The following is a 72,089-nucleotide window of genomic DNA, read 5'->3' on the forward strand; positions in this document are numbered from 1 at the left end:
TTAAAGAATTTTTTTGAATTATTAAAGTCAAGTTGACCTTAGCCCAAAAATTTTTTCTTTCATGTTATGATACCCATTTTTAAGTCAAAGCACTTAATTATGAGGACAATACGACTTCATTGAAAAGTTTATCGACTATTGGACAAGGAAAAAAATCTTTATATCAGAGAAATGCATCTTCTATGCTAAGCAAAATTTGCGTTTGTATTTTAAGGACATGAAATCTTTGACCTCACGACAATATTTGTTTCAGTGTACTTCATTTATTACATGGGAACCCGACATTCTAATAAGGGGATTTTTCTCCATGAAAATAGGATTCAGCTGTATATGAAATTTGGCAACTTTGTAAAATGAAACTTAATTGAAATCTTTTGGCCACCCTCTATTTCAGTCAAGAAACGAATACCAAACTGTACAGAACACTAAGATACAATAAAAATGTTTGCCGGTCTCCAACCAAATTTAGAGGGGATATTAATAAATATTAATAAATTTATAAACATTGATAAAGATCGTGAGCAGTATGCTACACATTTCGAGGCATTAAAAATTCATATATTTGGAAATTTAAGGAAATTTGAACCTTTTGGCTCACTATTTAGGGGCTATCAGATGGGTGGTGAGTAAATGGAGTACTATTTATGTGAGCGGTTATTTCCAAACAGTGGTCGGGGTCATAAAGTGTTGCACTGGATATTAAAAAAAATATATTTTTTTTAACGTGTAAATAAAGGAATAAAAAAAAAACAAAAATATATTTCAAAAGTGGAATTTGCCATAAGCTATGTGCCTGTATTGTTAGTATTTACATACATTCAAAAAATGTTTACTTGGATCCAAAGATTTTGACCTTCCCTTAAAGTTTTTGATATGGATTCCGAACCAAAGATGGCTCTTCTATGAAATAAATAAATACATTTTTTATTGGCCTATGTAGCTTTAAATATAGGATCAGTAAGATTAAAATTAAGATACAGATCTCATTTGTGGAATTTTTATTCTCCTTTTGCGATATATTAATAAAGCTATTCGTGTACAAACAAATACCAGTTAAAAATCCAAATTATACCACATACTTCAAAATATAAAAATATTTTCTTAATTACAAAAAAAAAAAAAACGTTGAACCAACGATACAAAATATTCAAAATAAGTCTTAACGTACACACAAAAAATATTTCCAATTAAAAAGTTCATTGAAGTTGAAAATTTTTTCAATTCATAAATTAATTGATACAATTAACTTTTTAATCAATCTCGGAAGACTAACAGCCTGTTTTCGCGATCGACTGAAATGAAAGCAAACAGCTGAATTTATAACAAAAAATCAGCTGTTTTTATGCATTTCGGTCGATCGATATAGCTCGTTCGACATACAGAAACTGGCTGTAAGTCAAAATACTAAGTCATTTAAGAAATTTTTTTAAAATATTTACGATTTTAATAAAAAAAAATTAATTGGGTTTTTGCAATCAACATCAATTAAATTTTTAATTGAATCAATTAAAAAAATTTATTGAAATTTGCTAATGAAATCATTTAATTTTTTAATCACGTATTTTTGTAATGTCCAATCACGAAAATGTGATTGATACTATCATTTTCGTGATTGAAGACATTTCAATTAAAAAATTAATTGGATCAATAAATTTTGTGATTGAATAAGAACAATTTTTTTTCGTGTATATTTGAGTTTTTATTTAAAATTTGAAAATTCAATATTTCAGTAAATTTAAGGACTATTTCTATAAATCATTTTTTTGACTTTAATGAAAAATTAGTCTTAGTTCGAAGACATACGACTTTAACGAAGGGTCGCAAAATTTTCCAAATTTGTGTCCTAAATTTAATAAAAAAGCAAAGATTAACTTTCTTTTAATTAAAATTTCATTATTTTAAAGAAATTTGTCTTTAATATTGTGTAAATTGAGCATCCTAGAATTCAGTTTGTGTAATCTTGAATAAATATTTTTTTCAGTGTACATCTACACTTTAGTAGAATTTTATATATTTTCTTACATTTTTCAAATGAAATCCGAAAAATACTTTTTAGTGTATGCTTAAAAAGTTGTCTTCCGTCCTATGAAGGCATATCATTACTTCTGCTACTATATTGCACTACACTGAAAAAACAGTGATCCCCCCAGGAAGAAAAATTTTGGTTAATTTTTAATTTTAATAAGAAAATATAAATTACTTTTAGAAAATTTTGACTGAACAAACAAAAATCAATCACGAAAATTAATTAATAGTATCAATTAATTTTTCAATTGGATCAATTAATTATACCCTGCGCCACACTGTGGAACAGGGTATTATAAGTTAGTGCATATGTTTGTAACACCCAGAAGGGGACGAGATAGACACATGGTGTCTTTGGCAATAATGCTCAGGGTGGGTCCCTGAGTTGATATAACCATGTCCATCTGTCGGTCCGTCCGTCCATCCGTCCGTCTGTCTGTGAACACATTTTTGTGATCAAAGTCTAGGTCGCAATTTAAGCCCAATCGCCTTCAAATTTGGCACATGTTCCTAATTTGGGTCAGAATAGAACCCTATTGATTTTGGAAGAAATCGGTTCAGATTTAGATATAGCTCCCATATATATCTTTCACCCGATATTCACTAATATGGACCCAGCAGCCAGAGTTTTATACCGATTTGCTTGAAATTTTGTACAAACATAACACTTAGTAGTATAGTCAAGTGTGCAAAATTCGATTGAAATCGGTTCAGATTTATGGCGATTTCGATTGGGAAAAAAGGTGCAACATTCTCGAAATTGATAGCCACATATGAAGGACACTGTCATAAATTTTGGTTCCTGTACCCCTCAAAATGTTATGAATTAATAATAACTTTGGAATGGCACTATCATTTGGGCGAAACCACAATGAGGGAAAAAGTAGTGTAACACCAAGGCAACATATTATTTGCGAAACGAAAACGCCCTTAGATATAGCTCCCATATATATCTTTCGCCCGATATGGACTAATATGGTCCTAAAAGCCAGAGTTTTGGCCCAATTTGGTTGAAATTTTGCACAGGGAGTAGATTTAGTATTGTAGCTATGCGTGCCAAGTTTGGATGAAATCGATTCAGATTTAGCTATAGCTCCCATATATATCTTTCGCCCGATATGGACTTATATGGCCCCAGAAGCCAGAGTTTTGGCCCAAATTGGTTGAAATTTTGCACTATGAGTACAATTAGTAATATAGTCATGTGTGCCAAATTTGATTGAAATCGGTTCAGATTTAGATATAGCTCCCATATATATGTTTTTCTGATTTCGACAAAAATGGTCAAAATACCAACATTTTCCTTGTTAAATCGCCACTTCTTAGTCGAAAAGTTGTAAAACTTACTCTAATTTTCCTAATCTTCTAATACATACACGCTCACAAAAAATCGCTTCTGTAACATATACTCCCAAACATATTTTGCTTCAAGCATATACATTTTTGGCTATTGCCCAAACATTTATATGTTTGATCTCTTCCAATATATAATATGTTTGAAAGCATATTGGTCTAAACAATATATGTTTGGGTAGTCAATTTCCAAACATTTTGTATTTTTGCATCCAAATTCAATAATGTTGTTTTCCAAAAAACAATATGTTATTATGTGAACATATAATATGTTTGGAAGCATTTTGCACCCAAAAATATTATATGCTTAAAAAAAATTCTCCCAAACAATATTGTGCTCAAAATTTTATTTATTTATTTATATATTTACAATCATAATGAATTATGGTAATATAGGTGCTAACAACATAGGTTTTCGACCTGAATGCTCAAAATTTTGTTTCTGCCCAATTGTATATTCCCCCACATCTTTCTCACTTCCACGAGATTTTTTAGTTCTTAGCACCTTTTTCTGTAATACAAACATTGTAGAAGAAATTATTCAATTGTATGATTTTTTTTATTTTAATTTTACCTTTTGCCGGACGGGGATTCGAGCAGCGGACCACACAGTTTGTAAGGATCAAAGAAGTAGCTGATCAATTGCCCAAGGAAAAATAAAATGTTAATTTTGTAATAACAAGCAACAACCACCAACTTAATTCAATATCGCTCCCTGTTAAATAGCGCTCCAAGCTACTAAACACATATATGTTTATAGGCTATTTCTAAATTAATATATGTTTGCATCCAAGCATATTATATTTAAAAACATTTTATGTCCCAAACATAATATGTTCTAACATATTAACATATATGTCCCAAACATGTTATGCTAGTTTATGAACATTATATGCTTGCACTCAATAATATTGTGTTTAAAAATTTGTGTTCCAAACATATAATGTTTATAGCCAAACATATGAAAAACAGTCTTTCTCAACCGTGTATATATTGAGCGATAAATCATAAATAAACTTTTGCGAAGTTTCCTTAAAATTGCTTGGAATTTAAATGTTTCCCATATTTATACCCTTCACCACTACTGTGGTACAGGGTATAATAAGTTTGTGCATTTGTATGTAACGCCAAGAAGGAGTAATCATAGACCAACTTTTTAGTATACGGATCGGCTTAGAATTAAATTCTGAGTCGATTTAGCGATGTCCGTCTGTCTGTCTGTCCGTCTGTCTGTCTGTCTGTTGATGTATTTTTGTGTGCAAAGTACAGCTCGCAGTTTTAGTCCGATTGTTCTAAAATTTGGTATAGGGTCCTGTTTCGGCTCAAAGACGATCCCTATTGATTTTGGAAAATTGACATGTATATCCAGAATGATAATTCTACGGGAGAAAGATATATATGGGCGCTATATCCTGTTCCACAGTGTGGCGCAGTGTATAAAGATATGGTCGTTTGAATGGAGAACACTTCGCATAAACAGATGTCTTATATACCGAGTTACGGTTGAGAGTTTCCAAAAAGTGACATAAAGTTTCATTATAAATTTAATAGCCGTCCGTTTACGGATCATAACGTTTTGAGTAAAACAATCCTGTTTCTTTATGGCCATCTCCTTATTCTACGAAAATTTTACTTCATTTCATTCAGATCAATGAATTTTCTACTGACTTGGGAGAATTATCTTCAATTGTAATTATTTTCTTCCCACTGTGTACAAATGTTTATTTATTTCGATAATAGAATGCAAGCAATAACTGATATTTTATGAGAATTACTTAGGAGAATTATTATTCAGCAAATTTTAATTGCCAACCGTTCCAGGAAACCCCCCCCTATTGGATTCGATGGTATTTCTAAAGGAGGGCCTTAATATTTATGAAATACAAATTTGTATTTCATGGAGTAGATAACCCATTGAAATAATTGTATCGATTGAGAAAACAAACAAAGATTTTTGAGAATGAATAAAGCAAATGTGAAAAAACAGAAAAAACAGATAACAATTTCACGACATTTTTCCCAATTAAAGTCATAATTGAGCAAATTTTGACAATATTTTCTATAGAAATGAAATTTGGACAAAATTTCCTATAGAAAAAAATTTGGACAAAATTTCCTATAGAAATGAAATTTTGGCAAAATTTCCTATGGAAATGAAATTTTGACAAAATTTCCTATAGAAATGAAATTTTGACAAAATTTCCTATAGAAATGAAATTTTGATAAAATTTCCTATAGAAATGAAATTTTGAAACAATTTCCTAGAGAAATTAAATTTTGACAAAATTTCCTAGAGAAATTAAATTTTGACAAAACTTCCTATAGAAATGAAATTTTTACAAAAATTCCTATAGAAATGAAATTTTGACAAAATTTCCTATAGAAATGAAATTTTGACAAAATTTCCTATAGAAATGAAATTTTGACAAAATCTCCGATAGAAATGAAATTTTGACAAAATTTTCTATAAAAATGAAATTTTGACAAAATTTCCTATAGAAAAGAAATTTTGACAAAATTTACTAAAAAATTAAATTTTGACAAAATTTCCTATAAAAATGAAATTTTGAAAAAAAATCCTATTATGGACAAAATTTCCTAGAGAAATGAAATTTTGACAAAATTTCCTATAGATATGAAATTTTGACAAAATTTCCTATAGAAATGAAATTTTAACAAAATTTCCTATAGAAATGAAATTTTGACAAAATTTCCTATAGAAACGAAATATTGACAAAATTTCCTATAGAAACGAAATTTTGACAAAATTTCCTATAGAAATGAAATTTTGACCAAATTTCCTATAGAAATGAAATTTTGACAAAAATCATAAAGTAAAGTTTTCAAAAAATTCGTATAAAAATTGAAATTTCGGCCAAATTTCCTATAAATTTTCCAAATAAAGTCTTAATTGAGTGTTAAAAAATATTCAATTAAAAATTTAATTAATTTGAATTGCATCAATTCAATTTTTTAATTGACTTTCAATTAATTTTTTAATCGATACTCATTTCTGTGATTGAAGACGTTTCAATTAAAAAAAAATAGTTGTATCAATTAATTTCGTGATTGAATCAGAAAAAAAAAATTTGTGTGTTGTATCTGATTTCTACAACCATGTATATGTTTGGCGTGAAAACAATATTTTTGGGGACAAAAATCATATTCCTTCTCTGCGTCATGTAGTATTTATGTTATTGCTCAATTTTCTACATTCCTTTAATCCCCAGGAAGTTATGGTGATAATTTGAAAGTCTCCACTCCAAATGAATTCGATCTGGTATTTCACATACAATTTCCGGAAAATAAACTAATCAACGTTCTCGAAGATTGCGACCTGCCGGGAAATGTTCATTTGGACTTTACCAAGGTCTTACATAAAATTCACAAAGAGACTCAAAATGCAATTATATATAAATATTTAAAAGGTCGATGGTTAGATGAACGCAATTACTTGATTGTAAATAAATTGCAAGCCTATTTCCAAAGCTGTTTTTCTAAAGTATTAGCAGCAGATATGAATTCGAGTTTCCGATTGTCGAAGCTTAAATACACCAGGCAAGGACCAGCACATACAATTGAAGTTTTAGGCCATGGATTTCAGTATTCTGTAGATTTTGTTCCTGGCATCCTGTTGGACGAGAAACAAAGTGTAGTTCGAGCCAATGTTGGACAATGGGAGGCCATTCCAAAGCCTATACACTCGGCCGCCAATCGGAATTATACATCATTTCGATCTTCGTTTTATAGGCAAGAACAGAAACTCATTAATTTTAATTACAATTTAAAAAATGCTTTACGAATTATGAAGAAATTCCGTGATGCCCATCCAAATATGCACAATATGAAAAGCTATTATATAAAGACAATATTTCTGTGGAAAATTTCACGAGAAAACCAATCGTATTGGAAAAACTCGTTGATGCATATAATTCTAGAGGTAAGTGACGAAAATGTGGAGAATATGCTCTAAAATATGCTCTAAAATGAAATAGTAAAAAAAAGTTCCACAGAAATTAAATTTTGACAAGATTTCTTAGAGCTGAGAACATAGATAAAATTTTGTATAGCTAAACAATTTTGACACAATTCCCTATATAGATTGAAATTTTGAAAAAAAATCCTATAGAAATAAAGTTTTGAAAAAATCCTAAAATGTGAAAATTCTAAAAAAGATTTCATTATAAAATTTTAAATTTTGACAAAGTTTTCTATAGAAATGAAATTTTGACAAAATTTCCTATAGAAATGAAATTTTGACAAAATTTCCTATAGAAATGAAATTTTGACAAAATTTCCTATAGAAATGAAATTTTGACAAAATTTCCTATAGAAATGAAATTTTGACAAAATTTCCTATAGAAATGAAATTTTGACAAAATTTCCTATAGAAATGAAATTTTGACAAAATTTCCTATAGAAATGAAATTTTGACAAAATTTCCTATAGAAATGAAATTTTGACAAAATTTCCTATAGAAATGAAATTTTGACAAAATTTCCTATAGAAATGAAATTTTGACAAAATTTCCTATAGAAATGAAATTTTGACAAAATTTCCTATAGAAATGAAATTTTGACAAAATTTCCTATAGAAATGAAATTTTGACAAAATTTCCTATAGAAATGAAATTTGGACAAAATTTCCTATAGAAATGAAATTTGGACAAAATTTCCTATAGAAATGAAATTTTGACAAAATGTCCTATGGAAATGAAATTTTGACAAAATTTCCTATAGAAATGAAATTTGGACAAAATTTCCTATAGAAATGAAATTTTGACAAAATTTCATTTCATTTCATAAAGCAAAGAAATTTTGACAAATGTTTCCTATAGAAATGAAATTTTGACAAAATTTCCTACAGAAATGCAAAATTTGGCAAAATTTCCTACAGCAATAAAATTTTGACAAATTTTTTTATAGAAATGAAATTTTGACAAAATTTCCTATAGAAATGAAATTTTGACAAAATTTCCTATGGAAATGAAATTTTGACAAAATTTCCTATAGAAATGAAATTTTGACAAAATTTCCTATAGAAATGAAATTTGGACAAAATTTCCTATAGAAATTAAATTTTTACAAAACTTCCTATAGAAGTGAAATTTTGACAAAACTTCCTATAGAAGTGAAATTTTGACAAAATTTCATTTCATAAAGCAAAGAAATGTTGACAAATGTTTCCTATAGAAATGAAATTTTGACAAAATTTCCTACAGAAATGCAAAATTTCCTACAGCAATAAAATTTTGACAAATGTTTTCCTATAGAAATAAAATTTTGACAAATGTTTTCCTATAGAAATGAAATTTTGACAAAATTTCCTATAGAAATGAAATTTTGACAAAATTTCCTATAGAAATGAAATTTTGACAAAATTTCCTATAGAAATGAAATTTTGACAAAATTTCCTATAGAAATGAAATTTTGACAAAATTTCCTATAGAAATGAAATGTTGACAAAAATATCCTACATAAATGTAATTTTGACAAAATTTCCTATAAAAATGAAATTTCGACAAAATTTCCTATAGAAATGAAATGAAATTCTGACAAAATTTCCTACATTTTTTTGAAATTGAAATATTAATGAAATTTTAATTTTCAGATGTTTGGGGACATGCAGAAAACTTTGATAGATGAAAACTTGCCATTCTATTGGGACCAACGTTTAAATATGTATGATAGGCTTTCTTCTATCCAATTAAGAGAAATGCTACAGTGTGTCGCAAGTGCTAAAAGAGAACTAGATGCTGCCGCAAATTGTTTATCCATACATGCGCAAAAAAGAGTTTTCAAACTATTTTGTAAGTATAATGGGTACACGCAAAAAAATAATTCTTTCCTCCCAAACGAAATTTTAGACAAACAAAGTTCGTTTCTCATTTGCTTTTCGCTGTAATGGAGTTTCTTTGGGAGAAAAGTATATACTTTTTGTGATAAACGTTGATTCTTTTCCAGGATGTAAAAACAATTTCATAAAGACTAACTCAAAAAACAATCTTTTCTGGTTAATAGAATTTTCCCTCACAGTTTTCCCACTTCCACGATGTTTTTTAGTTCTTAGCACATTTTCTGTAATGCAAACCAATGTAGAAGAAATTATTCGATTTTATAAATTTTTTAAATTCTACCTTTCGCCTGCACGGAGAATCGAACCGCGAACCATGCAATTTGTAAGCCAGCACACTATCCACTGAGCTACGTAGCTGTTATTGTCATCAATAGATAATTATCCATATAAGTTATATTAATATAGCATAGCTTACGGCGGCCACGAGCTGATTAAACAAACTTTATTTAACAGAAACAAACATTTAGTTGGGCACCGTGGAGCAGTGGTTGCTACGTACGCCTTGCATGCCAAGGGTCGTGTGTTCGAGCCCTGCTTCGACCGAACTTTTTTTTACATATATTCCAGATATGTTCGGAAAATTCCGAAAAAATGTTCCACATTACATACTACTATATTAAATTTTTACTATGAACTGTAAAATGTGTCTTATTAAAGACTTAAAGTTAGAAAAGAACAGTGCTTGGTATAAACGAAATGGACTGTGTTGTTGGTTCAAAAATATTTTTTTTTATTGAAAAAAATAAAAATGTTGTAACAAACGATTTTTTTTTGTGATAAAACTTTAAAATTTTCGAACAAATTCAAAAAAAACTCTAACAAAAGAAAAACGTTTTCGGTACACATTTTCCAAACTTTTTTTCTTTGCGTGTATAATGCAAAGGATTTTATGCTATACTAAGGTCACACTTCTTAAGTTTAAAAAATTGGAAATTTACCCAAAAAGATGTCAATTTAATATAACCAAGTTTCTGTATGGTACGTGAGTTGCCTGGACAAGATCCAAGCAATAATTTTAAAAGTCTGTCTAACATTAATAAGAACTTTAATTTTGATTATTTCCAAAAGTGTATTTATATTCCATGGAATTCCCAAATTCATTAAATGTCGCCCCAAAAATATATAATTTTAGAAAATTAATTTTTAATTTGAATTTTCTATTTTCATAATTTGTAAACCTCTTCTTTGCTATTCAGAACAAACAAAAAGGTGAATAGTTGCCACAATTGTCAAATCCCAAAAAGCGAAAAAGGCCCTGGTTGAAGGACAATTTCAAAAGCGATGCTAGGGTTCATTTTCATTTAGACCGTTAGGGTTTATTTTCATAATATAAACGTTTATTTCCATAAAATATAAAAAAACATAAAAATTTGGTGTTGTTGTTTTTCATATAATTTACTAGAATGCCACTTCATTTAGGTTTTGGGGCTCATTTTTATGGGGTCCATATTCATAGGGGCTAAGGTGGGTACTAGGTTCGGATTTACCACCAAAACGGAAAATAATAGATATATAAAAATATCCATATACATATTTAAATTTATATTTATATTTATATTTATATTTATATTTATATTTATATTTATATTTATATTTATATTTATATTTATATTTATATTTATATTTATATTTATATTTATATTTATATTTATATTTATATTTATATTTATATTTATATTTATATTTATATTTATATTTATATTTATATTTATATTTATTTTTATATTTATATTTATTTTTATATTTATTTTTATATTTATATTTATATTCAGATTTATATTTATATTTATATAACATTATAATACAAATAGAGTATAATTTGGGAGTGTTTGTATAATTTTAGTAAATCGAAATGAAAGAGAAGCATGTATGGAATGTAATAACAAGGTGAACCAAAGAACACTTGAGACAAAAGAAGAAAAGGATCTAGAGATGAAGGAGAAGGTGAACAGTCTAAATGTCAAGGTGAAACAAAGTGTTATAATTTCAAGTGACACAATATTTTGTGTGAACAAAATGACTGTTTAGAAGATGACAAAAATATGTTAAAATAATCGTAAATCCATTCACATTTTAAAGCTGCTTTCACCCTTAAATGCACAAGGTCACCGATTCCCCCGAAAAAATATGTAATATGCAAAAAGGTAAATAAAGAATATCTACATACAAAGTAAAAAAATGTGTTTTTTTTTTTAAATTAATAGTTGTATCTTAAAAAATACGATACGACTCGAACCAAGTTTTTATTTACAAATAAACAATTTGATTTTATTAGAGAATAGTGATATATTTACATTTCACAGCTATTTTACCACCATTACTTTCATCTCACTTTCATTTTTAGTTTTGACTGAAGATTACTCTGAAGTACAACAAATTTTCCGGAAAATATTATTTTAGAAACGGCGTTGTGATGTATTAAATACAACAAACATGAATTCATAGAATTCGGAATTTTAAGACGTAAGAATTTTTTCTGGTTGTATCTTAAAAGATACAGTGCGCATTTAAGGGTTAATGTAATGTACCGATATTGGGGTTTTTTCCTGTGCAATGGCTTCCTTCAGTGTAAGGTTAACAGCGAGTCAGTAAGTACTCTAAAATTGTGTGCGGTTAATATGTGGGTCAGTAAGGATCCCACTTCTCTGAAAAGAGCCCTTGGGCCATAGTACAGAAGCGTACTCCAGATGAGACCGATCCAAGAAAGTGAAGAGTCATTTCGTCAGAAACATCATTCTTTATAAGCCTTAACAATAAGATAAATTTGCAACGAATTCCACTATAGCCAAATATAATCTACCAAAATTTACCACAAAATACCAAACAAAAAAAAATATTTTGTCAAAATTTTATTTCTATAGAAAATTGTGTGAAAATTTTATTTCTATATAATTTTTTTTCAAAATTTTATTTCTATAGAAAATTTTGTCCAAATTGTTTTTCTATAGAAAATTTTGTAAACATTTTATTTCAATAGAAAATTTTGTCAAAATTTTATTTCTATAGAAAATATTGTCAACATTTTATTTCTATAGAAAATTTTGTCAAAATTTTATTTCTATAGAAAATTTTGTCCAAATTGTTTTTCTATAGAAAATTTTGTCAAAATTTTATTTCTATAGAAGATTTTGTCAAAATTTTCTATCTATAGAAAATGTTGTCAACATTTTATTTCTATAGAAAATTTTGTCAAAATTTTATTTAAATAGAAAATTTTGTGAAAATTTTATTTCTGTAGAAAATTTTCTCAAAATTTTATTTCTATGAAAATGTTGTCAAAATTTTATTTCTATAGAAAATTTTGTCAAAATTTTATTTCTATAGAAAATTTTGTCAAAATTTTATTTCTATAGAAAATTTTGTCAAAATTTTATTTCTATAGAAAATTTTGTCAAAATTTTCTATCTATAGAAAATTTTGTCATTTTATTTCGATAGAAAATTTTGTCAAAATTTTATTTAAATAGAAAATTTTGTCAAAATTTTATTTCTATAGAAAATTTTGTCAAAATTTTATTTCTATAGAAAATTTTGTCAAAATTTTATTTCTATAGAAAATTTTGTCAAAATTCTGTCAAAATTTTATTTCTATTGAAAATTTGTCAAAATTTTGTCAAAATTTTATTTCCATTGAAAATTTTGTCAAAATTTTATTTCTATAGAAAATTTTGTCAAAATTTTATTTCTATAGAAAATTTTGTCAAAATTTTATTTCTATAGAAAATTTTGTCAAAATTTTATTTCTATAGAAAATTTTGTCAAAATTTTATTTCTGTAGAAAATTTTGTCAAAATTTTATTTCAATAGAAAATTTTGTCAAAATTTTATATCAATAGAAAATTTTATCAAAATTTTATATCTATAGAAAAATTTGTCAAAATTTTATTTCTATAGAAAATTTTGTCAATATTTTATTTCTATAGAAAATTTTGTCAAAATTTTATTTCTATAGAAAATTTTGTCAAAATTTTATTTCTATAGAAAATTTTGTCAAAATTTTATTTCTATAGAAAATTTTGTCAAAATTTTATTTCTATAGAAAATTTTGTCAAAATTTTATTTCTATAGAAAGTTTTGTCAAAATTTTATTTCTATAGAAAATTTTGTCAAAATTTTATTTCTATAGAAAATTTTGTCAAAATTTTACTTGTATAGAAAATTTTGTCAAAATTTTATTTCTATAGAAACTTTTGACAAAATGTTATTACTATAGAAAATTTTGTCAAAAGTCGACCTTTAAACTATTTTCTTTAACAATAATATATTTTTAATAATTATTTTAAAACAAAAAAAAAAGGAAAAAAAATGATCAAAATTAAGCGTTTTTTAAGCAATTTAATGGCAACACTGTTGAGAACCACTCACAAAATAATAAAGTAAGTTGATCAAACAACAATCTCTCACATTCGTGAAATAAACTCTGCGGCGAATAGAACCATAGTACACCAAATACAATGGACTACACTGTGGAACGCAATTTAGAATCGGTTTTAATTAAAGTAAATAAATTTATTAACATAGATAAAGAACGGGAACGATATGCTAAAAATTTCGAAGCCGTAAGAGATGCTTTATTTACCAAACTCCGAAAATATCAGCCCTTTGGTTCATTATTCAATGGCTACCAAATTGGCGGTGAGTAAAAGTGCATTCATAAACACGTAAGTGTCGTTGTGGCAGATACATACATAAGTTGCGAGTTCCATGCGCTGTAAAATATATCTGCCGTCTATGGCAATGTTGCCAGGCAACTTTTATAGAAAAATCATTAATTGAACACAATTAATTCCTAAGACCAAGCAAAAGTGAGATATATGTCACTTTATTTTACAAAATGTTAGCGAAAATAGTTTACCAATTGCATGATACAAATCAGTTAATATTTTTTTTTTCAAATTTATTAAAAATAACAAAACATTTTCTAAAAATAACAAAACATTTTCTAAAGATTTTAAATTTTGTCAAAATTTTCCATAGAAATTTAATTTTGACAAAATTTTCCGTAAAAATTTAAATTTTGACAAAATTTTCCATAAAAATTAAAAATTTGATAAATTTTTCTATATAAATAAAATTTTGACAAGAATTTCTTTAGAAATAAAATTTTGATAACTCTTCTATGGGGATAAAATTGAGACGAAATTTTGAATAAAATTTTTACAAAATTTTCTTTGGAAATAAAATAAATGTTGACATAATTTTCATTAGAAATAAAATTTGGCAAAATTTTTTATAGAACTAAAATTTTGACATGATTTTCTACAAGAACAAAATTTTGATATTTTCTATAAAAATAAAATTTTGACAAAATTTTACCTTAAAAATTAAAATTTCGACAAAATTTTCTATACAATACAATTTTGACAAAATTTTCTACAGAAATGAAAATTTGACAAAATTTTCTACAGAAATGAAAATTTGACAAAATTTTCTACAGAAATGAACATTTGACAAAATTTCTTATTGAAATGAAATTTTGACAAAATTTCTTATTGAAAAGAAATTTTGACAAAATTTCTTATTGAAATGAAAATTTGACAAAATTTCTTATTGAAATGAAATTTTGACAAAATTTCTTATTGAAATGAAATTTTGACAAAATTTCCTATTGAATTCTACCAAAAATGTTAGATATTTTACTGTTTGGTAGATTGGTAGTATTCTTGATGATTTGGTAGATTTTGCCAAATATTCCTCTCCAACTAAGAGGTACTACACAAATTTTCTACAGAAATAAGATTTTGAGAAAATTTCCGTTAGAAATAATATTTTGATAATTCTTCTATGGGAATACAATTTTGACAAAATTTTCTACAAAAATTATATTTTGACAAAATATTCCACAAAAATATTTTGACATTTTCTATAATACAATTTTGACAAAACTTTCCATAAAAATTAAAATTTTGACAACATTTTCTATAAAAATAAAATTTTGACAACATTTTCTATAGAAACAAATAAAAAATATAAATAAAATTTGACAAAATAAGGTTGTTTTGTTTGGTAAAATTTTCTCCCAATTTTGGTAGATTCTTTTTGGCTCGAGTGGCAACCGTGATCCGCTACATCATTGTGTTAGATTTTCTTTAAATTTTCTGGAAATTGCCATTTTCTGGTATCATAAAAGATGAAAATGGGATACCTCATTTTCTATATTTGTTCGGGGAGGGTGATGTTGTTGTAACAGTTTATTGTGATTTCATCCATTTTTATGTTATACGCTCTGGTACTTCAGCTTGGCCACAAGATCGAGGAACTCTGCGACTAAGGTGGGGTGCATCCAGAGTGATCTAGTGGTAAGTCGGGTTGGTTTAGCAGGGCAAGAGAAAATATGACGCGTGTCGTGTGGCCCTTGGTTGCAAATTGGACATACGTCAGCTACGCTGCTATCAATCACTGATAAGTAGGAATTGAGGCGGCTGCACTTGCATGATCTTAATTGGGCTAAAACTACCCTCGTCTGCCGTGGGAGGTCTCTTTCGTCCGGTGCTATGGGCGGTGGACGGACTCCGAGAACAGGATTAACCTTGTAGCTGCTCACCGCTTCAGCTACAGTATCCTCATGAATCCTGTTCAAACCTGCCTGGTACGCTGCTTGATCTAGAGGCTCTTTTTTGTAACACTGGATCTTGCGCTCTAGATGATGTATATCAACCCTTACGTTATCACAATGGACTGAATAGTCTAAGTGAGCCTGAATCTAAATCGGGCTGCCACTTTAACCTTTAACCTAACCCTTACGTTCCTGGGTGGTGGTTGTGTATCCATGAGATGGTAGTTTGGATGATTACTGCGATAACAACCCAGGAGATACTGCTTTGACAACATATAATTGTGTCTTCGCACAGAGATGATCTTTGTCTCCACATAAAGGTGATCCTGGGGTGTGTTGCGGAGACAACCAGTCGCAGTTCTAAGGGCAGAGTTCTGGCAGGTCTGTATGTTATTCCACTGCGTATCACTGGTCTGCGGTGTCCATACTGGAGCTGCATAGTTTACCACTGACCGGCCATTTTTAGATATTTAGGCGGGAAGGAAGTCCTTTCCCTTGTAGAGAAAAGTAGAAATTTACGCTCAATGTAATGGTTTGGTATGTAGGATACCTCATTTGTTGATATCTTGCCAGGCAAGGGGACCTCCTCCTTGAAAAAATATTTGTCCTTAATATTATGTAAATTGCATATCCTAAAATGTACACAGAAAAAAAGTATGTTGTAAAACTGATGCTAAAATGAACTAATATTTATTGCAAACATTTTATTTCGTTTTAGTTTATATTTAAAATTTTGTAAGAAATTTTCCCCAGCTCAACGATTTTTTCATTATTCCAAGTATGTCTCAAAAAAATTATGACTAAATGGCAGTAAAATTTCAATGGCATACAAATTAGTTCAATTCTAACTAAAACAGAAGAAGTTTTTCGTACACTTCTCAAAAATAGTAAAAATGAAATACAGCAGCGTGGTTAAAATGGGAATGATCCGGCGCCTAAGATTTTTTCTTTGTTTTTAGTTCATTTTTTCTTTTCGAGAAAGATGAATTTCGTAAATGAGAATTAAAAATCAAAAAATGTCGGAAAATTTTCGTTAGTTTAATAAATTTGGAATTCAATTTAATTCAATGTTTGCACGAGATAGTTCATTTTTCCCATAATTTAGTTTACTTTTTTTCTGTGTAGATTGCATACTCTTTCATATTAAGTCAATATTTCTTCCAGTGTAGATTTAAAGATATATAGCTACCCAAAATTGCCCTTATTTTAAAGAAACCGTATCTTTGGCTCGGAATCAATACCAAAATCTTTAAGGGAAGGTCAAGTAATTTTTGAATCCAAGTATTTTTTTTTTTGGAACAAAGACACTAGCTTTTAGGAGCTCAATAAATAAACTTTTCATCTATGAAAGTTTCATACTCCCACATTTTTATATACATTAAATCAAGCATACATTATATGTTCTATTTTTTTTTTTTTCTTTCTAGGAAGCTATGGTGATAACCTGAAAGTTTCTATTCCCAATGAATTCGATGTAGTATTTCGTATTAAATTCCCAGAATACAAACTTATCGACGTTTCAGAAGATTATGATCACCCCGGAAATGTTCACTTGAACTTTTCACGAGTTTTAATGAAAATTCGAAAAGAAACTCAACACGAAACAACCTACACATTTTTAATTCGAAAACTTTTGGATGACGATAATTATTTGCTTGTCGAAAGATTACAATCGTATATTCAAAGTTGTTTTGTAAAAGCATTGGATGCAATGGATCAACGCTACGATTCGTTCACTCTCGAATATAGTAGACAAGGACCAGCGCACACAATTACGGTTGATGGGCGGAATTTTACATATTCCATTGACTTTGTTCCAGGTATACTGTTAGAAGAGAGCCAGAGTATAGTACCCTCTCATGTAGGACAATGGGAAGCTATACCAAAGCCTATTTGGGGAGTTCGAAATTCAACTTCTTTTAGATCATCGTTTTACATGCAGGAAAAGAAACTGATAGATTCCAATTATAATTTGAAAAATGCTTTACGCATGATGAAAAAATTTCGAGACGCCCATTCAAATATGCACAATATGAAGAGCTACTTCATCAAGACTCTATTTCTGTGGAAAGCAAAAGAAGAAGACTCATCATATTGGTATAAATCGCTTTCGAAAATAATAATCGATGTAAGTAACCGTAGAGTTTTCATTTTGACAAAATTTCCTATAAAAATGAAATTTTGACACAATTTCATATAGAAATGCAAAATTTGAAAAAATTTCCTAAGACATGAAATTTTGACAAAATGTCCTATAAAAAGGAAATTTTGACAAAATTTCCTAAAGAAATGCAATTATGACAAAATTTCCTATAGAAATGCAAAGTTTGACAAAATTTCCCATAGAAATGAAATTTTGACAAAATTTCCTATAAAAACGAAATTTTGACAAAATTTCCTATAGAAAAAATTTCATATCTGTAGGAAATTTTGTCAAAATTTTATTTCTATAGGAAATTTTTTCAAAATTTAATTTCTATAGAAAATTTTTTCAAAATTTCATTTCTATAGGAAATTTTGTAAAAATTGCATTTCTATAGGAAATTTTGTCAAAATTTCATATCTGTAGGAAATTTTGTCAAAATTTCATATCTGTAGGAAATTTTGTCAAAATTTTATTTCTATAGGAAATTTTTTCAAAATTTAATTTCATAGCAAATTTTTTCAAAAGTTCATTTCTATAGGAAATTTTGTCAAAATTTCATGTCTATAGGAAATTTTGTCAAAATTTCATATCTGTAGGAAATTTTGTCAAAGTTTCATTTCTATATGAAATTTTTTCAAAATTTAATTTCTTTAGGAAAATTTTTCAAAATTTCATTTCTATAGGAAATTTTGTAAAAATTTCATTTCTATAGGAAATTTTGTCAAAATTTCATATCTGTAGGAAATTTTGTCAAAATTTTATTTCTGTAGGAAATTTTTTCAAAATTTCATTTCTATAGGAAATTTTGTCAAAATTTCATGTCTATAGGAAATTTTGTTAAAATTTCATTTCTATAGGAAATTTTGTCAAAGTTTCATTTCTATATGAAATTTTGTTAAAATTTCATTTCTATAGGAAAACATTTGTCAAAATTTTATTGCTATAGGAAATTTTGTCAAAATTTCATTGCTTTATAAAATTTTGTCAAAATTTCGTTGTTTTATGAAATTTCGTTGTTTTATGAAATTTTGACAAAATTTTATAAAGCAATGAAATTTTGACAAAATTTCCTATAGCAATAAAATTTTGACAAATGTTTTCCTATAGAAATGAAATTTTAACAAAATTTCATATGGAAATGAAACTTTGACAAAATTTCCTATAGAAATGAAATTTTAACAAAATTTCCTATAGACATGAAATTTTGACAAAATTTCCTATAGAATTGAAATTTTGAAAAAATTTCCTACAGAAATAAAATTTTGACAAAATTTCCTACAGATATGAAATTTTGACAAAATTTCCTATAGAAATGAAATTTTTACAAAATTTCCTATAGAAATGAAATTTTGAAAAATTTTCCTAAAGAAATTAAATTTTGAAAAAATTTCATATAGAAATGAAACTTTGACAAAATTTCCTACAGATATGAAATTTTGACAAAATTTCCTATAGACATGAAATTTTGACAAAATTTCCTATAGACATGAGATTTTGACAAAATTTCCTATAGAAATAAAATTTTGACAAAATTTCCTGTAGAAATGAAATTTTGACAAAATTTCCTTAGAAATGAAATTTTGAAAACATTTCCTATAGAAATAAAATTTTGAAAAAATTTCCTATAGAAATAAAATTTTGACAAAATTTCCTACACACAAAAAAAATTTCACGAAAATTTTTCCAATTAACATTTTAATTGAGTTTTAAAAAATAGTCAATTAAAAATTTAATTGATTCAACAAATTTTTTAATTGAAACAAAAATCAATCACAAAAATAATAGTATCAATTAATTTTTTAATTGGATCAATTAACTTTTTAATTGACCTTCAATTAATTTTTTAATTAATACTACCATTTCTGTGATTGAAGACATTTCAATTAAAAATAATTGGATCATTTAATTTCGTAATTGAATCAGAAAAAAAATTTTTTGTGTGTACAGATATGAATTTTGACAAAAATTCCTATAGAAATGAAATTTTGACAAAATTTCCTATTGAAATGTAATTTTGCCAAAATGTCCTAAAGAAATGAAATTTTGACAAAATTTCCTATAGAAATGAAATGTTGACAAAATTTCCTATAGAAATGAAATTTGGACAAAATTTCCTATAGAAATGAAATTTGGACAAAATTTCCTATAGAAATGAAATTTTGACAAAATTTCATAAAGCAACGAAATTTTGATAAAATTTCATTTCATTTCAAAAATTTTGACAAATGTTTTCCTATAGAAATGAATAAAATGATTCTTACTTTACCAGATGTTTGAAATAATGGAGGATAGTTTGATTGTAGAAGAATTACCATTCTTTTGGGACAAGCGTTTAAACATGTATGACAAATTTTCAAGCATCCAATTACGAGAAATGCTAGTGTGTGTCACAAATTGTAGGCGAACACTTCAGATGGCTTCTAATGGAATGACACTGCCTCTCCAAAAGAGGGTATATAGCATATTTAGTAAGTTTATTGCTTTATTCACTAGATATTAGTAGATATATATGAAGATAAATGCGAGACATGAACCTAAGTTTAGTTGAAAAAATATTTTTGTAGTAAATTCGGATACAGTTCCGTAGGGCTCGAAATTTCAAAATAGTAAATATTTAATTAGAATTTTAATTTAATTAACTATGTGAAGGCGTAGCGATCTGAAAGTCTCTACTAATGAGATTGGTACATTTCTATTGAATTCAAGTTCACTTAAATTCAACATTTTAAAATAATAAAATAGGTTTTTAATTTCAACACTTATAAATTATATAGGGTTCGTGTCTCGGCTAAGTTCTGATATGCTTAATAATAACGTACTACATATTATTTATTTTTATTTTTCAGCATTGAAATTGGAAAGAAACCCATATGTCTCACAGGAGAGCAACTCCGAAGACGATGAAATCTATCAGCCTCTTATACCAAGAGAGGATGAATGTTGTATAATACTTTAATTAATCATATTATAGAACTGAAATTTTTACAAACTGTTGTATAGAAATGATAATTTTGATCAACTTTTTGTATAAAAATGATTTTTTGATAAAACTGTATAGAGATGAAATGTTTTGATTTCAGCTTAAAACCATACGTTGACTCTACTACAAGAGTAGCTTAACCAACAGAGGATAATTATGTTTGTTAAATTTATTTTGGCAAAGTCCTTTAGATTGCAAGATGGTTGGATGGACGCACGTTTCGGAATTACCACATTCCACATCAGCATCTTCTACTTAGCGAAACTATCAACCAATTATCAGAATAAATTCAGGTAATTCATTAAACCCAAAGTAATTTACATTTGGCTTTGCCAAAAATAAATTTGACAAATATACTTTTCCTCTGTTGGTTAAGCAACTCTTGCAGTTGTGTCAACGCATGGGTTTAAGCTGACATCAAAACAACAATTGTGATTGAAGAAGAAACCAACAATAACAAACGAAATGCAAAATATCCTATAGAAATGCTAGTAGAGTTGTTTGTTTTGTTGTAGTTGGGCTTAATAAATAAATGTTTCTTTTTGTTAAATTACATTGTGAACTTAAAATGTTTTATGTTTCTTTTATTACATTATTATTTTATATTTTATACATATTACTTAATATACATATTTATACTTAATAAATACATACATATATTTTCACCGCTTGTGGCTTCAATTTAAATAAAATAAATAAGAAAAACAAATTTTAACAAAATTTCCTATAGAAATGCAATTTTGACAAAATTTTTTATAGCAATGAAATTTTAACAAAATTTCCTATAGAAATGAAATTTTGACAAAATTTCCTATAGAAATGAAATTTTGACAAAATTTCCTACAGAAATGAATTTTTGACAAAATTTCCTATAGAAATGAAATTTTGACAAAATTTCCTAGAGAAATGAAATTTTGACAAAATTTCCTATAGAAATTAAATTTTGACAAAATTTCCAGAAATGAAATTTTGACAAAATTTCCTATAGAAATGAAATTTTGACAAAATTTCCTATAGAAATGAATTTTTGACAAAATTTCCTATAGAAATGAAATTTTGACAAATGTTTTCCTATAGCAATGAAATTTTAACAAAATTTCCTATAGAAATGAAATTTTGACAAAATTTCCTATAGAAATGAATTTTTGACAAAATTTCCTATAGAAATTTCCTATAGAAATGAAATTTTGAAAAATGTTTTCCTATAGCAATGAAATTTTAACAAAATTTCCTATAGAAATGAAATTTTGACAAAATTTCCTATAAAATGAAATTTTGACGAAATTCCCTATAGAAATGAAATTTTGACAAACTTTCCTATAGAAATGAAATTTTGACAAAATTTCCTATAAAATGAAACTTTGACAAAATTTCCTATAGAAATGAAATTTTGACAAAATTTCCTATAGAAATGAAATTTTGACAAAATTTCCTATATAAATGAAATTTTGACAAAATTTCCTATAGAAATGAAATTTTGACAAAATTTCCTATAGAAATGAAATTTTGACAAAATTTCCTATAGAAATGAAATTTTGACAAAATTTCCTATAGAAATGAAATTTTGAAAAAAATTCCTACAGAAATGAAATTTTGACAAAATTTCCTGTAAAAAAAATTGGCAAAATAGCAATGAAATTTTGACAAAATTTCCTATAGAAATGCAAAATTTCCTATAGAAATCCAAATTTGACAAAATTTTCCATAAAAATGCAAAATTTGACACAATTTCCCATAGAAATGCAAGATTTGAAAAAATTTTCTATAGAAATCCAAATTTGACAAAATTTCCTATAGAAATGAAATTTTGACAAAATTTCCTATAGAAATGAAATTTTGACAAAATTTTCTATAGAAATGAAATTTTATCAAAATTTCCTATAGAAATGAAATTTTATCAAAATTTCCTATAGCAATGAAATTGTACCAAAATTTCCTATAGCAATGAAATTTTATCAAAATTTCCTATAGCAATGAAATTTTAACAAAATTTCCTATAGAAATGAAATTTTGGCAAAATTTCCTATAGAAATGAAATTTTGACAAAATTTCCTATAGAAATGAAATTTTGAAAAATGTTTTCCTATAGCAATGAAATTTTAACAAAATTTCCTATAAAATGAAACTTTGACAAAATTTCCTATAGAAATGAAATTTTGACAAAATTTCCTATAGAAATGAAATTTTGACAAAATTTCCTATAGAAATGAAATTTTGACAAAATTTCCTATAGAAATGAAATTTTGACAAAATTTCCTATAGAAATGAAATTTTGACAAAATTTCCTATAGAAATGAAATTTTGACGAAATTCCCTATAGAAATGAAATTTTGGCAAAATTTCCTATAGAAATGAAACTTTGACAAAATTTCCTATAGAAATGAAATTTTGACAAAGTTTTCTATAGAAATGAAATTTTATCAAAATTTCCTATAGAAATGAAATTTTATCAAAATTTCCTATAGCAATGAAATTGTACCAAAATTTCCTATAGCAATGAAATGTTATCAAAATTTCCTATAGCAATGAAATTTTGACAAAATTTCATAAAGCAATGAAATTTTGACAAAATTTCCTATAAAAATGAAATTTTTACAAAATTTCCTATAGCAAGGAAATTTTGACAAAATTCCCTTTAGAAATGAAATTTTGACAAAATTTCCAATAGAAATGAAATTTTGAAAAAATTTCCTATAGCAATGAAATTTTGACAAAACATCCTATATAAAAATGAAATTAGAAAAGTTTTATGAAATTAAGAAAACATTTGTTAGGTTAGTATGACCGTTTTTAGCGACGGTTTATTCCCTCTTAGTAATGCTAGTGACATTTATGAGTGTATCAAAGCTTCTCTAAGTGATTTCAACGTAATTTGAATCTATGCTTTATTTTATTGTTATTTTGGAATTGTATAAACAATAACCATTGAAACGGAAACCCTAAAGAGTAGTCTAGCATTTCGACCAACAAAAGTACAAAACATTCTCTTTTCGCTTAGTTCTGAAAAGGGAGTATCTTGCGAAACACTTCAATAGACGGAATGTATACGCTTAAACCTAATTTGGAAGCTGTTTTGTGTGATATAAATAAAAAATGTATAAACATAAACAAATATCGCCAAATATATACTCTACATTGTCATGAATTAAGAAGATCTTTATTCGACAGTCTTCGTAGAAAAAAACCTTTTGGAGATTTGTTCAATGGATTTAGAATGGCTGGTGAGTAATTATGGAAAATGTATAGTATAATAAATAACTAAAAAAACGGGTGAACCGAAGCATATGTTCCCTTCACTTATTATGGGTAATTTTTTATTTTTTGGGCAATTATTATTTTTTTTATAATTATTTTTTTTATTTTAACTCATTTTACAACCAAGCCCAAATGACCATATACGGTAACAGAGTTACTCAACATAAAGAAAATGTATTAAATGTACTAAAAAATTAATAATTAGGACTACAATCAAGGACTGCAAAAACTTGACTTATAGTAAACACCTTAATACAAAGTAAATATCTTAGATTAAACAAGAGTTGGGAACTACTATATGTAAAAAAAAAAAAAAACAATTTAATAAAAAAATATAATCTAACTGCCTACAGATATAATAAATATAAAAAAAAATTAAGAAATGATTACTACTCTTAAATGCCTACTAACGCAGGTTTATTTAGCATAAAGTTTTAAATATAATATAAAAATTTACGACTATAATTTTAATATGCTAACAATTTTTAATCCTTGAACTTTATTTATTTGTTTTATTATTTATTTATATTTAAATATTTTTTTTATTTATTTGTATTGTTTTACATTTTATTTTTATTTTCTATATAAACTATTTGGTATAAAATGCATAAAACCCAACTGTTGAAGCAATGTCAATTAAAAAATTAATTAGATCAATTTATTGCGTTAATGAATAAGAATTTGATCAGTGCAATATTGCCAAAATCGAAAATTTGAAATTTTATTTTCCCCGAAAGTTACAAAACCTGATCATAAGCGGGAAAAATATACACGAAACTGTTGGATACGCATAAAATATTCTTACAAAGATTTCCTTCTCAAAGTACCAAAGTCAGTCATTTGTAGGCAGCGTTGCCAGAATTGTTTCACCACAAACCGATAGATTTGCCAAAAAAAGCTAGAAAAAAAGCTAAATTTTTTTTGTATCAAAAGTTACATTTTTGATTGAAATTTAGCAAACTTAAAGGCTTTATTTCACTTAAAATGCATATTATTTTAATTGTATTCATTTTAATTCTACTTCTGTGAGACTATAACAATATTTAAATAATATTAGCTCTGTTTGCATACTCGATACATTTTGATTACTATCACAAATTTCCTTAGTAGTAGTCCTTCGTTTACATTTCACAGTAAAAACATTTTTCCCTGTAAAAACTTACAAATTATCAGCTGGTTAATCATCAACAAATCCAATTGCACTAGAATTAGGCAATATAAATATCTTTCGTTTTAATTGGTTTAAAACCTCTGAATTAATGATAAATTCGTGAACGTGTACACATCTACTAATTTTACCCAAGAGAATAAAGCCCATTCTTACTATCTTGCAAGTTTATACTGAATAACTTTTATTGGAAAATTACCTAAACAAACCTATTGTTGTCCAATTTTGGTAAAAGTAAATCCATTCCATTAACTATCTAATGCCCCAATTTTGTCTTACATACACTGAAAAAAAGCATGTCCGGTTCCAAAGATGTTGTACACTAATGATTTTGGTATTGATTCCGAATTTGAATTTATTCGTTTTTTCAGCTTTTTCTTCATGAGCTATCAAAGATCTTTAAAAACGCGCGCGCTTTAAAAACGCTTTAAGTTTCCAAATTCAGACTCGACTTCAAGTAGAAATTATTCTATGTATACGTTTTTAAAATAAAGTGTTGAAAAACATCTTCTATTTTTGAACGCTTTTTTGGTTAGTGGTCAAGATACAAAAACTCCACAAATTTAAAAATCATATATATTCATTTTTTCCCGCTAAACCACTTATTCATTTTTTCCCGCTAAACGACTTCAAAAAATGCCAAATCTAACGGGAAAATAGCTAAATTGGTAACAATGTTTGTAGGCATATACTCTGTCAGAACGCCAGACACTATACTATACCACATCCCAAAGCGAAGGGTATACAAATTATTAATCTTTATACCCTTCACCACTACTGTGGTACAGGGTATAATAAATTTGTGCATTTGTATGTAACGCCAAGAAGGAGTAATCATAGACCAACCTTTTAGTATACGGATCGGCTTAGAATTAAATTCTGAGTCGATTTAGCGATGTCCGTCTGTCTTTCTGTCGGCTCAAAGACGATCCCTATTGATTTTGGGAAAAAATCGGTTCAGATTTAGATATAGCTGCCATATATATTTTTCACCGATCTGGTCATAATTGGCGTGTATATCAACCGATCTTCCTCAAATTCCGTACATCCGAATATTTTATGAGTCTCGAAAAACTTGCAAAATATCAGCCAAATCGGTTCAGATTTAGATATAGCTCCCATATATAGCTTTCGCCCGATTTACACTCATTTGCCCACAGAGGCCAATTTTTTGCTCGGATTTAGTTGACATTTTGCATAGGGAGTAGAATTAGCATAGTAACTATGCGTGCTAAATTTGGTTGAAATCGGTTCAGATTTGGATATATCTCCCATATATAGCTTTCGCCCGACTTACACTCATATGACGACAGAGGCCAATTTTTAACTCCGATTTAGTTGAAATTTTGCATAGGGAGTAGAATTAGCATAGTAACTATGCGTGCTAAATTTGGTTGACATCGGTTCAGATTTAGATATAACTCCCATATATATGTTTTTCTGATTTCGACAAAAATGGTCAAAATACCAACATTTTCCTTGTAAAATCGCCACTGCTTAGTCGAAAAGTCGTAAAAATGACTCTATTTTCCTAAACGTCTAATACATATATATCAAGCGATAAATCACAAATAAACTTTTGCAAAGTTTCCTTAAAAATGCTTCAGATTTAAATGTTTCCCATATTTTTTTACTAAAATTGTGTTCCACCCTAGTGCATTAGCCGACTTAAATTTTGAGTCTATAGATTTTGTAGAAGTCTATCAAATTCTGTCCAGATCGAGTGATATTTAAATGTATGTATTTGGGACAAACCTTTATATATAGCCCCCAACACATTTGACGGATGTGATATGGTATCGAAAATGTTGATCTACAAAGTGGTGCAGGGTATAATATAGTCGGCCCCGCCCGACTTAAGACTTTCCTTACTTGTTTTATTTTGTTTTTGTTTCCAAGATGTGTTGTGCAATTTAAAACAGGTATTCTAGACAACAATGTTGTTAATGCATGTACAGATTCCAACACCTATGAATTGCTAATAGAATGAAAATTATTCAAAGATTATTGATTTACAAGGGTATTAAGATTACGCTACAACATGCCAGTTTTTAGATGCATCAGAGATCCACCGTTCCATGCAATAAATATGTAGGACCTGAATATAACAAAATTTTAAAATCTTATTTTCGTGATCTTTTGACATTATGGGTATCATCGAAATCGAAATGTTGTAAACTCCACAATTTTGGATTTCAAACAAATACCGAATTAATATATTGACCTTTAGGCTAAATTAATGCGCTTGAAAAAGACCACCTTAGTATTTACCCTTTAGCAAACACAGAAAACATTTTTCCCATCTCTCCATAAGGACAAAAGTATTTAATATCTACAATTATTTAATTATGACAGGAAGTTATGGTGATAACTTGAAAGTTACAAAACCAGATGAATTTGATATGGATTTCCTAATAGAATTTCCTGAATGGAAACGTATTGAGGTATATAAAGATCACAAGATGCCTGGAAATGTTCAATTGGATTTTACAAATGTCATCAAAAAAATACGCAATGAAAAACAACATTCACGTACATATCGATATATGCAAGAATGGCTTGATCGAAAACACTATTTAATTCTCACAAAGATACAATCCTATTTTCAAAGTTGTTTTTCCAAAGCATTAAAAGATGTGGAGCACTTGGAGGAATATCGCCACATCAAATTGACTTATAAGAGACAAGGTCCAGCTCATACAATCTATGTTTACCAAAATCGTAAATATTTTCAGTATTCAATAGATTTTGTACCTGTCATACGTTTGGGAGCGAAACAAAGTATAAGACCGATGCTCGATGGCGATCTATGGGAGGCTATACCCAAACCTATTTCTACTAAAGGTCATGTTAGTACTTCACTTCGATCGTCATATTATCACAAAGAACAACAACTTATAGAAAATAAACAGAATTTAAAAAATGCTTTACGTTTAATGAAGAGATTTCGAAATGTCCATCCAAATATTAGCGGAATAAAAAGTTATTATATCAAAACAATATTTCTTTTGAAAACTGAAAAGTCCAAAGGTACACATTATTGGCGAAGACCTTTAGCGCAAATTATCATCAATGTAAGTATGTCTTAAGCAACTACATATGTATACTGGTCCAAGCCAACAATAGTAATAAATCAACTATTACAGATGTTCAAATCCATGGAATCACATTTACGAAATAGAAATCTCCCTTACTATTGGGACCGATCATTAAATTTGTTACAGACAATACCGGCTGCTCAATTTCCCGAATTTTTGAAATGTTTTGTTAAAGCTAGAAAATCTTTGGAACGGGCCTATGGAAATCTCAATCAAATCAATCAAAAGCGGATATACAAAGACATTTTTGGTTGGTATGTTAGAGTCAAACTTTCCTAGATTTGCTTTGGCTACGCATTTGTAGCCGTAGCCAAAGCATGCTGAGGGAGTTGAAAGTGAGAGACCAATTTGAAGGAGCTAACGAGTGTGCAGAAGTTTTTGCGTGCGCGACCTACACACTCATTTCTTAAAAAAATCCCTTTTGAATCTAAAATCATATTAATTTAATGTAATTTAATATATTTTAAATAATATCTTATATTTTTAGCGAACAGCCAAAAAAATTACAAATAATACAAGCTGGCGACCCAAAAAGGATTCACCATAAACAGGCCAAATATTCTTGGGATAATTTTTATATCAATAAACTTCATTTGTAGCGTTTTACTATTTTTTTACATTTTGTTGGAATTGCTACGACCACACAAAATTAATTTTAAGCAACTTTAGTATCTGAAGAAAGTTTAAAATTCTCGATTTTTTCCTAAATCAAATAAAATAGACTTGATTCAAGGCTTAGCCTTGAGCTGTAGATTTCATTGAAACACTTTTGAGTTACATCTTTCATAGTTGACTATCAATCTTTGTATCTTGAACCATTAAGGAATAAGAGATGTCTTTCGAGACCCTTAAAAGACATCCCCTATTCCTTAATGGTTCAAGATACAAAAAAAGAAAGATATAACTCAAAAAGGCTTCAATGAAATCTACAGCTAGCAAAACAACAACGCATTAAAATACACTCACCACCCTATACCAGAAGCCGCCTCATTTTAGAAGCCATCTCTATTGGAGTTACCTCTACCCTCAGCTCTATCCATTCTTCTTCACATAGAATGTATTGTTTGATTCATCTATTATTAAAAAGATTCGAAACGTCGAATTAAACCAATCCATCTGAAAGACTACAATACTTACCAACGGATTCCTTCCGCCGGATTTCTTCCACCAGGACAATTGTAGATGATCGTTTATCATCGAAATATGGTTTGGAGCGCTTTTTAATATCCGAATTATACTTCATACTAAAAACCGTTACAAAATGTTACCAGATTGCATTTATATTTTATAGAGATGCCTTTGGGCAACCCAATAAACAATAGAAGAATGCGCTTTACAGACTATCAGTAATTCCGGACGGAATGTCGGTGTTTGTAAAGAATCTTACAGTGTGTCGGATCGATACGAATTGTCGGCGATGACTAAACAATCGATAAATGTGTTATCAATCCCATAAACATGCAGCAGTATCGATTATGCCTTCGGACTTAATTTATAATATGCACAATATATGGGATATATTCGACACAAGCACTGTCATCCGCAATAACTGATATTCTGTAAAGCGCATCAAATACAAGCAAAATCAATTTAAAATTTTACGAATTCGAGTGCCCAGAACAAGTCAAACAAGCCAATTAGTACAATTTTGGTTGATTTATTTGTCAGAAGAGCCAAAATTGCGATGCTATGTTTTTTATGTAAAATCCCCCAAAAAATTCGTTCAAATAAAATTATAATATAAACTGTGCATTTTCCCTGCCAATATTTTTTGAATTTGACGGCGCTTCTGAGAATCTCCACCACGTCGAAAACAGTCGTATACGATATTCAAAACTCGGAATAACTGATAGTCTGTAAAGCGCATGAGACCGCGATTTGAATATTGTCGGCAGTGCTGCCGCTACTACTTCAATCGAAGTATTTTGCTTCATTTTCATAAAATTTACTTCGTCACTCCTTCTTACAAAAATCTGCTTCACTTTTTGTTCTGCTTCAAATTTTTAAAATTTTCCCCATATTATTTTTCCTATTCCTTTAATTACGATGAACATAGCGGTTTTAATCATTGAATTATTAACCGATGTGGACCAATTTTTGCATAGTTGTTAGAGACCATATACTTACACCATGTACCAAATTTCAGCCGGATCGGATGAAATTTGGTTCTCTTAGAGGTTCCGCAAGCCAAATTGGGGGAATCAGTTTATATGGGAGCTATATATAATTATGGACTGATGTGGACCAATTTTTGCATGGTTGTTAGAGATCATATGCTGAAATTTCAGGTGGATCTGATGAAATTTGCTTCTCTTAGAGTCCCCGCAAGCCAAATTTGGGGGTCCGTTTATATGGGGGCTATACGTAAAAGTGGACCGATATGGCCCATTTGTAATACCATCCGACCTACATCATTAACAACTACTTGTGCCAAGTTTCAAGTCGATAGCTTGTTTCGTTCGGAAGTTATCGTGATTTCAACAGATGGACGGACGGACGGACTGACATCAGATCGACTCAGAATTTCACCACGACCCAGAATATATATACTTTATGGGGTCTTAGAGCAATATTTCGATGTGTTACAGACGGAATGACAAAGTTAATATACCCCCATCCTATGGTGGAGGGTATAATAAAATGAATTCTATTGTTTTGTTTTCAAAAATGTATGCTACTTCAATTTTATTCAATATACTCCACTTTTTTCCAAAATCTACTTCACTCAATTTTTCACTAGCGGCAGCACAGATTGTCGGGATTATCTTTGAGCCTCTACGATAAAATATGTCCAAATTCAAACTGATGTAGTAGACAATATGCTTAAGAGTTCAAGCCCATATCCGAAATCTCTGTGAACAAAATGGATCCAATCACCTGTTTTGCGTTACCTAAATGTGAATATAAATTTAATTTTAAGTCCGGCGAATGTTTGAACATGCAAATCATTATGAACGATTTCAAATCATACCAATTAAGGCCGGTATGCACCTCTAGCGAAAAATTTCATTCCCATAAGAAATGCATTGCTATTTATGCTAACGAAATTTTCGGTAGCGTTCAATTTCGTAAGCTGGTACGCACCTCTAATGAAAATAACAGGGTTGTCAAAAGCATATTTTGGCAGCAAACATTTAATTTATTACAATCATTGTGTGCGTAAAATTTTCAAAAGGTCTGTAAATAATAAACAATTTATTTGAGGAATATTTGGAACATATATATATGAAAATTTCTTTAGCATAAATAGCAATGCATTTCTTATGGGAATGAAATTTTTCGCTAGAGGTGCATACCGGCCTTTAATGCGCTTTACAGACTATCCGTTATTCCGGACGGAATGTCGGTGTTTGTAAAGAATCTTACAGTGTGTCGGATCGATACGACTTGTCGGCGATGACTAAATAATCGGTAAATGTGTTATCGATCCCATAAACAAGCAGCAGTATCGATTATGCCTTCGGACTTAACTTATAATGTGCACAATATATGGGATATGTTCGACACGAGCATTGTCGTCCGGAATAACTGATAGTCTGTAAAGCGCATAAGAGGAAATATATGAAAACCAGAATTTTTCCATTGTTAATGCGTTTTACAGACTACCAGTTATTCCGAACGGAATGTCGGTGTTTGTAAAGAATCTTACAGTGTGTCGGATCGATACGACTTGTCGGCAATGACTAAATAATCGGTAAATGTGTTATCGATCCCATAAACATGCAGCAGTATCGATTATGCCTTCAGACTTAACTTATAATGTGCACAATATATGGGATATGTTCGACAAGAGCACTGTCGTCCGGAATAACTGATAATCTCTAATGCGCTTTACAGACTATCAGTTATTCCGGACGGAATGTCGGTGTTTGTAAAGAATCTTACAGTGTGTCGGATCGATACGACTTGTCGGCGATGACTAAATAATCGGTAAATGTGTTATCGATCCCATAAACATGCAGCAGTATCGGTTGTGCCTTCGGACTTAACTTATAATGTGCACAATATATGGGATATATTCGACACGAGCATTGTCGTCCGGAATAACTGATATTCTGTAAAGCGCATAAGCGCATAAAATAACATTTTTGAAAACAATTCACCGTTCAACTAATTGAACGTTTTATCCCATTATGCCACCTGGTAAATATCACCTCTGGCCAACGATTCAAGCATAGTCTGACATATCGAATTCGAACATGTGCTTGATGGAAATTTTCGAAAATGGCTGCTGTTTCCGTTCAACAATTTTTCCTGTCTTTCTGAAAAGCGACGATTACAGGTCGACACCATGAGGTACGATTTTTTATGAAAAACATTCGAAATAATGTGAAAACAAACAATAAACCCAAACAAAATAGTGCTAATGTCTATGACCCATATGTGAAGAATGAATTTTACTTAGAAAAGTGTTGTTTTCTTGCTTTTTTCTATGTTTGCAGTTCGCTTAAACTTCAAAAGAGGCTGGCAGCCTCGGTAATGCGATGCGGCAAGAAGAAGGTCTGGTTGGATCCCAATGAAATTAATGAGATCGCAAACACCAACTCCCGTAAGTATATTTTGTGTGTGTGCATACAGTGAGAAGGACTCAGAAGATGGACAGTGGCCAATTTCCAAAGAATATTGGAATTTGTTAATAAAGTGCAATAGCAAACATTGCTCTATACCTGCTAGTGTGAAAAACGTGCAACGTGCCCTTAAGTCAAAACAACAAAAACATAACATTGATTTTTCGTAGTAAACCAATATGGGTGCCGCTTGATTGTTGAGGTTAGAAAAGGAATAGTGTTCTATATTCCTCCTATTCGTAAAAGCTTAATTAAAATTGAGAAATATAGTTTCCTTTTATTTAGATTTTTCCTAGAATCGAAAAAAGCCCATAAGTGTTTAGTAGTAGTTTTACACTACAATTGTGTGAGCTAAGGCTTTAATTATTTAGGCAACCCCTTGAGGAGTCGATTAGTTTTGAACTGGTGACGGATCAGATGAATTATTTTGCCAATAACAATTGTTATTTAGCTTAATTTTTTACCTCATGCTGTTTGATCAATATACCTTGCCTCTAGGACACTGCCTGAATAGAGTGATTCCGGAAGATATTTCAAAGAATTTGTTTTTCTATTATTGTTATCTTTTCAAGAGATTTGACCGTCTATAAAAAAAATGAAGCCTCCATAAGTTCCAATGAAGTTTACCGCTGTCTTCCAAAATCGCTGTTCTCACTATTTTTAAATTGTTCAAAAAAAGAAATCTATACTAAATCTATTATCTTCACACATTTATTTTACAGGCCAAAACATCCGCAAATTGATCAAGGATGGTTTGATCATCAAGAAGCCCGTTGTTGTACACTCCCGCTATCGTGTACGCAAAAACACTGAAGCTCGTCGCAAGGGCCGTCACTGTGGTTTTGGTAAGCGCAAGGGTACAGCCAATGCCCGTATGCCAACCAAATTCTTGTGGATGCAACGTCAACGTGTCCTCAGACGTTTGCTGAAGAAATACCGTGATAGCAAGAAAATCGATCGTCACTTGTACCATGACTTGTACATGAAGTGCAAGGGTAATGTATTCAAGAACAAGCGTGTCCTCATGGAATACATCCACAAGAAGAAGGCCGAGAAGCAGCGCAGCAAAATGTTGGCTGACCAAGCTGAAGCCAGAAGACAAAAGGTCCGTGAGGCCCGTAAGCGCCGTGAAGAGCGTATTGCCAACAAGAAGCAAGAGCTCATCAATATGCATGCCAAGGAAGATGAAGCAGCCGCTCAAGCTGCCCAAGCCACCACTGGCAAGAAGTAAATTAGGCTCTAGATCTTTTATTTTGTATTTTATCCACTGATGTTGAGCATTATTTGAAAAATAAGAGGAAACCCAAACCACAAGAAGCCGCAAGTGTTTTTATAATAAAAACTGAGGAGGATACTGTAAAAAATATTACGACTTTATTTTTTCAAAAATAAACTATGGGAAAACAACAATTTATCGTAAAAGAAAAACAATACAAAAAATGAGATGACAGGGATTTCTTAATGATGAGATTTAAACAAAATGAAAACTTTTAAAGGACTTCCCTGTCCCCATGCCTTGACAACAATTAGTGGCGTTTCATTTCATTGACCAAATCGATTGGTTTAAAATGATTCACTATATTCACGGTCCAATCGGATTCATTGCCCTTGGTGAATTCCTTGATGAAGCGATAATTACAAACGAAAACTTTGTCTTGGTATTCGGGTAATGTACCCATGTTCCAGGGTATTTCCTCTCCAGATTCCCTCATTTCGCGAAGGCCTCGCAGCACATGGAATACCATGGTTATCTCGACCCATCGCTTTTGTACATCCTTGTTTTCTTCATCAAACATAATACCAATTTGATAGGGAAATGTGAGGTAGATATCGCTTTCTTTTACTTCCAATTGTTTTCGTTGTGAAACGGATAATTTCTGGATCACAGGTTTAAGTTCATTGATGGCATCGGATGATACCAAATTTGTTAGATGAGCAAAATCGCCATTCATTAGTTTAGAGGAAACAACCTATAAATAGAGACAGATACGATTTAAAAATTGATTTTGGTCAATAAAAATGGAAACGAATTCTAACAATGAGTACACACAGACCCCCAAGCAAAACGTGGTCCACTAGCTAGACACTATTTAATCATTGATTTGACATATTTCTATTCATATTAATTAGGGTGTAGAACTCAACGTGAGTGCTGCTTAAGGGTGAGTACTATGTTCGGTTTTTCCACCTAAAACACTAAATTAAAAGTACAAATATATTTATGAAGACTATTACATTTTGATCAAGTCTTGCCAAAATAATGGATGGAAAAGATCCAAGGAATTTATTACAAATAATTTTATAATTCTAAATATATTAATTAAAAAAGTATTTAACGGTTACTCACGGTTTTCAACTTGAAAACTGAACTTAGTCATCAGCTTAAGTGTCGAAAAATGGACGAACTAGAATCGGCCCTTTTTTAGTCGAAATTTCCATCACAAAAATGATAATGCATTAAGAGGCGCCCATTATTTTGGGCGACAAAAACCGATATCAATCAATTTTGTGCGATCCCCAAATAAAATATCAACATAAATCAAATATATTTCCATGGCCTACTCAAAAAAATAAAAAATAAAAACACTGCAATGTTGTTATAGGCACAACCCCAATTGTCGATCACAATGCAGTGTTATACGCCAATTAGAGAAATTTAGAATTAGTTGAAAAAGAGCACGCTGACTAGATCTAGACGACATATTTAAACTTTTGCAACTTCTTATAGTGATTAATACTCCAAGAATGCTTATCACAACTGAACTTGACTTGGTCATTAGGTGAGTGTAGTTATAATACTAAAGACTGGCATAATTGCAAAAAGTTAAGCAAACATTAAATTATTATAAGCCGGGAATTGCTCTTTGCCGGTGCATTGTATGTAGCGACATCCATGATTAATAGTAATATTTACAAATCCGACAGGACACTATGCAAATACTTGGTTGAAATGAGTATCCAAATATTTTCCAGCAGTATTTATGGAATTTTTTTCTTATTATTGTCTGATTTAGATGAATATCATTTCAAAATATAATGTGGAGTATTATTGCGTTCTTATGTTAGGTATAAAAATCTATAATAACTTGATCAACTGGATGAAAAAGAGCGACAAAGAAGTGGGGTTGGGAAAAAGATCTCTCAATTACCACCCATTAAATCGTTATATGAACGATAATATCCCTTGGCATTTGTAGAATAACACAAAATACGAATTAACAGATTATACATAAAGTAGAAATACAGACATATAACAGGGTTTTAAAGCCACATCTTTCAAATAAAATATAGAAATCACATTCTTCTATTTATTTGTATATTTACCTGCATAGCTTTTTTGGCTCCCGCAGCAAAATCACGAATATTGAATTCCCTGTCCATATACGGTCTAATTATAAAATGTACCATTATCCAGTTTTTCATCGAATTATAAAAAGATGGCCACATAATTTCTGGAAAATCCATTAATCGTGGCAAGGAGCGTTTTCCTTTAAATTCAGGTGTTTTATCATCACCACCACCGCCGCTGCCATCCTTATTTAGACGTTCCTCTTTTTCAATCGTTTGATTTCCATTAGAGTAATTCCTAAAGTTCAATGGCCATAGATGGGTCCCATAGTTGGTGTTTATATGTTCCGGCTTATTTAGGTTATAAAAACAATTATTGCCTCTACAATTAATAGCTGTTGCAGATAACAATCTCAGATGATTATGGTGTACATTCGCCTTCGCAAATGCATAGATTAACTTGGAATTCCTCAGTCCTATATTCATATTACGCAAAGAAAAGGATACAAATTTTATGAAAATGAAAACAACAGATTAACGTTATCTGTCAAATTAGAATACAAAGTGTTTTGAGAGAAGAGATGGCTTGGGAGTTGTTTGAGAGAAAGTTGTGTGACATGTAAAATAGATAGCAGCACTGTACCGTTGACGTTGAAACTTATGGGCTGTTCACATTCACATTACGCGAGATACTGCATGCTTCCTATTACTACGTTCGCACTAGACACGAAATCTCGCTATTTACAAATCTCAAGTGTTCGGAATGGCAAAATAACGATATTTTGTAGATTTGAGGATTTATCAGCTGTTTGTAAATATATCAATACAAACACCAATCCGTAAGTGTACACGTATACACACATTCATCTACAAGGAAAATTGGGGTTGCAAAAAACGCATTTATAGTACTAAAACCGCTGTTGTACAAGGCAATATAGGGGATTTTGAAAGAGATTTTGTTGAAATCCTCTACGAGCCTGCTGATATTTGCCTATTGCAAATCTACTGAGATCTAGGAGAATTTCGGCCAAAATCCTCGTTTACGAGGATTTCGTGTCTAGTGCGAACGTAGTATATGGCTTTTTATTTTCTTTTAAAATATGCGAAATTTTTGCATTTTGCTAGGAATATTACATAAGCTACTTTTTTTAATTTTTTTTGTGAATATTGCCTCGCCCACCGGCAAAGTAAGGGCATTTTCAGCACTACCGACAGAGTGTTGCGATTGGTCTAAAAAGCAGAGTTGCATATGTTGTTGATGGAAACTTGAATAATTGAATGATGGTGAATTAATGACAATTGAATAATTTCAATGTTGTTATCCCTATTTTATACCAGGGCTGTTTTCTTTTAGCACTGGATACACTAAGCAGTCACGGACTAAAAGAAAACAGAGTTCCAGGACATCTCCAAAAAAATGCAACACTGTCATCAGCTGCTTAAAAACAATCACAGAAAACAAGTGAAATCTTACATTTTTAATGTATGAAATATCCAAATAGTAATTAATATTTACTGTTGCCATTATTTATGAGAGTGTACCATTTTGAATTTAATATTATTCGATAAATTATTCACAATAAATTGCTATTGCGAATCTAAAAAGCGTCACTTTATCAAAATGCAATCTGGCAACACCGGCGCGAGTTGCACTGATGAGATGTTCAGGATAGAACACCAGTGCAACGATGTTCTGGATAGCCCATACAAATATTGCATCCAGTGCTAAAAGAAAACATACACCCAAAGAAATTTGTTAGTAGGGACAGCAGAAAAGTCTGCTAAAACAGCAGAAATTCTGCTGAAAAAGGGACAGCAGTCACTGTTTGCTGCAATAGCAAACATTTTTTTAAGCTCGATTAACCTAAAACATGTTTCATTTTGGCTAAAACAACTTAGGAGCTATCCTAACATAATTAAAACTATTTTGTGAATATCTCTAGTATTTGACTAAAAATCTGTATATTTATCGAATTGAGACATAACAGCAAACAAAATGTTTGCTTATCGTATTTAGGAGCTTGTAAGTATATTACAGTGCAAAAATATACCAAAAACTACCAAAAACTAGGGACAGCAGAAAAGTCTGCTAAAACAGCAGAAATTCTGCTGAAAAAGGGACAGCAATCACTGTTTGCTGCAATAGCAAACATTTTTTTAAGCTCGATTACCCTAAAACATGTTTCATTTTGGCTAAAACAACTTAGGAGCTATCCTAACATAATTAAAACTATTTTGTGAATATCTCTAGTATTTGACTAAAAATCTGTATATTTATCGAATTGAGACATAACAGCAAACAAAATGTTTGCTGATCGTATTTAGGAGCTTGTAAGTATATTACAGTGCAAAAATATACCAAAAACTACTTTTGGTTCTTAAATATGCTTTGGGGAAAAATTTATAACCTAAAAATTTTATAAATTATTGTTCATTAGGTCCTGAAGTACAAAAATATAACAGCAGACATCGACTGCTGTTTTTAGCAGACTTTTTTCTATGAGTGTACCTACTAAAGATATGCATTACGCAGCAATAAAAACCCCCATATTTCATTATATTTTGTGTTGATTTTATGTTCGCCCTGTTTGCTCCTTTGAATTCTTTTTTTGTCCCATAAAATGATAGCAGTTTTTTTGGTTGATTGCAGAATTTTAATATATTTTTTCTCAGATTTTGTGTTTTTGATTTGAGGGTAAATACCATTCTCAACACTAATTTAACTGGGTTTTCATACAACTAATTCTCTATTTATTTAAATCCCTGGGAGCCACTGTGGGGCAGTGGTTAGCATGATTGCCTTCCATATTAGGGAACATGGGTTCAAACCTATCAAACACCAAAAAGGTTTTCAGCTGTGGATTACTCATTTCAGTAATGCGTCGTCCAGGCTCCAAGTTTTTCCGGACGGAATGTCTGTGTTTGTAAAGAAACTTACAGTGTGGCCAATCGATACGAATTGTCGGCGATAACTAAATAATCGGAAAATGTGTTATCGATCCCATAAACATGCATCAGTATCGATTATGCCTCCGGACTTAACTTATGGTGTGGCCAATATCTGCGATATGTTCGACGTGAGCACTGTCGTCCGGATCAACTTATTGTCGGGACGGCGCACAACGCTGGCGATACTACTGAGGGCTTCAAAGCTTCTCTAAGTGATTTTACCGCAATGTGAAACGCCGTTTGGGATGGCCTATCGATAGGAGGTCCCTTATCATTCAGCTACACATAGGATCGAACAGCACTCAGCGATAAGAGAGAAATTCAGCACTTGTGGTATTACCTTATCTTGTTGCCTGCCAATAATATAGTTTTGCTATATATTTCTAGAGTATGGGATGGATATCTGCTATTCATAAAGCATACGTATTTTTGTTAAAGGCCGGTATGCACCTAAAATTCCTTGAGGCGTTATTATCGATTGATGAAATTTTTCCTCCCATAATGCGCTTTACAGACTATCAGTCATTCCGGACGGAATGTCGATGTTTGTAAAGAATCTTACAGTGTGTCGAATCGATACGACGTGTTATCGATCCCATAAACATGCAGCAGTATCGATTATGCCTTCGGACTTAACTTATAATGTGCACAATATATGGGATATGTTCGACACGAGCACTGTCGTCCGGAATAACTGATAGTTTGTAAAGCGCATAAGAAATACATTGCAAAACTGTGTTATTGGCACACAAACAAAATTTCCGCTAGAGGTGCTTAACCCTCTAATGCCCAAGCCCGCCTTTAGGCGGTCTTCATTTAATAAGGAAGCTTTTAGTAAAACACACCTTAAGACAACAAAAATGAACAAACTAAAAAGAAAACTTATTTGAAACTATTCAAGAGGCTTTGCAGCATATGCTGAATTTTACTGTATACATTTTTCTTGCTTAGTTCTCCTGCTTTTGTGTCGTTAACATTGAAAATTTAATCGGCTGGCAAAAAAATTGGGGCATTAGAGGGTTAACGAAATTGTCGTTAGAACGACATTATCGACTTTATTTATAAGAAACACACAGTAACCATATTATCGATACTTAACTTTTCTCAAGTTAACGGACTATATAGTACACAATGTATACGATCGATAACAATGTACCGCTGAATTTTCGGTAGCAATAGTAGCAATAAATTTCTCGTGGTCTGTAGATATACATAGACACTTTTACTGGTAAAAATTTCGTGACACATTGTTATCAATATTTTAATAATAGTGATGACAAAATACCAACAAAACATTTTTGGTACATTTCCCATTGTTATAGTGACACTTAATGGTAGCGATTGGGATTAAATCGAATTTTGAAATGCGGGCGACAGGCAGCAAGTATTGTATGTTTGGAAGAATATCTGAACACACATGAATTTCGACAATTTTTAAAAAGATAATTATTATAGTTATTTTTATTTGAAACCATATGATATGGAACAATTTTATTGAAAAAAATGTTGCTGCTTTTCTTCAGGTGCAAATAGATAGACACCTAACATAAATTTATTCCATATGTATGCCAACTATCTTAAGTTCAAGGAATCTCTATGAATTTTGCTTTGCAAAATCCGCAGGGCCAATGTATCAAGTAGCATCTTCATATGCTTAATTTGTTTTATTTGTATAAACAATTAAATAAATGGAAGTAAAGTGATGCTCTCAATAGAGTCAACGTTGTTATGAGATGAGACCGATGCTGAAACAGATAGGGTCATAAAGTTAGTAGGCAATCATGCATGTGGGGATAGTGTGACACTCGCCAATGACCCTTGATATTCGCAACCAAATTTCTATTTTTATGTAGCAAGTAATTAAATTGAAAACACTCGCCTATATAAGCTATATAGAATTGATCTATAGGCGATCACTTGTTTACGTGTATTTGTTATAGGAAGCTATTATAAGGAAAGTTAAAGGCGTGCACCATTTTGGATTCCCATAAAGGTGGGTACTAGGTTCGGATTTTCCATCAGACCCCAAACGAAACGGAGAGTGTTAATATATATAAATATCATTACGATCATATTTTTATAAAAATCTTGTCAAAATTTGAATGAAAAAGATCAAACGAATTTATTACCATTTCAAATTAATCAATTAAAATTGATTAGCCTGGTTTTCGCCGAGAAACCCGAACATGGTACCCACCTGAAAAAAATAAATGTAAAATTTTTTCTTGTACCGATGATAGTCGCTTTGACTGTGTTTCCACATTTAATCCAGTTCATTGATGACTATTTTCCAATTTTTTCTTCCTCCTACTTGAACTCTACCAAGAGATCAACCAATTGTTTTTGATTTCAGAAATCTTCCATATTTCCACATTATATTTAGGTATTCACCAAAGATGAATGGTCATTGATGAGGGATCATTGCGTTAAATGACTGATATAGCCTTTGGGCAAATGTATCAATCATTGCTTTATGATGAAACACTTGAATTTGTACTCCATTTAAAATATTCAATACTGAAAGAAAAAAGAATCAATTTTGTGTTAAAAATTTGGAAATCGTTATTTAAATGGTATCTAAAATCAGTAAAAAAATATTACCGGACGGTATTACCGTGTACGATAACAAATTTTAATAATTTATTGACTAATTAATACCGCATGGTTCCAAAAATATGCTGTCTTTAATTAATTGATACTGAATTGTAACGATTTCGGCAATTATTATTTGGTAAATGGTTTCTGCGAAAAACGAATATCAGCTTAAACCCAGGGTTGTTAACTTATTTGCCCGAAATAATATGCCATATACCATACATCACTATGTGTTCGAAAAAGCTTAAAACAAAAAATAGTTCGTAGTTATTTCGCGCTAATTGTTTTTATATGGAGTATAACTGTTCGTTTCGTGCGAAAACTTGTTCTGAGTACTAGGCTTAAGCCTAGTACTAAGTTCGCTTCCAGAGAAAATTTTCTTGACCATAAAAAATTCTTAGCTAGCGAAATTTACATTACGACGATATTATCGACTGTGTTCGAATTTTTTTCGTTGTGTTAAACGTCCAAAGAAGGTGATCTAAATGAGAAAATAGAATTATACGGAGCGATTATAGACATTTGCTAGAAGTGTCTATTAAGCTATAGAAAAAACGCCTTGGTAACATGCCAATAAAGCAGGGGCGAAGCAGTAACGAATCGATAAAACAGTAGTCATATATGGTATATTTATGCACTATTATTTTAGATTTTTTGTAGAAATTCCGAACACAGTACCCACATTAACGGGTTACTGTAAACTTTCTTAGTTACGGCCATTTTCAGGTAGCTCCGTTAGGCTTTAAATGTCAGCTAACAGAAAATAAATTGCAAATATCTTCTCTCCGGTTAACGTTAAATGAAAAAATTGCTTTAGTTAAGTTCTTAACTACCATTGGTACTATCGACAGATATGTCGATAGTACGGTTTAAAAGTTCATTACCTACCGTAGCACTAACGGGAAAATGTGGATTAGGAAAATGTTCTTTTTTTATTTATGTATTCTACTACTAGCGAAAAATTTGGTTTACATGCCGATAATACGGTTTTGTCATTTTTTATGGGAACGAAATGTAAAAATCGACCACAACGTATCATTGAATTATCGGAAGCAAATATAGTAATGCATTTCTTATAGTAGCTGGAGAGAGATACAGTGCTGTCCATAAGATATACATTGGTAGTTTTGCAAACGAAAATTCCATTGGATGTTGTTATCGCTTATTTGCAATTTGCTCCCATAAGAAATATGCGGCAAAACAAGAATGCTGCATATCAATAAATCAATTTTGGTATGTTGTTTTTAAAATTAAATCAATCGATAATATCGTACTAACGCTAGCAAAAGTGTCCATGTACTTCTTGTAGGTAGCGGAAATTTCGATGGTGCTGAATATGGGAATTTGGTAAAACGTTAGATCCATTGAACATTGATATAAACATGGAATGGGTCAGCACTGAGTGATAAGAAAGAAGTTCATCGTTGTGGTATCACAGTATACTGAGAGTTTTCACAAACATTTCCATAGATTTGAGTACCTACATGATGACTGTCTTATCGACATTGTAACGAAATGTGATTAAAAAGGCTTCTCTCAGTACTCCCGAGGTCAAATCGTTTTTATAAAAGTTTTTGCCGAAGATGGGCACGGTTGCCACTCGAGACCAAAATAATCGACCAAAATTTGAAGAAAAATTTACCAAATAACTACCAAACAAAAAAATTTTATATTTTATGCCTATAGAAAATTTTGTCAAAATTTGTTTTTCATAGAAAGTTTTGTCAAAATTTTATTTTCATAGAAAGTTTTGTCAAAATTTTATTTCTGTAGAAAATTTTGTCAAAATTGTATTTCTATGGAAAATTTTGTCAAATTGTATTTCTATAGAAAATTTTGTCAAAATTTTATTTCTATTGAAAACTTTGTCAAAATTTTATTTCTATAGACAATTTTGTCAAAATGTTATCCTATATCTTTGGTTTCAGTCCAGCACGAGGTCATAAATGAAAAAAAAAACTCCAAATGTTTTTTATAGATTTTTTTTAAATTTATTTCTATAGAAAAGTTTGTCAAAATTTTACTTCTATAGAAAATTTTGTCAAAATTTTATTTCTATAGAAAATTATGTCAAAATTGTATTTCTATAGAAAATTTTGTAAAAATTTTATTTCTATAGAAAATTTTTGTCAAAATTTTATTTCTATAGAGAACTTTGTCAAAATTTTATTTATATAGAAAATTTTGTCAAAATTTTATTTCTATAGAAAATTTTGTCAAAATTTTATTTCTATAGACAATTTTGTTAAACTTTTATTTCTATAGACAATTTTGTCAATATTTTATTCCTATGTCTTTGGTTTCAGTCCAGCACGAGGTCATAAATAAAAAAAACTCCAGATGTTTTTTATATATTTTTTTTTTTAATTTTATTTCTATAGAAAATTTTTTCAAAATTTTATTTGTATAGAAAATTTTGTCAAAATGTTATTTCTATCGAAAATTTTGTTAAAATTTTATTTTTATAGACAATTTTGTCAAAATGTTATTTCTATAGAAAATGATGTCGACATTTTATTTCTATAGAAAATTTTGTCGAAATTTTATTTCTATAGAAAATTTTGTCAAAATGTTATTTCTATAGAAAGTTTTTGTCAAAAATTTATTTCTATAGAAAATTTTGTCAAAATTTTATTTCTATAGAAAGTTTTGTCAAAATTTTATTTCTATAGAAAATTTTTTCAAAATTTTATTTCTATAGAAAGTTTTTGTCAAAAATTTATTTCTATAGAAAATGTTATCAATATTTTATTTTTATAAAAAATTATGTCAACATTTTATTTCTATAGAAAATTTTGTCAAAATTTTATTTCTATAGAAAATTTGGCAATCTTTTATTTCTATAGAAAATTTTGTCAAAATTTTATTTCTATAGAAAGATTTTGTCAAAAATTTATTTCAATAGAAAATGTTGTCAAAATTTTATTTCTATAGAATTTTTTTGTCAAAAATTTATTTCTATAGAAAATTTTGTCAAAATTTTATTTCTATAGAAAATTTTGTCAAAATTTTATTTGTATAGAAAAGTATGTCAATGTTTTATTTCTATAGGAAATTTTGTCAAAATGTTATTTCTATAGAAAGTTTTTGTCAAAATTTTATTTCTATAGAAAGTTTTTGTCAAAAATTTATTTCTATAGAAAATTTTGTCAAAATTTTATTTCTATAGAAAATTTTTCCAAAATTTTATTTCTATAGACAGTTTTTGTCAAAAATTTATTTCTATAGAAAATTTTGTCAAAATTTTATTTCAATAGAAAGTTTTGTCAAAATTTTATTTCTATAGAAAGTTTTATCAAAATTTTATTTCTATAGAAAATTTTGTCAAAATTTTATTTCTATAGAAAGTTTTTGTCAAAATTTTATTTCTGTAGTAGTGAAGTACCTCTTAATTGCATTCATGAAAAATTTTGAAGTGTTTTTTTGTTTGAAAAGTAACTATTTCTTAAAGAAATATTTAAGTATTAAAATAATTTGCTTAAATTTGCAATTAATCTTTTACCATTTCATTAATTTTTAGCAAAAACAATACTTACAATATATTAAAAATATTGGATTTTTTCTATGAAAAAAAAAATATGTAAAATTCTATGCAAATTCAAAATACTCCTAAAAATACTTGTTTCATCTTCATTGTTATTTTATTCTGATATAATTAATGTACCACATACAATGCATGCAAAACAAACAAAAAATAATTTTATTTTTCCCACTAAACTCTTGACCATTTCTTTCATCCATTATAGTAGACAAACGTTGTATGGATCTTTCGCCATAAAATGGGGGAGAGCAAAGCTTTCCGTCAGTCACCGTGGTCAAAGCCTAATTAAATAATAAATTGTCCCCAAAAAATCGTACAAACAAACATTGTCAATGGTTTCATCTCTCTTTTCCTACTAACCAACAAAAGACCTAAAGCAACCAGCAACCAAAAACCTATAATCAAATAGTAGTTGGTTAGTGGTGATCGTTGTATCATTGCTTTTAACCGGTTTGAACGAGCTTTTCTTTTTTATGATATTTTTACACAGAGCAAAATTGTATATCACAATATTTTATGAATGTGTTTTTTTTTTAATTTTCTATGAGAAAATATATATTGTATAGGAAAAAGCTCAAGCGCTCAATGAGTGCTACCCGATTCCTGGTACCAAAGGAACCTCCTTTGGATAGACTAGTCCGGGCACATATGGCTTAAATTAGGATAGAATCCATGCGTGCAAGACTGGCACGACAACCTTTTCCAGTAAGCCATTAGAATAGATTTTGTGACAGGCCGATATTTACGTTGCGCAGTTTGGGCTTCCCGTAAACAAGTGCTCGTATGCTTAATAACCTCGTTAATAGGATCCAATATGTTCTATTTGTTATCCTCTTCGATGTACAGTATTAGGAAGTATTTGATAGTTAATTTGATAGCCCTCCGATATAAAAAGTGGAATTCGTAATAAAAGGTGACATACTTATTTTAAAAAGATAGCACAAAAAGTAACACTATTTTTTTTTTTAAGAAAAACTTCGAATCAAATCGGTTTTATAGGTTTTTTTCTAGAAAATTTTAAGCGGCTTTTTAATTAAATTTAATTAACCTAACAATAATTTTATAACTACTTGAAAAACAATCCTAGAAATTACCCCGGTTTACAAAGTAGAAAATTTTCGTTGCATACTTTTAGGCGCTACAAATGTCTGCTATGCTATGAGATCTTGAAAAATGTAATTTCGATTATATGTTAAAGCACCGATCCCATCTGCCGTATTAACGATATTACATATTTGCAAAAATATTACATCTCCAAAGGAATTAATAAAAAAAGAGGCCGAACAATGGTTGTTGTTGTTGTAACAGTTTATTGTGATCTCATCCATTTCATGTTATACGCTTGGTACATCAGCTTGTTGGCAGATCAAGGAACTCTGCGACTAAGATGGGGTGTGTCCAGAGTGATCTGGTGGTAAGTCGGGTTGGTTTGGCTGGGCAAGAGAAAAGATGACGCGTGTCGTGTGGCCCTTGGTTGCAAATTGGACAAACGTCAGCTACACTGAAAAAACAGTGAACCCACCGTCAAGAAAACTTTCGGTTAATTTTAGAAAATTTTGAATATTTGTAGAAAATTTTATCTAAACAGTATTACAAACGTTGTCATCACGCCGATGTCATAAAAATAAGAAAATATTTTTCGACAAATTCAAGAAAATTTATTATACATACTTAAGATTTTTCACTTGTTAAAGAAAATTTTGTAGTTGGAAGGAAAAACTTGGAGTTAAAAATTGCAAGAATGTCTTTAGTGACATACGAAGTTTATGATGGACGCATTTTTGGTAAAATTTACAAATTTAAAGAAATTCTGAACTATTTTGTGGAAGACACGAATTTAGTTAATCTTTATGCTTCATTTGAGTATATTCTTTTCCTCGATTTTAGTTAATTTAACTAACGTACACAAAAAATTATTAGAGTAAAGGAGACTTTCTCCAAACATAATAATTCCATGAACTAAAATAAAGTTAAATTGGCTTTAGTGAAATAGAGAGTTCACTTTTTTTTGAGTGTACGCTGCTATCAATCACCGATAAGTAGGAATTGAGGCGGCTGCACTTGCCTGATCTTAATTGGGCCAAAACTACCCTAGTCTGCCGTGGGAGGTCTCTTTCCTCCGGTGCTATGGGCGGTGGTCGGACTCCAAGAACAGGATTAACCTTGTAGCTTCTCACCGCTTCAGCTACAGTATCCTCATGAATCCTGTTCAAACCTGCCTGGTACGCTGCTTGATCTAGAGGCTCTCTTTTATAGCGCTGGATCTCGCGCTCTAGATTATGTATATCAACCCGAACAATGGTTGCCACAGTTGGTATAATTCTACCGCAAATGGTAGATTTTGGGTTTGGTTATTTTCTAGAGGAATACAATTTTGGCAAAATTTACTATAAAAATAAATTTTTGATAAAATTTACTATAGAAAGAAATTTTTGACAAAATTTTCTATAGAAGTAAATTTTGACAAAATTTTCTATAGAAATAAAATTTTGACAAAATTTTCTATAGAAATAAAATTTTGACAAATTTTTCTATAGAAATAAAATTTTGACAACATTTTCTATAGAAATAAAATTTTGACAAAATTTTCTATAGAAATAAAATTTTGACAAAATTTTCTATAGAAATAAAATTTTGACAAAATTTTCTATAGAAATAAAATTTTGACACAATTTTCTATAGAAATAAAATTTTGAATTAGAAATTTTGATTCCATCTTTCTTTTATTCAATAGAAAATAATTATTCAAGCTTGAGATCATTTTTTGTATGTATTGGTTTCTTTATTCTTCAATATTTCGCAATTACATTGAATTGCTTCATCTATTGAATAAAATTTTGACACAACTTTCTAGAGAAATAAAATTTTGGCAAAAAATTTTCTATAGAGGTACATTTTGGGAAATTTTTCTATGTAGGTAAAGTTTGGCAAAATTCACTATGGAGGTAAATTTTGACAAAATTTTCTATAGAAGTAAATTTTGACCAAAAATTCTATAGAAATACAATTTTGACAAAAAATTCTATAGAAATACAATTTTGACAAAAAAAAAAATCTATAGAAATGTTGACAACATTTTCTAAATGTTGACAAAATTGTCTATAGAAATAAATATGTGACAAAATTTTCTATAAAAATAAAATTTTGACAAAGTTTTTTATAGAAATAAAATGACAAAATTTTCTATAGAAATAAAATTTTGATAAAATTTTCTATAGAAATAAAATTTTGACAAAATTTTCTATATAACTAAAATGTTGACAAAATTTTCTATAGAAATAAAATTTTGACAAAATTTTCTATAGAAATAAAATTTTGACAAATTTTCTTTAGAAATAAAATTTAGACAAAATTTTCTATAGGAATAAAATTTTGTCAAAATTTTCTTTAGAAATAAAATTTTTACAAAAATTTCTATAAAAATACAATTTTGACAAAAAAATTCTATAGAAATAAAATTTTGACAAAATTTTCTATAGAAGTAAATTTTGACAAAATTTTCTATAGAAATAAAATTTTGACAAATTTTCGATAGAAATAAAATTTTGACAAAATTTTCTATAGAAATAAAATTTTGACAAAATTTTCTATAGAAATAAAATTTTGACAAATTTTCTATAGAAATAAAAAAAAATCTATAGAAAATTTTCTATAGCAATAAAATTTTTGGTTGCTTCATCTATTGAATAAAATTTTGACACAATTTTCTAGAGAAATAAAATTTTGGCAAAAAATTTTCTATAGAGGTACTTTTTGGGAAATTTTTCTATGGAGGCAAAGTTTGGCAAAATTTACTATAGAGGTAAATTTTGACAAAACTTTCTATAGAAGTAGGTTAGGTTAGGTTAGGTGGCAGCCCGATGTATCAGGTTCACTTAGACTATTCAGTCCATTGTGATACCACATTGGTGAACTTCTCTCTTATCACTGAGTGCTGCCCGATTCCATGTTAAGCTCAATGACAAGGGACCTCCTTTTTATAGCCGAGTCCGAACGGCGTTCCACATTGCAGTGTAACCACTTAGAGAAGCTTTGAAACCCTCAGAAATGTCACCAGCATTACTGAGGTGGGATAATCCACCGCTGAAAAACTTTTTGGTGTTCGGTCGAAGCAGGAATCGAACCCACGACCTTGTGTATGCAAGGCGGGCATGCAAACCATTGCACCACGGTGGCTCCCTTCTATAGAAGTAAATTTTGACAAAAAATTCTATAGAAATACAATTTTGACAAAAAACAAAAAATTCTATAGAAATGTTGACAAAATGTTGACAAAATTTTCTATAGAAATAAAATTGTGACAAAATTTTCTATAGAAATAAAATTGTGACAACATTTTCTATAAAAATAAAATTTTGACAAAAGTTTTTGGAGAAATAAAATTTTGACTGAATTTTCTAGACAAATAAAATTTTTACAGAATATTCTAGACAAATAAATTTTGTCAAAATTTTCTATAAAATAACATTTTGACAAATTTTTCTTTAGATATAAAATGTTGACAAAATTTTCTATAGAAATAAAATTTTACCAAAATTTTCTATAGAAATACAATTTTAACAAAATTTTCTAGAGAAATAAAATTTTAACAAAATTTTCTAGAGAAAAAAAAATTAGGTTAGGTTAGGTTAGGTGTAGTGGCAGCCCGATGTATCAGGCTCACTTAGACTATTCAGTCCATTGTGATACCACTTCTCTCTTATCACTGTGTGCTGCCCGATTCCATGTTAAGCTCAATGACAAGGGACCTCCTTTTTATAGCCGAGTCCGAACGTGGAACGCCTTTTGCAGTGAGAAGCTTTGAAACACTCAGCAATATCACCGGCATTATTGAAGTGGGATAATCCACCGCTGAAAAACTTTTTTGGTGTTCGGCCGAAGCAGGAATCGAATTCATGACCTTGTGTACGCAAAGCGGGCATGCTAACCATTGCACCTCGGTGGCTCCCAAAAATTTTTAAATTTTGTTATAGAGGTAAATTTTGGTAAAATTTACAATAGAGGTACATTTTGACAAAAGTTTTTTTGAGAATAATTTTTTTTTTGCGAAAAGGAATCACAGTAATGAGAAAAGTATGGCATTTTGTGTAAAATTTTACCAATTAAAATTTTGTAGATCAAACATAGAGTAAAAACTCAATGAATGTCGTTATTATTTAAAATTATTAAAATGAATATAACAAGATATCCGGAAGCAACTTTTATCAAAAGAGGAATAAGGCTAATTTAAATATATTTTCAATAAAAAATTGTGATTTGGCAATATCTTTTCAAAATTAAATTTCTATAAAAAGATTCGTTATTTTTTTTTTCAAAATCCAAAAATCAAAAATATTTTCGTATTTCAATTAGTTTTTTACTCTGATTTAAATTACCTTTAAACCCATCTTCATCAATTGTTTACTTTACTTTTGCATAGTCCCAGGTTATTCATTTCGTGTTAGGCCCATTTAATCGAAATCATAGAGATATGAGAAAAACGCGAATGTTGGGTTTGATAAAAACTACTTGATCGGTATTTATCTATTTTATCACGTAAGACCTTTACCAGAACATATTCGAATGGTGGCATGGTTAGTCAATAACCTTGATTAGTGTTTGCACACAGAAAAATAATTACATTGCTAAACTGATGCTAAAATTAATGTATGTGTAAAAAATGTATTATTTTTAGATTATTTTTAAAAATGTTTAAGAAAATTTCCCCAACCTAATGAAATTTTCTTTATTACAAGTAAGATTTTGCGCCAATGATTTTCCTTTAATTTTAGTTCATTTTTACTTCTATAAGAAGGAAGATTTTCATAAATAGTAGAAGTTTAGTATAATTTAAATAAATAAATAAATATAAAAAAGTTATAAAACTATAATAGGCTTTCTGACTCAAATCGATTTAACCATGATCTGCTAATAAAATCAAACTTTTGTTTTTTAGATTCAGCAAGGCAACTCGATTTTGGATGAATTTTACCCTAAGGGAGCTACCGTGGTGCAATGGTTACCATGCCCGCCTTGCATACACAAGGTCGTGGGTTCGATTCCTGTTTCGACCGAACACCAAAAAAATTTTCAGCGGTGGATTATCCCACCTCAGTAATGCCTATGACATTTCTGAGGGTTTCAAAGCTTCTCTAAGTGGTTTCATTGCAATGTGGAACGCCGTTCGGACTCGGCTATAAAAAAAGGAGGTCCCTTGTCATTGAGCTTAACATGGAATCGGGCAGCACTCAGTGATAAGAGAGAAGTTCACCAATGTGGTACCACAATGGACTGAATAGTCTAAGTGAGCCTGATACATCGGGCTGCCACTATACCTAACCTAACCTACCCTAAGATAGAATATACAGTAAAAACTTTCAGAAAATCCTTAATTTTTCCAAATTTTGGAGTTATCCATTTGTTATAGTTTTATGGTAGTGTGATAATAAATAAAACGTTTCACGAATTTTTCCAACTTTCGAGAAGTGTCTGCTTATCAGAATGTCCCGAATTGAGAGGCTTCACTGAATACCCTTAGAATACAAATCGAATGACTACATATTACCCCCACTCTATGTTAGGCAAGGTTGCCGAGCAGGCCGTTTTTTTCGGACTTAAGTAGACTAACTGGTCCACTGAACAACTTTTTGCTTTTTTATCGAAATTGGAATTGAACCCACTATCACTTGTAGTATGCTAGGAAAGCTTGTTAATTGCACCACGCTGTCAACCACGATTGCCACAGTTGGTAGAATTCTACCTAAAATTTTACATTTTTTACTGTTTGGTAGTAAATTGGTAGAATTATTGATGTTTGTTTTTAATTTGTCTAAATATTCCTCTCCAACTAAGAGGTACTTCACAAATTTTCTATAAAAAATAAAATTTTGACAAAATTTTCTATAAAAAATAAAATGTTGACAAAATTTTCTTTAGAAATAAAATTTTGGCAAGATTTTCTATAGAATTAAAAATTTCTATATAAATAAGATTTTGAGAAAATTTTCTATCGAAAATAAATTTTGAAAAAATTGTCTACAAAAATAAAATTTTTACAAAATTTTCTATAAAAAATAAAATGGTGAGAAAATTTTCTATAGAATTAAAATTTTGAGAAAAATTTCTATATAAAAAAGATTTTGAGAAAATTTTCTATCGAAAATAAATAAATTTTGAAAAAATTTTCTACGAAAATAAAATTTTTACAAAATTGTCTACAGAATTAAAATTTGACAAAATTTTCTATAGAAATTAAATTTTGGCAAAATTTTCTATAGAATTAAAAATTTGAGAAAAATTTCTATATAAATAAGATTTTGAGAAAATTTTCTATCGAAAATAAATTTTGAAAAAAATTTCTACAAAAATAAAATTTTTACAAAATTTTCTATAAAAAATAAAATGTTGAGAAAATTTTCTATACAATTAAAATTTTGAGAAAAATTTCTATATAAATAAGATTTTGAGAAAATTTTCTATCGAAAATAAATAAATTTTGAAAAAATTTTCTACAAAATTGTCTACAGAATTAAAATTTGACAAAATTTTCTATAGAAATTAAATTTTGAGAAAATTTTCTATAAAAATAAAATTTTGACAAAATTGTCTATAGTATTAAAATTTTGAGATAATTTTCTATAGAAATAAAATTTTGCGAAAAATTTCTTTAGAAATAAAATTTTGCGAAAATTTTCTTTAGAAATGACATTTTGAGAAAATTTTCTATAGAATTAAAATTGGACAAATTTTTTTCTACAAATACAATTTTGAGAAAATTTTCTATAGATATAACATTTTGAGAAAATTTTCTATTAAGTTAATATTTTAACAAAATTTTGTATAGAAAAAAAATGTTGACAAAATTTTCTATAGAAATAAAATTTTGCGAAAATTTTCTATAGAATTAAAATTTTGAGAAAATTTTCTGTAGACATAAAATTTTGACACAATTTTCTATAGAAGATTATAGAAGAAGAAAATTTTGACGAAATTTTCTAAAGAAATAAAATTTTGCAAAATAAAAATTGTTTGCTTGATTGGTTTTTGGTAAAAACTTCTCCAAATTTTTGTAGATTATTTTTAGCTCGAAAGGCTCCCATAGAATCTACCCCTTCATACTATGGTCTAGGGTATAATAATTGTAATTTTTTTATAGAATTGTAATATTATTTTTACATAAAATAGAAATAAAGGTTTATGAAAATTTTCTATAGAAATAAAATGTTGACAAAATTTTCTATAGAAATAAAATTTTGCGAAAATTTTCTATAGAAATAAAATTTTGCGAAAATTTTCTATAGAATTAAAATTTTGACAAAATTTCCTGTAGACATAAAATTTTGACACAAATTTATATAAAATTAAAATTTTGACAACATTTTTTTTTATAGAAATAAAATTTTGACAAAATTTTCTAAAGAAATAACATTTTGCAAAATAAAAATTGTTTGCTTGATTGGTTTTTGTTAAAAATTTCTCCAAATTTTGGTAGATTATTTTTGGCTCGAAAGGCTCCCATAGATTCTACCCCTTCATACTATGGTCTAGGGTATAATAATTGTAATTTTTTATAAAATTGTAATATTATTTTTACATAAAATAGAAATAAAGGTTTATGAAAATTTTCTATAGAAATAAAATTTTGCGAAAATTTTCTATAGAAATAAAATTTTGCGAAAATTTTCAATAGAATTAAAATTTTGACAAAATTTCCTGTAGACATAAAATTTTGACACAAATTTCTATAGAATTAAAATTTTGACAACATTTTTTATAGAAATAAAATTTTGACGAAATTTTCTAAAGAAATAAAATTTTGCAAATTAAAAAATTGTTTGCTTGGTTGGTTTTTGGTAAAAATTTCTCCAAATTTTTGTAGATTATTTTTGGCTCGAAAGGCTCCCATAGAGTCTACAGAATTATGGTCTAGGGTATAATAATTGCAATGTTTTATATAGAATTTTAATATTATTTTTACATGAAATAGAAAAATAAGGTTTATGAAAATTTTCTATAGAAATAAAATGTTGACAAAATTTTCTATAGAATTAAAATTTTGACAAAATTTTCTGTAGACATAAAGTTTTGACACAATTTTCTATAGAATTAAAATTTTGACAACATTTTTTTATAGAAATAAAATTTTGACAAAATTTTCTAAAGAAATAACATTTTGCAAAATAAAAATTGTTTGCTTGATTGGTTTTTGTTAAAAATTTCTCCAAATTTTGGTAGATTATTTTTGGCTCGAAAGGCTCCCATAGAGTCTACCCCTTCATACTATGGTCTAGGGTATAATAATTGTAATTTTCTGTTATAGAATTTTAATTTTATTTTTACATATTTTTTTTAAATTATATGACCCAAGGCAATATAATAGAATTCTGGCAAATATATTTTAACAGTGTACCATCTTGTAATGCGTTTGGTATATAAAGACATAAGCAATGGGAAAAATCAGTATAATAGTGTTTAAGCTTTTAAACATAACAGTTTACACAAGAAAGTAAGTCATTTTGAATTGACCAAAAAGCGGTAGCTATAAATAAAATGTGCCTAAATGTGAATACGTTTTTGACAAAGACAAAATGTGATTATTTAAAAAAGCAAAAGTGAAATGATATAGAATAGCAAAAAAACTAAAGCGAAAAAAGAAAAATTAAAAACAAAAAATATGTAAAAAAAATTATATATTGAAATATACATATATCTTCATTGTAACTGTGATCATTAAAAAAAAAGTTGTGTAAAATATATAGACGTGAATGCAAATAATAATGAAGCAAGAAACAATGGACATAACAGTTTTTGTATAAATATTTATAAACATCTTCTTATGGGCAATATATTAATTTTTTTTATATGTAGTCTGCAACTATGCAGTTATTACAAAAAAATTGTTTGAAGGCACATTATAAAAAATTTTGTTGAACAAGATTTTTGTATTAAAACAAAAAAATATTATTATAATACTTTTGTTTACTGAAAATATGGAAAAAAATATAAAAATGTATTTCTATTAAAATAATTGTATAAACATATATAATTATGGTAAAGAAATAATTTTGGGCGCCTTAAAAAATATACAAATTATAAAATAAAAGGAATATAAAAATAAAATATTATATAATTTTTCTTTGTTCGAAAATGAATAAAAAAAATACTCTGCATTAAAAAAGGGCAATTTAAAGCCAATTTAAGTTTATTTTAGTTCATGGAAATTATTATGTTTTAGTTAAAATTTCCCCAATATGAGAAATTTTCCATGCATTTATTAAAAGAAAAAAAAATAGTTTAAAGTGCCTTAAAAAAATTCTACTGAACACGAATTTTTTATTAAAGAAAAAGATTGTTATAATCCTTTCATTTTTTTATTTTTTATAAAATTATCTATTTATTTCTATTTAAACTCTATTTAAATTATATAGCTATATGTATATAACTACTGTAAAAAATATTTTGGGGCATAAAAAATTAATATAAAACAAAATGAATATAAATATTAAATTGTAGATTATTTTCCATTTTTTCAAAATTGGTTTTTTCAGACTTAACTGGTCCATTGTAATGTCACTGAGAGGAGATAAACCACCACTGAAAAATTTTTTGCTATAAGAAATGAAACTATGACAAAATTTTCTATTGATAAAAAATTTTGACAAAATTTCTATAGAAATAAAATTTTGACAAAATTTTCTATAGAAATAAAATTTTGACAAAATTTTCTATAGAAATAAAATTTTGACAAAATTTTCTATAGAAATAAAATTTTAACAAAATTTTCTATAGAAATAAAATTTTGATCCCTTTATGTGACTATGGGAATTTTATTGTGAAAAAAACTCTCCTAAATTAAGGTCGATTCTTAAAGTAATGACGTAGATATCAAATATCAAAGTATAATAGCTTCACAGGTGACAACTATCGACCTGATATATCAGGTGATTTAAAAAAACACCTCTTTTGGGAAAGTCCTTTATGTTACTATAGGAATTTTAATCGAAAAAAAAAGGTCCCGAATTCAGGCCTATTCTAAAAGTGACATAACCAAACCAATTTAATTCAAATATTTTGAGAAAGTAAAAAAGCAAATAATTTTCTATGTATTTTGTTATGTTTTGTCTGATTTTTTTGTTTTAAATCAATATTAACATAAATATACACGTGAATACCAAACTATCCACTAATTGGTATGCAAATATCTACTAAATAATATTATGTTGACTTATGACACTGACACACAGCATTTGAAAGCTTTTTCTAACGAAAGTGAATTTGAAAATTGGGGAATTTGTGTTATATAATACAATACCAAAGGTCAGTGTAAATTTGTATTCTTATATAGAATTTACATAAAATTGATTTTATTCGATATTTGTATTTTTTTTTGTGGCAGTTATCAAGGAGATAGTTCAAAGTAAAAAAAAAAAACCCTCCATAAAATTAAAAAAAAAAAAAACAAGTAAGGAAAGTCTAAAGTCGGGCGGGGCCGACTATATTATACCCTGCACCACTTTGTAGATCTAAATTTTCGATACCATATCACATCCGTCAAATGTGTTGGGTGCTATATATAAAGGTTTGTCCCAAAGCAATTTTAAGGAAACTTCGCAAAAGTTTATTTATGATTTATCGCTCGATATATATGTATTAGAAGTTTAGGAAAATTAGAGTCATTTTTACAACTTTTCGACTAAGCAGTGGCGATTTTACAAGGAAAATGTTGGTATTTTGACCATTTTTGTCGAAATCAGAAAAACATATATATGGGAGCTATATCTAAATCTGAACCGATATCAAATTTGGCACGCATAGTTACAATGCTTATTCTACTCCCTGTGCAAAATTTCAACTAAATCGGAGTTAAAAATTGGCCTCTGTGGTCATATGAGTGTAAATCGGGCGAAAGCTATATATGGGAGATATATCTAAATCTGAACCGATTTCAACCAAATTTGTCACGCATAGCTACAAGGCTAATTCTACTCCCTGTGCAAAATTTCAACTAAATCGGAGTTAAAAATTGACCTCTGTGGTCATATGAGTGTAAATCGGGCGAAAGCTATATATGGGAGCTATATCTAAATCTGAACCGATTTCAATAAAATTTGGCAAACCTTCCCAGCAAAAACTAGGTAACCACATCTCATTACAATTGACATTACCAGGAGTAAAGCTGTCATTACACGTTGCATTACATTGCGGCGAGTTATAATGACTAACTTGTAATGACAAAAATAAATACTTCTCGGTAATTTTCGAATTGTTATTCTCAAATTTTTAGGCAGTTGAAGTTAACGAACTTATAAAATAGAACAAATGATGGTACCATTAGGTATAATTATTCACATAATCGAGCGCTTAAATAAAAAATCAAAAATAATATGTAATATGACGGTAATTCTGAAAAATTGTCCGTTAAGAAATTTTTATCACAAATATTTCATAATAATTGTATTTAATGACATTATCATATTATGTTTTAAATAAATGCTTTTTTATACCTCATTCACATTACACTTCCAAAATGCGCTTAAACTAAATTTCAAATGCCATTTGCCTTATAAAAAAGAAACTTAAAATCCACTTTTAGTAGATTCGAACCTTATGTGAATTGGCTATTGGATATATTATAACGTAATTCACGAATCCAACTCCCTAAAACAACCTACATCTATTTCTATTTTAAGTGTGAAATTAATTTGCGTGTAATCTTATTTAGATTATTTATTAGTTTTTTGTTTATTTATACAATATTCGTTTCTATTCAAGTAGTTCTCCTATTACAGCATCACTCGCCATATTTTGATCCATTGTAATCGGCGACAGAAATCAATATTTTCGAGATTTGGTTGGCTGAGACAATAAGTGGCTATTTTGCAAACATTGGTGTATCTACGAATAAGTCATTACATATTAGGTGATTATATGCTTTAAATGCACTACTTATTTTATGGCCGAAAGTATGCCTGGGGAGAAGTACTTTCCTTCTAGGACATGCGTATGTAAATGTAATCCGAAGCGATGCCGATTAATAAGTGGTTATTAATTTTAAAATAGGCTTACCTTCAAGATTACCGGGTAATGAGAGTTTTTGCTGGGTTACTACACTATTAATTTTACTCCTAGTACAAAATTTCAACCAAATTGGTGTAAAACTCTGACTTCTGGGATCGTATTAGTCCATATCGGGCGAAAGCTATATATGGGAGATATATCCAAATCTGAACCGATTTCAACCAAATTTGGCACGCATAGTTATAATGCTAATTCTACTCCCTATGCAAAATTTCAACTAAATCGGAGCAAAAAATTGGCCTCTGTGGGCAAATAAGTGTAAATCGGGCGAAAGCTATATATGGGAGCTATATCTAAATCTGAACCGATTTGGCTGATATTTTGCAAGTTCTTCGAGACTCATAAAATATTCGGATGTACGGAATTTGAGGAAGATCGGTTGATATACACGCTAATTATGATCAGATCGGTGAAAAATATATATGGCAGCTATATCTAAATCTGAACCGATTTTTTTCAAAATCAATAGGGATCGCCTTTGAGCCGAAACAGGACCCTATACCAAATTTTAGGTCAATCGAACTAAAACTGCGAGCTGTACTTTGCACACAAAAATACACCAACAGACAGACAGACGGACATCTCTAAATCGATTCAGAATTTAATTCTAAGCCGATCCGTATACTAAAAGGTTGGTCTATGATTACTCCTTCTTGGCGTTACATACAAATGCACAAACTTATTATACCCTGTACCACAGTAGTGGTGAAGGGTATAAAAATTGAGTTTCAAAATGTATTTGCATTTGAAATTTGTTGTTTCTATAAAAAAATCTTTTCTTCAGAATGTTTTGTCAACATTTTATTTCTATAGAAAATATTGCCAACATTTTATATCTATGGGATTTTTTTTTTAAATTTAATTTTTGTAGAAAATTTTGTCAAAATTTTATTTGTATTTCTATTTTTTAAAAATTTTATTTCTATAGAAAATTTTGTCAAAACTTTATTTCTATAAAAAAAATTGGTCAAGATTTTATTTATATAGAAAATTTTGTCAAAATTTTGATTTCTAAAGAAAATTTTGTCAAAATTTTGATATCTATAGAAAATTTTGTAAAAATTTTATTTCTAAAGAAAATTTTGTCAACAGTTTATTTCTATAGAAGGTTAGGTTAGGTTAGGTGGCAGCCCGATGTATCAGGCTCACTTAGACTATTCAGACCATTGTGATACCACATTGGTGAACTTCTCTCTTATCACTGAGTGCTGCCCGATTCCATGTTAAGCTCAATGACAAGGGACCTCCCTTTTATAGCCGAGTCCGAACGGCGTTCCACATTGCAGTGAAACCACTTAGAGAAGCTTTGAAACCCTCAGAAATGTCACCAGCATTACTGAGGGGGATAATCCACCGCTGAAAAACTTTTTGGTGTTCGGTCGAATCAGGAATCGAACCCACAACCTTGTGTATGCAAGGCGGGCATGCTAACCATTGCACCACCATTTCTATAGAAAATTTTGTCAAAATTTTTTTTCTATAAAAAAATTGGTCAACATTTTATTTATAAAGAAAATTTTGTCAAATTTTTTTTTTCTAAAGAAAATTTTGTCAAAACTTTATTTCTATTGAAAATTTCGTCAACATTTTATTTCTATAAAAAAAAATTGGTCAAAATTTTATTTATATAGAAAATTTTGTCAAAATTTTATTTCTATAGAAAATTTTATCAAAATTTTATTTCTAAATAAAATTTTGTCAAAATTTTATTTCTATAGAAAATTTTATCAACATTTTATTTCTAAATAAAATTTTGTCATATTTGCAAATTTGTTTAGGCAGTAGCCGACTATCAAACCTTTTTTCGGAAGGTTAAAGTGTAGTTCACTTTGGGTTGAGTGAATTAACCGAATTTATTCTGATAATTAGATGATAGTTTTGCTGCAAGTAGAGGATGATGAATGTGGTAATTCCGAAACAGCTGTACATCCAACCATCTTTCTGTCTACAGGGCTTTGCCCAAATAAAATTGACAAGCATACTTTTCCTCTGTTGGTAAAGCTACACTTGTAGTTTAGTCAATACATGGTTTTAAGCTGACATCAAAAACAACAATAATGATTGAAGAGAAACCAACAATAACAATCAAAACGAATTTTGTCAAAACTTTATTTCTATTGAAAATTTTGTCAAAACTTTATTTCTATAGAAAATTTTGTCAAAACATTATTTCTGTAAAAAAAATTGGTCAAAATTTTATTTATATAGAAAATTTTGTCAAAATTTTATTTCTATAGAAAATTTTGTCAAAATTTTATTTCTATAGAAAGTTTGGTCAAAATTTTATTTCTATAAAAAAATTGGTCACAATTTTATTTATATAGAAAATTTTGTCAAAAATTTATGTCTATAGAAAATTTTGTCAAAATTTATTTCTATAGAAAATTTTGTCAAAATTTTGTCAAAAGTTTATTTCTATAGAAAATTTTATCAAAATTTTATTTCTATAGAAAATTTTGTCAAAACTTTATTTCTATTGAAAATTTTGTTAAAATTTTATTTCTAAAGAAAATTTTGTCAAAAGTTTATTTCTATAGAAAATTTTGTCAAAATTTTATTTCTATAGAAAATTTTTGTCAAAATTTTATTTCTATAGAAAATTTTGTCAAAATTTTATTTCTATAGAAAATTTTGTCAGCATTTTTTCTGGGGTTCTCTAATGACAATAAAAGTCGATAACATTGGTAGCAAATATGTCGCTATATAGATTTTTTGTAAAAATTAAATTTTGCAAATATATAGGCCATGTATATTCATAGAACTACTTTACAACGAAAAGTACTTTTTCCATACATATTCTCGAATGATTAACCATGAATGACGCGAGTCATGTCCATCAAACAAAAATGGTCTTGTAACACCAAAAATATATGGATATGACAATTGACCATAACAAAGACCCACTGAACGATGATTGGATTCGTAATGACTGTGTAAATTAAAAAGATAATTTGATATGCGATGCAGGTCTTCATTTCGGTTTGTAAGTGCGATTGGAAGTTCCTCTCTTGTTGTTGTTTTTTGTTTTTGCCTGGGGTCTGCTTTTGGGCCCGCGTATTTTTCTAAGAAATTTAAGTTTATTGAACAAAGATACCTCGATTTGGTTTAATGAACAACAACAATGACAAATATTGACAACAGCAGCAACAACAACCAAGACAAAGACAAACAATTTTGATGCATAAAAATCTTGGCTCAGTTACACAGTCAATCAAATTGCCCGGATTGTCCCACTATTATGTAATCGTTTTTCGTTAAATGCATTTTATTAATGGTAGCCTGCCGTTTGATGTAGTGTACACTTCAACCAGAAGCCATGTCGGCTATATGTATGTACATATTAGCGTATAAGAACCCCTCCGTCTCAGCTGTTAAGAGGTTGTTAATCATTTCAAGTCTCCCGGTCTTTACATGAGCCTATAGCTGCACGGCCAAAATAAACAGATAACGAAAACCTGTCACAAGTCAAACCAGACCCAGAAGAGTCTACCGCTTCTCTTCAACCATTTTAGGTCTCGTAGAGGTGGTTTAATAACATACATGAGTCCCATATGGTTTTTTGGTCTTACCACAATTTTGCTAATTTAAACTGGGATTTTAGTTTGCTTTCTTTCACCACACCCCCATTGCTATAATTTTCTTTTTCTTTGTTTTTTGCAGTTTTTCCCGTGCCACACAAAAATAAAGAAAAATGAAGTCTATCTTGGCCTGCTTGCTGGTTGCTGCCATTTTCGTGGGTCTTGCTAGCGCCGCTGGAAAAAATTACACCAGCAAATATGATAACGTTAATGTGGAAAATGTTTTGAACAATGATCGTGTTTTAACCAATTACATCAAATGCCTAATGGGAGATGGATCTTGTACGCCTGAAGGTCGTGAATTGAAGAGTAAGTTTATTTAAAAAATAATACATTAAAGAAAAGAAATTTGCTTATCTCATACATTGGAGGCCTTAAGCCCATATAAAAAATCGATAATAACGTTCCATTGTGTCATTTGCCACCGAGGTATTAGAATGGAGTTTTAATATCATAAAATGTACTGACACAGTTACAAAAACAACGTACAAATTCTTCGAACTGTCAGACACATTTCGATCAGAGATAATGCACTAAGGAGATGGGATGGCTCTAGCAGTGGGCGAGGGAAAATGGTCTAGGGGTAAATCCTGCAAAGACAGAACTAGTCATGTATTGCAAAGAAGCTTAAATTCCTACGGTTAAGCCCATCTCCATAGGTGGTATTGAAATACCCTTTGGTGTGTGTGTGTAGAATACCTTGGAGTTATATTGGACAGGAAGCTGAACTTTAAGCTGAATATTGAAGAAAGAGCGGGAAAAGCTACGGTAGCCTTGTACTCCTGCAAGAAGGCAAAAGGGAAAAAGTGGGGACTAAAACCGAAAATTGTGCAGTGGATGTACAATGCAGTGGTTAGACCTGTAATGCTATGTTATATGGTGTTGTGGTCTGGTGGCCGACACTTCAGCAGCCGACAAGCTTAGACAAAGTTCAGCGAATGGCGTGCTTGTACATCTTAGGCGCTTTCAGTAAGACAGGAACAGATTCTCTTAATGTCATACTGCATCTATTACCTTTAGACATATTAGCCAAACAGTCAGCAGCGACAGCGGCTGTACGGTTGTGTGAACTATCGCTGGGGTCGGAAAAACTGATGTCTCCGAATTGGATGGACAAGGAAAGTTTCGAAGTGTATTCTAAAGATTTGGAATTTAGCGAAAAGATTACCTAATCACTGTAGTGTTATTCAGGCTGAAATATTAGCAATAGAAGAGGTGGCAAATTGGCTGAGAATTAATGTTCCAACAAATATTGGCATTGATATATACTCAGACAGTCAACCTGCAATAAAATCCTTGGACTCTGTGCTACTTAACTCGAAAACGGCCATCGACTGCCGCAAATCTCTCAACGAGATGGCTGAGCAGTACACAATTCATCTAATATGGGGGCTTGGCTATAGGAAAATACCGGGGAACTGAGAAACTGATGAGTTGGCTATGAACTACCTAACATATTGCAGGGGATCTAGAATCTGTTAGTATAGAAGATTTTGTTAAAATTTTATTTCTGCAGAAAAAAAATTAGCAAAAAAATTATTTCTATAGAAAATGTTGTTAAAAATTTTATATCTATAGAAAAGTTTGACAAAATTTTATTTCTACAGGAAATTTTGTAAAAAAAAATGTATTTCTATAGGAAATTTCGTCCAAATTTTATTTCAATAGGAAATTTTGTCAAAATTTTATTTCAATAGGAAATTTCGTCAAAATTTTATTTCTGTAGAAAATTTTGTCCAATTTTTATTCTATACGAAATTTTGTCAAAATTTTATTTTTATAGGAAAATTTTTATTTCTATATAATTTTTTTCAAAATTTTATTTCTATAGAAAATGTTGTCAAAATTGTTTTTCCTATAGAAAATGTTGTCACAATTTTATTTCTATAGGTAATTTTGTCAAAATTTTATTTCCTTAGAAATTTTCGTCAAAATTTTATTTCTATAGAAAATTTTGCCAAAAATTTATTTCAATAGGAAATTTTGTCAAAATTTTATTCCTATAGATAATTTTATTAAATTTTTATTCTATACGAAATTTGGTTAAAGTGTTGTTTCTATAGGAATTTTTGTCAAAATTTTATTTCTATAGGGCATTTTGTCCAATTTTTATTCTATAAGAAATTTTGTCAAAATTTTATTTTTATAGGAAAAATTTTATTTCTATATAATTTTTTTTCAAATTTTTTTTTTTCTATAGAAAATGTTGTCAAAATTTTTTTCCTATGGAAAATTCTGTCACAATTTTATTTCTGTAGGAAATTTTGTCAAAATTTTATTGTCAAAATTTTATTTCCTTAGAAAATTTCGTCAAAATTTTATTTCTATAGAAAATTTTGCCAAAAATGTATTTCAATAGGAAATTTTGTCAAAATTTTATTTCTATAGGAATTTTTGTAAAAATTTTATTTCTATAGGAAATTTTGTCCAATTTTTATTCTATAAGAAATTTTTTCAAAATTTTATTTCTGTACTAAATTTTGTCAAAATTTTATTTCTATAGAAAATTTTGTCAAAATTTTATTTCTATAGTAAATTTTGCCAAAAATTTATTTCAATAAAAATTTTGTCAACATTTTATTTCTATAGAAAATTTTGTCCAATTTTTATTCTATACGAAATTTTATAACAATTTTATTTCTATAGAAATGTTTGTCAAAATTTTATTTCTATAGGAAATTTTGTCAAAATTTTATTTCTGTAGGAATTTTTGTCAACATTTGATTTCTATTTAAAATTTTGTCAACATTTTATTTCTATAGGAAATTTAGTAAAAATTTTATTTCCTTAGAAAGTTTTGTCCAATTTTTATTCTATAGGAAATTTTATCAACATTTTATTTCTATATTAAATTCTGTGAAAATTTTGTTTCAATAGGAAATTTTGTAAAAAATTTTATTTCTATAGGAAATTTTGTAAAAAATTTTATTTCTACAGGAAATTTTGTAAAAATTGTATTTCTATAGGAAATTTTGTCCAATTTTTATTCTATACGAATTTTTGTCAAAATTTTATTTCTATAGGAATTTTTGTCAAAATTTTATTTCTATAGAAAATTTTGTACAAATTTTATTTCTATAGGAAATTTTGTAAAATTTTTTTTCTTAGAAAATGTTTTCCAATTTTTATTCTATAGGAAATTTTATCAACATTTTATTTCTATATTAAATTCTGTGAAAATGTTATTTCAATAGGAAATTTTGTAAAAAATTTTATTTCGATAGAAAAGTTTGTCAAAATTTTATTTCCATAGGAGATTTTGTCAAAATTTTATTTCTGTAGAAAAGTTTGTCAAAATCAAGAATTCGTTTTGTTTTGTTATTGTTGGTTTTTTTCTTTAATCATTGTTGTTGTTTTTGATTTCAGCTTAAAACCATGCATTGACTAAACTACAAGTATAGCTTAATCAACAGAGGAAAATAATGTTTGTCAAATTTATTTGGGCAAAGCCCTATAGACTGCAAGATGGTTGGATGGACGCACGTTTCTGAATTACAACATTACTCATCAGCATCCTATACTTGCAGCAAAACTATCAACCAATTATCAGAATAAATTCAGGCAGTTCACTAAACCCAAAAGTGAAACACAGTTGAAGCTTCCGAAAAAGTTTACACGATAGCAGCGGCTGATGCCGAAATAAATTCGTACAAACATATCTCTTTTCGTTTGCCACCGTCAAATCATCGATTTGAGTGCAGTTGGCTGGCTTTATTTTGAGCGTGCTTCTCTTTTTTCATTCGTTTTGTTTTGTCATTGTTGGTTTAAAAAAAAAGGGGAAGCACGCTCAAAATAAACCTAGCCAACTGCACTCAAATCGATGATTTGACGGTGGCAAAGGAAAAGAGATATGTTTGTACGAATATATTTCGGCATAAGCCGGCTATCGTGTAAACCTTTATTCTGAAGGTTCAAGTGTGGTTCACTTTTGGGTTTAGTGAACTGCCTGAATTTATTCTGATGATTGGTTGATAGTTTTATTGCAAGTAGAGAATGCTTATGAGGAATGTGTTAATTCCGAAACGTGCATCCATCAAACCATCTTGCAGTCCATAGGGCTTTGCCCAAATAAATTTTACAAACATTATTTTCCTCGTTTTGTTAAGCTACACTTGTAGTTTAGTCAATGCATGGTTTTAAGCTGAAATAAAAAGCAACAACAATGATCAAAATCAAGAATTCTACCAATCTACAAAACAGTAAAAAAAAATTACCTTTTTTAGAATTCTACCAATCGGATCAGGGGCCAGTTCTAAGCATTGTTGCTAGAGACATCATGTGTGTATTTCATCTCCTTCTGGGCGTTTCCAATGTATACACTATCTTATAATACTCTGGTCCTCAGTATAGCGGAAAAAAATTACATCTTACATTTGCGGACGAATGTGCTATAGACAATATTCCTCTCAAATATGTTGAGATCCTGTAAAAAAACAAAAAAAAAAAGAATCCCCTTTTTTGAATTTTGTTTATTTCTTCAATGTATTTATAATTTTTAGAGCTGAGTTGATCAGAGCTGAGTTGATTGGAGAAACGTTTACATTTAGGGCAGAGTAACCCTATTTAGAGTAATTGTGATGAAAAAGTACCAAATGGCTCGCGGTCGTGCCTTGTATAAAAAAAATGTCAATATTATCAACCCTGCTACACCACAGTGTTACCAGGTGATTTTTGATTCTTCTCCCAAATCCTAAGAAAAAAAGCCCTAAATTGGCCTAGACTTTTTCCAAAAAATGTAAGAATGTAAAAAGTACAAAAAGGAGTCCCAAATTTCCTGAAAAATCCTGTAGTAATACACTTTAAAAATTAAAATTTTCTTTTGAAGTAAATAAAAAAATAAAATTTGATTTTTAAGAAAATACTTTATAACAAATTTCATCCCTGAGGAATTTTTTTTGGATGTAATGATACAATATGTATATCAATTTAAAAAGCAGGCTTACTCTTAAATTGTTTTCAGCTGCTAAGCTAAAATAACATACAATTGTTTTTAATTGTGTCAAATATTAAAAATGCCTTTTCAACAGAAGCGTCTAAAAAAATAACGAAAATAATGCTATTGCATACTTGCTTGTATTTAGGATCTTCTTGTTGAATTCTCGCATCTTTTTTTTATAATTCATGCCAAAATTGTTCCGAATTTGCTTAAGAATTGAATTCCGAATCAGCATTGTCATTTGTTTTATATAAAATCCCTCAAGAAAATCGCATAACCAAATATTATCTTATTATTGACTTTTTGTCTCTTTATTTTTCAGAACTATTACCTGATGCCTTGCAAAGTGATTGCAGCAAATGCAGTGATGTACAGAAACGGAATTCTCAAAAAGTGATTACCTTCTTGCGTTCCAGACGTCCTGGAGATTGGAAATTATTATTGGAAAAATATGATCCCAATGGTACCTATAGGGCTAAGCACAATCTTTAAAGGAATCACACACATCCTAAATTATTCACTCATCCATTTTTTTTACATTAAGTTTTGTTGGAGTTTAGCATTGCGTCAATGAAGAAATTGATTCATCATAATTCATATGATTTATTTCATTAAAACAAAACTATTCGAATTTTATAAAAAAATATCATATCTTTTATTTTATACATGTATTTATAATGTATTTTATTTTTTTCTCATTATTATTTTTACAAATTATCCAAAAAAATATATATATGAAATAAAAAAAAAAAAAAACAAAAATAAAACAATAAAACTGTTTAAACCTAAGAAGGTAATCTTAAGACCTATGAACCTTATCATCTATTAATGGCTTATCTTTTTTCTTTGAAACGCTTCTATAAGAAGACTATAGAATTCACAAAATGTTTGTTGTTTAACCAATAAATATAACTTAAGAAAACTAATTAAAGCTATTAGGAAAAATACCACAATCAGAATAGGTTGAGCTATTGGTGCTAATTTAACATTAATCAAAATGGGTATATCAATGATTGGTGGGAATTCCTCCAGTAGCTAATGAGAGAGAGAGAGAGAGAGAGAGGGAGAGAGAGTAATTAATAGTCTCTGCTTAAAAAATTAGTTCTCTGGTTAAATAACACTTCACTTACAAATTCATACCAAAAGTTTGGTATTACGGCTTTATTTAATTTTTGCAAAATTTTATTATAGCCCTTCATGTCAGGCATTGGAATGTTAGATTGAAAACGATAACGTTCTGCTATGGGGATACCAGTAGTGGGCTCCAAAATAATGTGTGCCTGATGTTTTTCTGGATTTGGTGACATTCCCACAAAATGTTCGGAGTAATTATACGATGAACCCAAAAAGTGTGGATGGGAAAATGCTGAAGGTGCATCATCTACAAAAGAATAGAGAACAATTAAATTTTGATAAATTTTAATAAAATACTATTTTTTTAAGTAGAGTAACAAGATATTCTATGAAATGTAAAAGTAAAGCCCGGAATGCACTACCTAAGGAATTTTTGTTGACCTATAATATCGTTTTGCGATGTGTTTTTTATGGGAGTAAAATATAAATAATTCACAATATCGACAATAAAATTTTATATCTATTGAAAATTTTGTCAAAATTTTATTTCTTTAGAAAATTCTGTCAAAATGTTTATTTCTATAGACAATTTTGTCAAAATTTTATTTCTATAGATAATTTTATCAAAATTTATTTTTTTTTAGAAAATTCTGTTAAAAATTTATTTCTATAGATAATTTTATCAAAAATTTTATTTCTATAGAATATTTTGTCAAATTTTATTTCTATAGGAAATTTTTGTCAAAATTTTATTTTATCAAAATTTTATTTTTTTAGAAAATTTTGTCAAAATTTTATTTCTTTGGAAAATTTTGTCAAAATTTTATTCCTTTAGAAAGTTTTGTCAAAATTTTATTTCTATAGAATATTTTGTCAAATTTTATTTCCACAGAAAATTTTGTCAAACTTTTATTTCTATAGAAAATTTTGTCAAAATTTTATTTGTATAAAAAATTTTATCAAAATTTAATTTTTTAGAAAATTCTGTAAAAATTTTATTTCTATAGATAATTTTATCAAAAAATTTTTTTTAAGAAAATTTTGTCAAAATTTCATTTCAATGGAAACTTTTATTAAAATTTTACTTCAATAGAACATTTTATTAAAACTTTATTTCTATAGAAGATTTTATTAAAATTTAACTTCTATAAAAAATGTTGTCAAAATTTTATTTCTATAGAAAATTTGTTCAATTTTTTTTTCTTTGGAAAATTTTGTCAAAATTTAATTTCTATAGAATATTTTGTAAAATTTTATTTCTATAGAAAATTTTTGTCAAAATTTTATTTGTATAGAAAATTTTATCAAAATTTATTTTTTTTTAGAAAATTCTGTCAAAATTTATTTTTTTTAGAAAATTCTGTCAAAATTTTATTTCTATAGATATATTTTATTTCTATTTTATTTCTATAGAATATTTTGTCAAATGTTATTTCTATAGAAAATTATTATCAAAATTTTATTTTTTTAAGAAAATTTTGTCAAAATTTTATTTCAATAGATAATTTTATCAAAATTTTACGTCAATAGAAAATTTTACTAAAACTTTATTTCTATAGAAAATTTTATTAATATTTAACATTTTATTTCTATCGAAAATTTTGCCAAATTTTATTTAGAAAATTGGACAATATGTTATTTTTATCGCAACTTTTATCAAAATTTTATTTCTATGGAATATTTTGTTAAATTTTATTTCTATAGAAAATTTTTGTCAAAATTTTATTTCTATAGAAAATTTTGTCAAAATTTTATTTCTATCGAAAATTTTGGCAAATTTTATTTAGAAAATTGGCCAATATGTTATTTTTATCGCAACTTTTATCAAAATTTTATTTCTATAGAAAATTTTTGTCAAAATTTTATTTCTATAGAAAATTTTTTCAAAATTTTATTTTTTGGAAAATTTTGTCAAAATTTTATTTCTTTGGAAAATTTTGTCAAAATTTTATTTCTTTAGAAAGTTTTGTCAAAATTTTTTTTCTATAGAACATTTTGTCAAATTTTATTTCTATAGAAAATTTTGTCAAAATTTTGTCAATTGTATAGAAAATTTTATAAAAATTTATTTTTTTTTAGAAAATTCTGTCAAAATTTTATTTCTATAGATAACTTTATCAATATTTTATTTCTATAGAATATTTTGTCAAATTTTATTTCTATAGAAAATTTTTATCAAAATTTTATTTTTTGAAGAAAATTTTGTCATAGATAATTTTATTAAAATTTTACGTCAATAGAAAATTTTATTAAAACTTTATTTCTATAGAAAATTTTATTAAAATTTAACTTCCTATTTTTATGTTAGCCTGATATCAGTGCAGGCTGGTTCAATGTCCAAATCATTTAAACTAGAAATTATTACAATATTTATTCGAGCTTATTGGACAGGGAGATTAAGGGAATTGACATCATTAAGTTACAGAAAAGAAAATGCCAGATACTCATCTCTCAAGCCTGACTATACATATATGTTTCAGTGTTGGCCACTACACATTTCCATAGTCTTTAGCGAGATCTGGCCGGGTGAGATGATTCAATTTGGTTCTTTTATGTCAATTTCTTATGAAATTTAAATTCGAGAATTATCCTTCCCAAATTTAACCATTTTTCACCCGCACTGTACATCATCTTTTCGTATAACTTTACAATAAAAAATTTTGTCAAAATTTAAATTCTATAGAATATTTTGTAAAATTTTATTTCTATAGAAAATTTTTGTCAAAATTTTATTTCTATAGAAAATTTTGTAAAAATTTTATTTCTATCGAAAATTTTGCCAAATTTTATTTCTATAGAAAATTTTGTCAAAATTTTATTTTTTTAGAAAATTTTGTCAATTTTTTATTTCTATAGAAAATTTTGTCAAAATTTTATTTCTATAGAAAATTTTGTCAACATTTTATTTCTATAGAATATTTTGTCAAATTTTATTTCTATAGAAAATTTTTGTCAATATTTTATTTTTATAGAAAATTCTGTCAAAATTTTATTTCTATAGAAAATTCTGTCAACATTTTATTTCTATAGATAATTCTGTCAACATTTTATTTCTATAGATAATTTTATCAACAATTTTATTAAAACTTTATTTCTAAAGAAAATTTTATTAAAATTTAACTTCTATAGAAAATTTTGTCACAATTTTATTTCTATAGAAAAATTTTATTTCTATAGAAAATTCTGTCAAAATTTTATTTCTATAGAAAATTTTGTCAAAATTTTATTTCTATAGATAATTTTATCAACATTTTATTTCTATAGAGAATTTTATTAAAACTTTATTTCTAAAGAAAATTTAATAAAAATTTAACTTCTATAGAAAATTTTGTCACAATTTTATTTCTATAGAAATTTTGTCAAAATTTTATTTCTGTGAAAATTTTGTAAAAATATTTCTTTCTATAGAAAATTGTGTTAAAATTTTATTTCTAAAGAAGATTTAGTCAAAATATTATTTTATAGGAATTTTTGTAAAAAAAATATTTCTATAGAAAATTTTATCAAATTTTTAGTTCTATAGAAAATTTTATTAAAACTTTATTTCTATTATTTTATTAAAATGTAACTTCTATAGAAAATTTCGTCAAAATTTTATTTTTAGAAAATTGGCCAAAATGATATTTTTATCGCAACTTTTATCAAAATTTAATTTTTAGTTTTCAAAATTTAAAATGGAAAAACTGATATTTTTATAGCAACTTTTACAAAAAATTTATTTCTATAGACAATTTTATCAAAATTTTCTTTTAAACAATTACTTACTTATCACACAGGCTGAAACATCCCACATTCCTTTGTGTAGTTTAATACCTCTGGAACTGTCCAAACATGTTGGCTGATTATTACGATCCTCAATAACATAACGATATCCTTGATATCCATTATGCTCTTGCATACCATCATAATGCATTTTCATGGTACGACATGTTTCGATGGCAACAATTGATATATCCGCATCCTTTTTCAGAAACGGAGGGAATAGCGAATTATCGAATGCATTTACCACATTAATCGGGCATGTCTCATTTGGACCATTTCGTCCGACATTTGCCTTCTGTTCACTGA

General features: G+C 28.5%; 7 protein-coding genes and 1 long non-coding RNA gene across 12 annotated transcripts in view; 5 read left to right on the forward strand and 3 right to left on the reverse strand.

Annotated features, from left to right (window-relative positions):
* The first annotated feature begins 398 nt into the window (after window positions 1–398).
* On the forward strand, window positions 399–11,413 carry LOC142240893 (cyclic GMP-AMP synthase-like receptor). The gene is made up of 4 exons (XM_075312646.1): window positions 399–622; window positions 6,609–7,318; window positions 8,989–9,187; window positions 11,078–11,413. The coding sequence occupies exons 1-4, from the start codon at window positions 442–444 to the stop codon at window positions 11,260–11,262; spliced, it is 1,275 nt and encodes a 424-aa protein (XP_075168761.1). The 5' UTR covers window positions 399–441; the 3' UTR covers window positions 11,263–11,413.
* Window positions 11,414–13,623: 2,210 nt separating this feature from the next.
* Window positions 13,624–21,580, forward strand: LOC142238570 (cyclic GMP-AMP synthase-like receptor). Of its 2 annotated transcripts, XM_075310260.1 has the most exons (4): window positions 13,625–13,868; window positions 17,217–17,917; window positions 20,205–20,403; window positions 20,782–21,580. In XM_075310260.1, exons 1-4 carry the CDS (start codon window positions 13,688–13,690, stop codon window positions 20,889–20,891), a joined length of 1,191 nt encoding a protein of 396 aa, XP_075166375.1. In that variant the 5' UTR covers window positions 13,625–13,687; the 3' UTR covers window positions 20,892–21,580. The 2 variants fall into 2 exon arrangements, with proteins under 2 accessions (XP_075166376.1, XP_075166375.1); XM_075310261.1 differs by lacking the exon at window positions 20,205–20,403 and having other exon boundaries at window positions 13,624–13,868.
* Window positions 16,211–29,658, reverse strand: LOC142238571 (uncharacterized). Its single transcript, XR_012722763.1, has 3 exons — window positions 29,574–29,658; window positions 29,403–29,509; window positions 16,211–16,421 (listed from the first exon to the last, which is right to left on the reverse strand). It is a non-coding gene; the product is annotated as an uncharacterized LOC142238571 (long non-coding RNA).
* Window positions 23,926–29,042, forward strand: LOC142238568 (cyclic GMP-AMP synthase-like receptor). Of its 4 annotated transcripts, none has more exons than XM_075310258.1 (5): window positions 23,926–24,136; window positions 27,694–28,412; window positions 28,485–28,690; window positions 28,741–28,771; window positions 28,924–29,042. In XM_075310258.1, exons 1-5 carry the CDS (start codon window positions 23,956–23,958, stop codon window positions 28,981–28,983), a joined length of 1,197 nt encoding a protein of 398 aa, XP_075166373.1. In that variant the 5' UTR covers window positions 23,926–23,955; the 3' UTR covers window positions 28,984–29,042. The 4 variants fall into 4 exon arrangements, with proteins under 4 accessions (XP_075166373.1, XP_075166374.1, XP_075166371.1 ...); XM_075310259.1 differs by lacking the exon at window positions 28,741–28,771 and having other exon boundaries at window positions 27,694–28,026; window positions 28,084–28,412; XM_075310256.1 differs by lacking the exon at window positions 28,741–28,771.
* Window positions 29,659–32,654: 2,996 nt separating the features above from the next.
* RpL19 (ribosomal protein L19) lies at window positions 32,655–34,368 on the forward strand. The gene is made up of 3 exons (XM_075308959.1): window positions 32,655–32,732; window positions 32,879–32,985; window positions 33,727–34,368. Exons 1-3 carry the CDS (start codon window positions 32,728–32,730, stop codon window positions 34,233–34,235), a joined length of 621 nt encoding a protein of 206 aa, XP_075165074.1. The 5' UTR covers window positions 32,655–32,727; the 3' UTR covers window positions 34,236–34,368.
* On the reverse strand, window positions 34,357–36,854 carry LOC142237598 (m-AAA protease-interacting protein 1, mitochondrial). The gene is made up of 2 exons (XM_075308958.1): window positions 36,329–36,854; window positions 34,357–34,974 (listed from the first exon to the last, which is right to left on the reverse strand). The coding sequence occupies exons 1-2, from the start codon at window positions 36,776–36,778 to the stop codon at window positions 34,531–34,533; spliced, it is 894 nt and encodes a 297-aa protein (XP_075165073.1). The 5' UTR covers window positions 36,779–36,854; the 3' UTR covers window positions 34,357–34,530.
* A 17,957-nt stretch (window positions 36,855–54,811) lies between these two features.
* Phk-3 (Pherokine 3) lies at window positions 54,812–67,750 on the forward strand. Its single transcript, XM_075309824.1, has 3 exons — window positions 54,812–54,861; window positions 62,094–62,320; window positions 67,270–67,750. Exons 2-3 carry the CDS (start codon window positions 62,125–62,127, stop codon window positions 67,437–67,439), a joined length of 366 nt encoding a protein of 121 aa, XP_075165939.1. The 5' UTR covers window positions 54,812–54,861; window positions 62,094–62,124; the 3' UTR covers window positions 67,440–67,750.
* LOC142238230 (scavenger receptor class B member 1) overlaps window positions 67,573–72,089 on the reverse strand; it is a 13,695-nt gene continuing 9,178 nt past the window's right edge. The window contains exons 3-5 of the mRNA XM_075309823.1: window positions 71,787–72,089; window positions 68,078–68,328; window positions 67,573–67,982 (exon numbers count right to left, since the gene is read on the reverse strand). The exon at window positions 71,787–72,089 is cut by the window's right edge and continues 100 nt beyond it. Of these exons, the coding sequence (XP_075165938.1) occupies window positions 67,773–67,982; window positions 68,078–68,328; window positions 71,787–72,089 (764 nt within the window). The 3' untranslated portion in view covers window positions 67,573–67,772. The remainder of the gene's footprint in view (window positions 67,983–68,077; window positions 68,329–71,786) is intronic.

This window comes from Haematobia irritans, chromosome 5, assembly GCF_050003625.1.
Source record: "Haematobia irritans isolate KBUSLIRL chromosome 5, ASM5000362v1, whole genome shotgun sequence".
NCBI classification, from domain to species: Eukaryota; Metazoa; Arthropoda; class Insecta; order Diptera; family Muscidae; genus Haematobia; species Haematobia irritans.

Excerpts from the sequence above, each read along its gene's own strand:
- LOC142240893 (XM_075312646.1), top strand. The coding sequence starts at position 442 with ATGTTTGCCGGTCTCCAACCAAATTTAGAGGGGATATTAATAAATATT. Across the intron at positions 623-6,608 it reads TAGGGGCTATCAGATGGGTG|GAAGTTATGGTGATAATTTG; the intron begins GTGAGTAAATGG and ends TTTAATCCCCAG. Across the intron at positions 7,319-8,988 it reads TGATGCATATAATTCTAGAG|ATGTTTGGGGACATGCAGAA; the intron begins GTAAGTGACGAA and ends TTTAATTTTCAG.
- LOC142238570 (XM_075310260.1), top strand. The coding sequence starts at position 13,688 with ATGGACTACACTGTGGAACGCAATTTAGAATCGGTTTTAATTAAAGTA. Across the intron at positions 13,869-17,216 it reads CAATGGCTACCAAATTGGCG|GAAGCTATGGTGATAACCTG; the intron begins GTGAGTAAAAGT and ends TTTTCTTTCTAG. Across the intron at positions 20,404-20,781 it reads GAGGGTATATAGCATATTTA|CATTGAAATTGGAAAGAAAC; the intron begins GTAAGTTTATTG and ends TTTATTTTTCAG.
- LOC142238568 (XM_075310256.1), top strand. The coding sequence starts at position 23,956 with ATGTATACGCTTAAACCTAATTTGGAAGCTGTTTTGTGTGATATAAAT. Across the intron at positions 24,137-27,693 it reads CAATGGATTTAGAATGGCTG|GAAGTTATGGTGATAACTTG; the intron begins GTGAGTAATTAT and ends TAATTATGACAG. Across the intron at positions 28,691-28,923 it reads TACAAAGACATTTTTGGTTG|CGAACAGCCAAAAAAATTAC; the intron begins GTATGTTAGAGT and ends TTATATTTTTAG.
- RpL19 (XM_075308959.1), top strand. Across the intron at positions 32,986-33,726 it reads GATCGCAAACACCAACTCCC|GCCAAAACATCCGCAAATTG; the intron begins GTAAGTATATTT and ends TTTATTTTACAG.
- LOC142237598 (XM_075308958.1), bottom strand. The coding sequence starts at position 36,778 with ATGAATATAGGACTGAGGAATTCCAAGTTAATCTATGCATTTGCGAAG. Across the intron at positions 34,975-36,328 it reads GAGCCAAAAAAGCTATGCAG|GTTGTTTCCTCTAAACTAAT; the intron begins GTAAATATACAA and ends CTCTATTTATAG.
- Phk-3 (XM_075309824.1), top strand. The coding sequence starts at position 62,125 with ATGAAGTCTATCTTGGCCTGCTTGCTGGTTGCTGCCATTTTCGTGGGT. Across the intron at positions 62,321-67,269 it reads TGAAGGTCGTGAATTGAAGA|AACTATTACCTGATGCCTTG; the intron begins GTAAGTTTATTT and ends TTTATTTTTCAG.